Raw genomic sequence first — 71,031 nt, 5'->3', positions numbered from 1 at the left:
TTGTACTAATGGTATTGGAAGCCTTGATCAGTAGATTAATAATTTTTTTGGTGCTGTACTAATGTTGTTGTATATTAATAATTTTTTGTACAACTACTGGATATTTAAATCATTCTCCATAGACACATAATTAAAATATTTTCATTACATAAATAAAATGATTATTTATTTGTTTGTAGCTATGACCATTGAGATGTAAAAGTTGTAACTCTGTCATGCAATGATTTGTAGTAGGGCTTATTCTTTGTGGCCAATTTGTCATGGCACTTGTTTTCTACTATAGGGCTTGAAAGGAAAATAGATGAAAGTTTTGGCTAAAGCTCTTTTTCAGTTTTCTTGTCTTGGAGACCTGATCTCATGGTGGCTCTAGGTCTTTAGTGGACAACATTGCAGATTTTGTTTTTCATCTTCTTCTGCTTATCTGAGTTTTGCTTTGACATATCCTAATTGAGACTTGCTTTTTCAAATATGCAGGTCTCAGGTTTTTTGCATGGGCAACTTGGTCTTGAATATGGTTCCAATGCTGTAATTACAAATGGAAGAGTGAGCTACATAGTGCCATATTACTTAATATAATTTGCCCAATGCTAAAAGTTCTAATTGATTTTTGATTCATTTTGTACTAACTCATTAATTTTTAGATATTTATCCTCAAAGATGGGAGCCCCTTTCTAAGTGATGATTTGAGTCTTTTGGAGTCTGTGGAATATGAACTAAGAATTAAATACATCTATGAAATTATTGATCAAGTGGAATGGGTAGATGTTGATCCTGATGACCTGACAAGGTAAATTTCCAATGTTGCAGTTACTTCTTCATAGTTGTTTATAATCTCTTAAAATATTTAAAGGTTTGGGTATGAAATTGTTTGAAGAGTTTGTTAATAGGTTTACAAAAAAAAAAAATCCAAACGTATAAAATGATCTCCATTTATAATCATCTTTATTGAAAGTTGAAACACTTCTTTTTTAAGGATTGTGCTTCATGGAAGTCCTTCAATCCCTAACCTGTGGCATTATAAAGTCCACCTACACCATGGAGGTAGATGGGCACTGAGATAATATGATAAATATGTTTGTGAAATAGTTTGGATTTCCATTCTTCCAGTATTATTTTAGTTTTGTTTGGAAGAGGGATCCAGCCCAATTTTGCATGCTTGTCAGGTATGTGCAGGATTCCTAAATATTCAAAGGGAGGTTAGAGGCTTGATAATTGAACATCAATCTTCACACATTTCCTCAATGTTAGGACCTAGATACCATGATTTTGCATTTATCAAAGACAATGGCAAGCCAGAAAATTTTAGTATAGTGCAACTTCATGTTCCATTAATTGACCTTCATCAATTGATGAGAAAATCAACATGTTATTCGTGAACTAGTCCATGGTTTCATGAAGAGATCCCATGGATACTGGACACCTAATTCAGCCTGCTAGTTGTTAAGGTAAATGGACATTCACTACTAGAATGAAGATTAACGGATAAAATGGTTCTTCATTTGTTAGGCCTCATATATGGGAAGAAAATTTTGGTAGACTCATTATACAATGCCCAGCAAACCAAAGATTTAGTCAACTGCATGCAGAGAGTTCTAACAATACATATATCCCACAGTGGATATAGTTGTTCCCTCTACACTGGAGATGCTACCTCTGGCTTTAAAGATGTTGAGAATGAAATCTCAGTATAACTTATTAAAGTTTCTCAAAATCCACCACTCCTTGCACATACGTGGATTGTTGATCTGAAACAATCAGCAACATCTATTCTTTCAGAAAAGCCAATTATACCAGATAAAGGAGTTGGATGAGGGGCTTAGTGAACTTGTTAGTAGGAACTTTGTGAATACCTTACAAATATAGTTGATTAGGCTGGTCGGCCTGTAAGTGTTAGATGACAGAGTTATTCTCCATCTTAGGAGTAAAGGGTAATAAATGCTTGATCTAGTTTCTTAATTGAGTTGGATCCATCACAGAACCCTTGGAAGATTCGGTAGATCATGAATCGTCTCCAAGAACCCTTGGAAGATCTTCATGCTTGTTAGAAGCCATTAGGTCCTGGGTTTCTGTCCTAGATCAACAAGAAGACCAATGCTTTAATTTCTTCTATTGAGAAAGGTTTTCTAGATTAGCAGCGAGGCTGAATTCTGAGGGTAAGTTTCTCACTGAAACAACTTTCAGTGGGTTTAGGTTAACACCTAGTATTACATCTTATCTGTGATGGCTATATCAATTCTTGTGTCCAGTTAGAGTAATGAGCTAATATGCCCCAAATTAGCTTTTCAATGATTATCTCAATGTACATCTGTATCTTTGAAATTGATGTTTAATTGGACTAGCAAAATCAATCAAGTGTTCTGTATGCCACTGCATTGAGGCTGTTTATCACGGTTTTGTATTGTTTGAAAAATACCAGTTTGTTAGAAATACAAATTTGGTTGTTTGAAGGAATAGTGGTCATACTAAATTGGGAAGCCATTTAGATTGGATAACATCTTATTTGAATGCCATGGTGACGAAAGATAAGTTTCCATCCTTCCAACACTACATAGATCGTTGAACAATTAGATAGACAGGAAGAAGTATGATATCTATTGTAATGAAACAAATAATGTCATGATGTTCTAGCATGATATTTTATAAAAGAATGGAGTATTTCGTAGATTTCTTCTAGATTAGATTGTAATCCTCCCTTTGAACTATGTCTTTTACTTATTCATAATTTCATGATTTACTCTCAATCTTCCATTTTCATATTGTTGTATTTCATTTTTCACTTTGGTAATACCTGGGAATAATCTCCATTGCTTTTATATTTTCCAATTCATAAACTCCCAGTACATACACTTACTCCATTTCCTCTACTTGCAGTAAATTTTACAGTGATCTTATCATGTTAGTTTCCTCTTTGCTGTCTACACGTGAACGGAGTTCTGACAGGGCCCATTTTGAAATTTTGAATGCAAAACATAGGTATGTGCTTTCACTTGTTTTACCTGCAATGATGCTTTCTTACAACATACCACCGTCTTGACTGATGTTTGGCTATCCTTTTTTTGTTTTTGCTACTAAAAGTATAGAAAGGAATTCTAGAATGTGACTTTGACTTTACAGGTATGGGGATATTAGTGTACAATAAAAAACTAGCTACAGACCCATGCTATGCATGCGTCGTTGTAGAATTACAACATTGATAATACTTGTTCCATCGTTCATTCATATATGCAGTTTGGTAAAGCATAGCTAGCTGGTCACCTGAGATCTCTTCTTCCTAACCTAACTAATGAAAAACCCTAACTAATAGATAGAAGTCAATGTTGCATGTCTGTTAGGGATTCTAGATTATAATTTGGCTTGGCAATTATTGCACTTATCTAAAAGTTGGATCAGAGTTACACTTAATAGTTGATAACATGGTACAAATTTATGTTGGATTGTGTATAACATTTTTCGGTTGCTTTAACAAAACCAATTTTTAAGTTCATATTTGTGCACTGCTTTAGTATATTGTCTTTTGTTTTATTTATTGCCAAGGCTCAAGGCATTAAGATCAACATATGAAACTGATCTCGAGCAGAGTGAATCGACCATGTCGGACTGCTATTCATTTTGGCTTAAAGAATAATTTAAACATAAAAAAGAGACAGAAGTATTTATATTTAGTGATAAATGATGATAGATCTACAGAAGGAAAAATTAAAATTTCTGAAATACGAATAGTCTGCATAAAGTATACTATGATCAGGGTTCTCAATTTCGATGTGTACTGCTCGATATGAGCAGTATGTATCGGTCCGAGAGAATACCGGTACGCGGACCATCCTCTACCGGGCAATTCCAATGTTTTGACTGGTACCGAGACGTACCAATCGATACTGAGACGTACCGACCGGTACCACCTCGGATTTCGACCGTTACCGAGGCATACCATTGGTACGCCCTAGCATGGTAGGTGAAGATATTTTTAAGATTTTAGGGTGTGCCATCGGTACGCCCTAGCATACCGACGGTATATATCGGTACGTATCGTTCCGAGCAGAGCTCGTTATGCCAATACGGACAAGTATTCAAAACCTTGATATAATGTAAGCCAAACATTAATATGACATAACACACATTCATCCTATATGATCCATAATAGAGGGCCAAACAATATGCATATGCAATTAATAAAGAACATTACAAAGTATCACATATATAAATGTAGGCTTTCATTATTAGCTAATATGTAATACTGTAATAAATATTGCATCCAAAGTATCACAGGTATGGTGAGGCTAATATGAACATTGCAATTCTTCACAAATAATGATGATGTTGAAAGATTGTTCTTTCTATTAATATTATTGTTTGCATCCAAGGTTTTAATTTTTCATATTGTATCACTTAAAAATTATGAAAATTTTTGTTTGTTGCTTTTCAACACGCAACACTTGGTCTTTGTTATTCTGTGAGGTCAGTGGGCCGTCCACTTTTTCTTTAGTCTGCATGGTGGGAGATGGGTGGGGGATGGGCTTTACTTCAATTTGGCCCTATTGGCAGTATTAATGGTTGTATAGATTTTTTAACTAGTAAAAAATTGGCCTTTTATTAATTTGGAGGTATAGTTCATCCTTTCACTCCATTGATCTCATTAGATGCAAAAGAGTTGCTTTGTACCAAACAAACAGGATTGATGTGATTGAAACCATTTCAATTTTTGGGCGTTACACCCCCTTTACCTTCCTCACCTCCTATGCCACTCTCACTCACTCTCTTTCTCAACTACATTCTCAATCTCAATCTCTTGTTTTCTTCGGTAAAAGGCTTAGAACCTCTCTAACTGCCTTCCAAAAGAATCGAGGAAAGAAGGTTGATTTGCATCCCAAAAGGGCTTAAATCTCAAGATCAGATCTAAATCATCTTCAAATCAAGGTAATTTGATACCTAAACTCTAAGTTAATTTTATATAATTAGGTTGAGGAAAATGTTTATTCTTTTATGATTAGGAAATTAAGGGATAATTAAGGGTTAACTCTTCCACGTACACCTAATTAAGGACTGATTAGAGATGATTAAGGGTTCATTCAAGCATGTACATTTTTCTTGATTACGAAATTATCCATTAATTAAGGGGTTATTCTTGCATGTACACATAATTAAGGGCTTCTATATCTCATTTATTGTTTTATGGTCTGAAATTGAGTTTATAGCTGTCTAACATGATTGCATATAACCAGAAAAGGTTTGAAAAAAGGGGATAAAATAGGCATTTTTTTCTTGTTTCCAGCATTATTTAATTTTGTTTTTTGAAATCCAGTGCATATCTGTATATTCTATGTTTATATACAGATAGAAAGATTGAGATGACAATCACACTTGCAGCAATAGGGCAAGAATTAAAATATTCCTATCTATTTGGTCCATTGATTGCACTAAGATGCATGTCATCTCGTGCTAGATGTTGATGTATCATCTATACACTGCAGGATAACTCTTACGAAAGATCCTTGTTCATAGAAGGGGGCCATTGTTGTAGTTGTGATATTTTCTTTCTGGTGCAATGATTCTTAAGTCTCATTGGTTCTTGGTGCTTAGGATTATGGTAGGCGCCTTTGAGGGCTTGAGACCATTTTGGTGCTTGCCCATTTTTTAAAATGTTGCAAAGAGGTGCTCCACTCTAACCTTCCTGTTAAGGCAGTCTTTTGGAGCATGCTTCTTGGTTGCCATTGTAAAATGCAAAGGATAAGCATGCTTAATATATATGCATATAAGAAAATGGTCTTTGCAGATTTTGTATTCTGAAGTACCCTCAAGTTGTTGCACTTGTACCATACACATTTTATCTTGTTTGACTTTCTAGTTACAGATGATCATTTGTCATTATTAATTTATTATGGTACACTAATCCTGTACCTCTTTCTCCATAGATATCCATGTGTTCATGTCCACAGATTGATTCTCTTTGCCCATTGTCGTTTATGTAAATAGGTCCACTCTGGATTATTGCCTAATTTTGGAAAGCTTTTTCTGACATTTAGTGATGTAAAGTCTCTTGTTTTTTAGTTCACTAAATGTCAGACATCATTATATTTTCTAATTCCTAATTTCTTTCTCAGTGCTGTCAATCTGAATACTGGAAACTCCAGCATACATATTGATGCTGTAATTGATCCTCTAAGTCCTTCAGGACAAAAGCTTTCTCCACTTCTTCGTATACTATGGAACTGCATTCGACCAAGCATGAGAATAGTCCTAAATCCAGTTGTAAGTTCTTGGCTCTAATGTTGTGTTCTGTTTCATATAATATTCAAGCTCCAGAACCTGTGAACAAATTAGGTTCCTAAATAGCCAATTGTTTTTTACTGTCTGATACATCTGTATTGTAACAATTAGTTTATGCCGTTATGTGTAAAACTATCTGTCATCAAAAGTTCCTCTTTTTCATTTTCATGTGAAAGTAATGCTAAATGCTACGAAAATTTCTTTTGTGTTCATGTTTTGGATGTATAACTTGTCGGACCAGTATCTGGAATAAAGAAACAATTACATATGTTCATGGTTTTAAGATTTGCACCACGTCATAATCCGTTGGTGTACCAGACCGTTTGACTGTATAGTTTGGTGAAAACATATTAAACAATTAGTTAGTTTTTTGTTGGGGCATTTAGGTGGAATTATGTCATATACTGATTCAATAAAATTCTGATGAGTATGAATACTGGTTTGAAAACCTTGCTATGCAGTACCTTAGTATACTGATTCAATAAAACCATTATGTGGTTAACAACTTTGATGTATTGAAAGCTCTAGTTTAGATTTTTGATATTTGTATCAGGATTAACTAGGGCATTCCAGTATATATTATTGGGATTTGGGATCAATTGAATTGGCCAGATCAACCAGAACAAAATTCAAAAAAAATAAATAAATCATTGAAAAATCCTGTTAAAATTTTTTTTTACCATCATATTTTTCATAAAATATCTAGTGACATGAGACCAAAAAGTATAAGATAAAAACCTATATAAAATTATAAAGAAATGATTATATATAATTATTAAAAAACATAGAAAATGATGATTATATATACATCGTACAAGATCTTCAAACTAATCTATTTGCAGCTTTGGAGATGGTGATGGATCCATTCTGATCTTGATGCTTCTGTAATTACCATGAAAGTGAACTAATAAATAAGGCAAATGAAAATGAGAACTAAAAGCTATATTTGACATCCATGGAAATTTGTGATTAATCATGAGTTTCATTATACTAATTGTCTTTGCTATGACATTTTTTTCCTAGGAGGATGATGGTCACTCTTTGTCCTCACTTTTCCTCATGTTTTTTTTCTTTGTTTATCCAATAGTGGATGATTTGGCAATAAATAACAATAATATCAGCACCTCCTCTATTTTAAAGAGAGAGTCCTAACTCCTAATTTTCTTTTTTATGTTTCTTTTGTCTTGGCTTCCCTGTTAAATAATCTTAAATGGACAAAATGAGCGAATTATAATTCACTTTGGAACTTTGGTTGATTTTGAACAGTTTCTGGCATAGTTGACTACTTGACTTTAGCCTAGCTCAAGGGCTCATGTAAGAGTGTTCCACTGCACATAAACCTCAATGTCTATGTATTATTTTTATACAGAAATGCTAATTATTAGCATATGGAAAATCCTGACAGTTGTTTAACATAGAAATTGGTAGGCATTTATATATATAAAATTCTGATTAGATACCTCATAGTGATTGTATTAATTTCAAAGTATATTGACTGTGGTAATTTGCAAATCACATGTTAGTTTTGTGTATTGTCTTAAAAAATAAGCATTATGATTATCATATTCTTTTATCAATGTAGAAGTTATTTGGAACTTGGTTATGAAATTTGATATATTCTTGAAAGTTCAAGGAAATGCCATATAATAGTGTGAAATTTGAGATAGGCTTGAAAGCGTAAAAAATTGTCATATGTGTGAAAATTGTTATATGCATGTACTCCTGGTAAACAAATTCAAGGTTTGTGGTCACAAGTTGGCTTGGCTTTTTGTATCTGAGTAACGATTTTGTGTTTTGTGGTATGTTGGAGTTCGCTATGCGGTCCTTGCTTTATGAATCTGATGGCATAAGTTCTATTTTCAGAGAAGGTTTGGTATTCATTAAGCTATTTCGTCCTTCAGAAAGTTTGAGATGTACTTATTTGCCAGCCTAGTTCTTTATAAAAGTTTTCTTTCAGGTTATAATCACAAGTCACAACCATCCTAGAAATAAGAGTGAAATTTGTGTATGTGTCTAAAAACTCTAAAATCTAAGCTATATATTAACAGGCTATTAGACATAATTCGACCCATTTTTTAAGTACATATGGAAAACGGTCACATTGTATTTTCAAGATAAAGTTCAGATAGGTGATGGTAGCAAGTTTAAATAAAAGGTATTTCATGCTCTACTAGAACTTTTTCTGTCTGAATGCTCTCCGTTCTACTTATTGTATATTCATGTGTGAATTCGTCTAACCATTTATGAATAATGTCAATCACCACACCAATCTGTTGATTTTATTTCTTGTTTAAATATCTATATTTCTAGCTCGTATGTATTGCATCTATTTGGTCCTATGAAAGTGCATTTACATAGGAGTACATTGTACAGGACCTTATGTGCGTATTGTATTTTATGCAGAGTTCTCTTGCAGATCTCCCTTTGAAAAACTACTATCGATTTGTGGTCCCTTCATTGGATGATTTCAGCAATGTTGATTATTCAGTAAATGGCCCCAAGGCATTCTTTTCAAATATGCCACTATCAAAGACTCTCACTATGAATCTTGACGTCCCTGAGCCGTGGCTTGTTGAGCCAGTTGTTGCCATGTATGTTGCTTGCCGGTCATATTGTTTTTGATCTTATCTTGTTTCCGTTGTTGTTCCTTTTATCAATCTACAATTATGCATCAAAATACATACTTTCTTTTTCCTTCAATTTGTTATATAGTTTTTTCGTTTCTTTAGCCATGACTTAGACAATATTCTTCTGGAGAACTTGGGCGATTTGAGGACATTGCAGGCTGTGTTTGAACTTGAAGCTCTTCTTTTGACAGGTATAGCTGTCCTTACTATTAAAACATTACATTTTTTAAGGGGTTTCCAGTAAACAAAACATTGTCTTGTAGGGCATTGTGCTGAGAAGGACCATGATCCACCTCGTGGGCTTCAGTTGATTCTTGGTACCCAGAGAGGGCCTCACTTAGTAGATACACTTGTTATGGCCAATTTAGGGTACTGGCAAATGAAAGTTTCCCCTGGGGTATGGTATCTACAGCTTGCTCCTGGTCGAAGTGCAGACCTCTATGCACTCAAAGAAAGTGGAGATGGAAGTCCAGGAAATCGATCTGCAAAACTCATTACCATAAATGATTTAAGGGGTAAACTTGTACACTTGGAAGTAGCTAAGAAGAGGGGGAAGGAACATGAGGAACTTTTGAATGCTTCTGATGATCAACTGCTGGAAAAGAGAAAAGTATGTGGTCTTAATACTTAATACCATCTTAACTTACACTGTAAATTTATAATGCACTTTATGATGTCAACTATCTACAGGAAGGTCAAAATAGTTGGAATACAAATATATTAAAATGGGCATCAGAAATGATTGGCAGCGGTGGGTTGTCAAGGAAGGGAGAGAATAGACTTGTAAGGTTTTCTTTCCTCAGTTTGCTGTTACCGATGATGGTCAGATACTATAACTGGTTTATTGTGCTCTTATCTTGTCTTCTTTGTATTTTATGCTTTATCTTGCTTGTTCTTTTGAGCTTATCTTGCTTGTTGGTTATACAACATTTCACTATATAATTTTACAGCGTGTATCATCTATTAGGCAGGTTTCTTGCTTTATTTTATACTAATTTTGGAGCGCATGCCTAAGTGCCCGAGCCCTGGCAAGGTCCAAGCACCTCCAAAATCTTCAGGCTGGCAAATTTAATTGGGTGCTGCTTAGGCTGGCGGCCCACCAAATCGATATGATTGAGCTTGAGTTGACCCTGAATTAATTGATTCAGTTCAACCAAGCCAGTGACTACACATAGCTCCTCACCACTGCTTGCGTGCACAACTCCTTGTCATTGCCACCTGCGCTCATAGCTCCTCCTTCCCCCCCAACTTGTGATGACTGATCCCGCGATCACTTCTTTGCAGCAAAACCTATATTACGACCAGGGAGCAGAACACTGCTTCTCCTTGAGTTGCCACCTGCTTCTTGTCAATGATTGGTAGCTCCCCACTTTAGCAGTACCTCCCTCTCTCTTCTCTCTCCTTCCCAGCAGCCACTGAACACACCTCTCTCTCTCTCTCTCTCTCTCTCTCTTTCCCTTCCCTTCTTCCTTCCCTAGCTGTCGCCACCACCTCCCCTTGGGGACTGATTGGTTCCCCTTAAGTAGATTGGTCTCTGGATTTTTTTTGTCTATCTACTTGACTCTGTTTGTAGGCCTTTAACTTTGGGCTACCTTCTTTCTTTTCGTTCTTCCTCTTTCTCTTCTTCTTTCGACCACCCTCTATCCTCTTTGCTTTTGCTTAGGGCCTCCGGCAGCCCACCTTGTCTATCTTATTAGTAGGGATATTTTAAATATTGAATGCTACGAAATACATGAATTGTCTAATTTTTATTTTAATTATTATATTTCTCTTTAATTATATTTTTGATAATTTTTATATTGATGAGTGCCTTGCTTTGTTTGGGTGACCTCAGGCATCGACGCCTGTTAGTGCATAGCATCTTTCACAACACTTATAGTAATTTTCTCACAAGATCTTTGATGCCCTTGAGCTCAATGATATAATTTTGTTCAATGTGTCTGTCTTATAGCCCCCTTTTATGCGACTTGGATTCTTTTTTGTATATTGTGTTCACTATAAGCTGTACTTCAACAACATTAAGCTATATCAACAATGTTGTGAATTTTCTTCTCAGGATCACAAGAAGGCTGGAAGGCAAGGAGAGACAATAAATATATTTTCAATTGCTTCTGGACATCTGTAAGTACATGATTATAATTATATATATATATATATATATATATATATATATATATATATATATATATATATATATATATCTGCTGTTCAAATATAGATAGAATTCAGTACTGCCAAAGAAATTTTATTCTTTTTGTTACATCCAAACATAGGAAGACTTATCTTGCCTGCATGAGCATATAAAATATCTCAAGGTCGCACTGTCAGATTTATAACAAATCCCAATGGAATATGGCATTTCCCCACCTTTTGCTGAATCTAGAATATGGCATCTATTACCCAATCTTTCTACTTTATTAATGGACACCATTTCTTGTGAGCTTGTTGCTATGATGCTAGATGTTGCTTCAAGGAATTTCAAAGCTTTTCTAGGTTAAAAACTGGTTATGGACCACATACTAAAATTCAGAAGAGTATATATTCATGTATATGAGGAGTCATTATGGTTTTGACCAATTTTTATTTCCGATGCTTATCTTCAATTCATGACCACTAGGTTGTGGTTTATTGAGTGTATATATAGGCTCGTATCAAGCAAAAATTTCCATCTTAGCTTCACATTGCATTTTGCTTTTTTTTTTTTGTTGAGAAACCTGGACTTGTTTTTGAACAAACTTGTACCTGAAAATTCTGTATCCATTCTTGTTTTGCTACTTTCTATATAGTATCTATACAATGGTTGTTTGGTTGTTCTATTTACAACTGTTGAGAGGGTAATACAAATGGAACACATTTTTCAATCATTGACAATTCTCTTAGGAAGAAGTATGTTTGCTTTCATGAGCTATGAAATTTTAGGTAAAATGCTCTTATTACATTTGTTTATCACAATCATTTTCACTTTTTTTTTTCTAGGTACGAGCGCTTCCTCAAGATCATGATTCTGAGTGTTCTTAAGAACACTCAAAGGCCAGTAAAATTTTGGTTTATTAAAAACTATCTTTCTCCTCAGTTTAAAGTAAGTTTGTGTTTGTTTTCTTTTTTCTTTCTTTTTGTTCTTGTGCAGTTCAAATACAAAACCTAAATTATTTATAGTATTGGTAACAAACTAACAATATCAATTTCTTATGCAGGATGTCATACCTCACATGGCTCAAGAGTATGGTTTCCAATATGAGCTCATTACATACAAGTGGCCAACATGGCTTCATAAACAGAAAGAGAAGCAACGGATAATCTGGGCTTACAAAATTTTATTTCTTGATGTTATTTTTCCACTTTCACTTAGAAAGGTGTCTATTGCAAATTCTTTAGTTTCTGCATCAAATATTTAAGTGCTTTTATTATTATGGTCTATTCCCTTACTAAGTTATTGGAATCCTCTGGCAACATTGCATTCAGGTAATTTTCGTAGATGCAGATCAAATTGTAAGGGCAGATATGGGAGATCTCTATGACATGGATCTAAAAGGACGAGCTCTTGCATATACACCATTTTGTGACAATAACAAGGAGATGGATGGATATCGCTTTTGGAGACAAGTTGGTGCCATCTTGCTAGTTGTTATATCCGATAATTTGATAAACAATTTTCTTTTAAGAAAAAGATATGGCTATTTTATTAATTAATTTCTTATATGGTTGTAACTTGTTAAAGGGTTTCTGGAAGGACCATTTACAGGGAAAGCCTTATCACATTAGGTAACTTATATTTCATGTCCATCCTGTATCTTTATTTCAGTCCAAGTACTCCTCTTTTTGTAGTTTATCTGATCAATTTATGATGGCCCTACAGTGCTTTATATGTTGTTGATTTGATGAAATTCCGCCAAACTGCTGCTGGAGATACCCTAAGAGTATACTATGAAACTCTTAGCAAAGATCCTAACAGTCTTTCTAATCTTGATCAGGTAATCTTTTGGCTATGTTATCATTTATTTCCTTTGAATATTTATTCTAGATTAGTTATATCCAAATTATTTTGTTGAAGATCATCAAAATTCTGCATTCTGAGATAAGATTGCACCGATTGGACTGATAAAACAAACATAAGTTAAGCTCTCAAAGTGTTTCCATATTATCCACCTTGGAAGACATGTTCCTTTTATGGGCTTGTTCGTCTTGAAGAAAAGAATCTTATACTCAAAAGAAGTCTCACAATGTTTTCTTCTATTTCATCAGTGGAATTGTTAGAAGTAATGATAAAATTCTCAGCTTTAACTAAAGCTTGCTACAATTTTGTTGAGATTTGGTATTTGATTAGAGTGGGTATTTAAGTGTACCGCTAGAATCAAATACCTCAATGACTAAGAAGGTCAATGAGTTTGTTTAAGCAATAAATTATACCATTATCCTAACCATTTGAGGTGGCTATTTGCTCCCATCATTGAGGTCTAGTGAGGAAAATATCAACAAGGCCCTAGTCAAACTAAGAACCTTCAAATCCTAGTCTTCAAGATCTTCATTTACCTTTCGTACTGTTACTAATTTGAATTGGTGGATCTCGTCTTTTTGGGGCAGTGAGGAAAATATCAACATCTGCATCTCAGTGAAAACTTTTTGGACTTGTTTCCATACTGACTTATGATGTATAAAACATATATTGTGCTTTAATGAATGCCATTATATGACTTTTTCTTTATAAATATCATAACGTGTATCAGCACAATATGCTACTGAATGTTATTTTGGTGGGGTTATAATTAGTGATGGAAGTTGGTTATGAGACATCCATCACATCCATATATGCACATGACACATGACCAAAGTAACAAGTTACATGGTGAACAGAAATTGCAATCCCTCTTTGCCTCCAGTATTTGCTGAATATAAGGTTTTAAATTATCTATGCAAGGTCATGTTAAACACCATAGTCCATCTTTAATGTAAAGTTGTAAACTAGCTTTCAGATACTCCTATAAACAACCTCCGCTTGCAAGAATGCTTAACCAAAACCCTGTGCTGGGCCAGTCTCTTCCCTTATATATGATTATGTTTCTGATTAGCTTGATACCAACTTAGACATCATTTACCTCTGGATTTTTCTAGGATCTTCCAAACTATGCTCAGCACACAGTGCCCATATTCTCTCTTCCCCAAGAATGGCTATGGTGTGAATCTTGGTGCGGAAATGCAACAAAGGCAAAGGCAAAGACAATTGATCTCTGTAACAATCCAATGACAAAGGAGCCAAAGCTACAGGTTAGTAATTTAGCAAATTTAATAAGTTTATAGATTCACCCGTCAGTTCCTTTTTCTTATCCTGGTGCTATTGTGATATAGGGCGCTAGGAGAATAGTTCCTGAGTGGGTTGATTTAGATGTGGAGGCACGACAATTAACTGCAAGAATTTTAGGTGAAGAGGTTGACTCCAATGAACCAGTTACTTCAACATCACTGCCGCCTGATGGTCCGCAGAACAATCATGAAAAAGATGAGTTATGATTGGATGAGACTTCCTTTTTCCACAATAACTTCTCGAGACACAAATTCCATATCTAAGCACAGACGTGATCGGAACCAAATGGCATCTGAACTAGTGGATTTTGAGAGTGAGAGAACCCTAGAGTTCTAGTATACATGCATCACACATGTAGATGCTGATTTATTTACCAATCCTTAATTATATTTAACTGATGTTTAATTTGCATAAGGAAATTGTTCATTAGCCATTGTAAAATTTTGACATTGAAACTCTTACCCTTAAGTTGAGGGTCTGTGTATCGGTATTGATAGGAAACACTAGTTTCTTTTCATTTTCTCCAATCTCCAAAGTACTTAAGAATTTATTTCACTATATCAAGATCCTTTTCTCTTACAAAGTAGCCATAATATTACTTCACTTTGTTATTTTGCCACTCGATACACTCCTTGCCGTTAGCTGCTTTAGTTTAAAATTGTACATGTGGTAACATAAAGAAATTTTATTGCAAGGATATCTTTTCTTTTTCTTGTCTGGTAGCAGCATTGTGTGAAAACCTATAATTATCTTTATTTGTTCTTATTGCTGCAATTGTGTCCTCATTGATTGTGAAACCGAGATTAAAATAATAATAAAAGAATTCTAATATTAGGTGACTAAAAATTATAACTGATTTGGTAATGCATGGCAGGTCGAAGTTTATATGTTTCACAGCAAGTGAACACAACAACAAATACTTACTTGAGCGACAATGAAGATTCTGATGATTCCAGTCCTCTCTCCTCCATCATTCTTCTCACTCTGTCTACGTCCTCCCTCCTTCCGGCGTCCTGGTAAATCATCATCAAAAGCTCGAAGTTGTGCTCGTTGTCGGGCTCCAGCTCAAACAATCGCTCCGCTGCAACCTCGGCTGTGCTGACTTCTCCGTGCACTGAACAGGCAAAGAGCAGCGCCCCCCATACCGTCGGCCCCCCATCGAATGGCATCCGCTTCGATATGAGCTCGTAAGCTTCATCAATGTACCCCGCTCTCCCCAACAAGTTCACCATGCACCCGTAGTGCTCCATCCCGGGCTTCATCTTGTACCTCTGCTCCATCTCGGCGAACAACCTTTTCCCCTCCTCTACCAGTCCCAGGTTCCCGCACGCCGACAGCAACGACACGAACGTGACTCGGTCCGGTAGCACCCCCGAGTCCTCCTCCATCTGCCGAAACATAGCGAGCACGCGATGGTCCCTGCGGTGCGCGCTGATGATGGCGTTCCATGAGATCAAATCCCTCTCCGGCATCGACTCGAAGATCAACCGCGCCAGGTCCGGTCTGTTCTGCTCCGAGTACATTGTGATCAGAGAGTTCGTGACCGATAGATCCCACTCGAGCCCCCGGCGGATGACCCAGCTATGAATCTGAAGCCCGAGCTTCTTCGTGCCGGTGAGCCCTGATAACATACCCGAGATGGTAATGGGGTCAGGTTCGATCTCAGCTCGAACCATTCCTCTGAAAAGTTTCAGCGCCTCCGGCAGAAGCCCATGCCGGATGTAACCCATAAGCATCGAATTCCAGGACACCGCATCCCGCTTGGTTATATTGTCGAACGCCTTGCGCGCTTTCAGGATGTCGCCGCACTTGGAGTACATGTCGACGAGCGCGTTGAGCACGAAGACGTCACTGCCGAATCCGGAGCGAACTGCATGGCGGTGGACGGCCTCGCCGTGGCGAACTGACCGGATTCCAGCGCACGCCTTCAAAACCCGGGGGAAGGTGTACTCGTCGGCCTCAACGCCATCTTCCTCCATCTGATAGTATAGAGCCATGGCATCCTCGTGGAGGCCCAGCTCGGTGTACCCCGAAATAAGCGAGTTCCAAGGAAACGCGTCGGTCTTGCTTCGTTGCGGCATTTCATCGAAGATGCGGTGTGCTTCTTCTACTTGGCCGCAAGTAGCGTACAGACGGAGGAGCTTGGAGGAGAGGGCGGCACTGCGGCGGAGGAGGGTGCCGGGGATGAGGAGGCGGAGGCGCGCGCCGTGGCGGAGGGAGCGCATTTGGGCGCATGTCTCGAGGAGGGAGGAGAAGAAGGAGGGGTCGAGAGGGACGCCGCGGGCGAGGGCGGTCTCGAGGTCGTCGAGGACGCGGTCGAGGGCTTCGGCTCGGGTGAGGCTGGTGGGAGCTGCAGGGAGGGAGAGGAGGAGGGGAGTGGGTGGCGGTGATCTGCGGCTGGTGATGGTGGTTTCATGTCGTTGGCGCGGGTTTTGGCTGCGAAGGAGGTTATTTCTCCTCCTCCTCGTGCTCTTCTTCTTGCAGGAGGTTGGTTCTGTGAGAGTGGTGGCGGTGGAGGAAGAAAGCAGAGCATACATGCCGGTTTCTGTTGTAATTAACGCCGTGACGGTTGTTGAGAAGAGGCATGCAGGGTTCCGCTTGTTTTGAAAGGAAAACAATTAATTTAATTAAATAAAAAGGAAAATATAATTAATATAAGATCTATATATACAATTATATTTTTTATTATATCCATTAATTGAAACTTATTAGGGTGCAGGAGTGATCGAGGTGGCTCCAAGGTTGAAGCGTCGATCTCTCCCGGCATCATTTGTATTAAGATTGATATTGGGAGAATTTTTTGACTTGATCTCTATGACATTTAAAGAACTTAATGGGTATGCTTTTTTTTTTTTTTTGTGGAAGAAAGTCCCATAACGTTTCATACATGATCAGCTTTTATACTTGACCTTGGAGGGGAAAATATATAACTACTCTATTGTTCCCCCCTTGGCATTTTGTCCACTTGGGCATAGGGGGGAGATAGCTTTGAAAGGTTTGTCTTGGACTCTTATCCACATAAGCAGATAAGTGGAGGTTGACCGACCTTTTCCTATCGAATGAATAATATATTCCCTATTATTCGAATGAATAATACATAAGCAGATAAGTGGAGGTTTCTCTTGGCTTTCATGTGGTGCTTATATGTCGAATGAATAATATATTTCCTATCACTTACCCATTTGACAGACCCATTTGCGCATTTCGAGCTTGAGTCAGGTTTTCTCAGTTTACATGTCTTGGGCACATATCGCTTTACAACTTCGTTGTGGTATATTTCTCTTTGCGTGGGATAAGTTTTCCCGACTTAAGCATCTTGGACACATTTTGCCCTGGGCTTCGCTATAGTAGATTTTTTCTTGATGCGAGTCGGATTTCTCGACTCACGCATCTCAAGCACATTTTGGCCTATGCTTTCATCGTAGCGAGTTTCTTCTAATGCAGAATGGTTTTCCCACTTCAAGGCATATTTTGTCTTGGGCTTTCGTTATAATAGATTTCTCTTGGTGCCGGTCGGGTTTTTCTAATATACACCTCGGACTTATTTGAACCATGCCTCTACCATAGTAGCTTTCTTCTCACACGGCTCGGGTATTCCTGACTTATACAACTCGAGCACATTTTTGTCTGTGCCTCCATCGTTGTGGATTTCTCTTCACGCGGGATGGGTTTTCTCGACTTGTGTGTCTCGTGCATATTTTGCTCTATGCTTTTGCTATAGCGGATTTCTCTTAGCATAGGTCGAGATTTTCCAAGTCATGCATTTTAGACACATTTTGGCCTGTGCCTCCATCATGATGGATTTCTCTTAGTGCGGGTTGGGTTTTTCGACTCACATACCTCAGGCACATTTGGATCGTGCCTTCGCCATGACAGATTTCTTTTTATGCGAGTTGAGTTTTTCTGACTCGCATCTCAAGCATATTTTGAAATATGCCTCTATCATAGTGGATTTCTTCTCAAGCGGGTCAGGTTTTCCTAACTCACGTGTCTTGAGCACATTTTGGCATGTGTATCCTCCGTGACGGATTTCTCTTGTCAAGGGTCCAGTTTTTTCGACTTATATGCCTCGGGCACATTTGGACTATGCCTCTGTCGTAGTAAATTTTGAGTCATTCCTTCACCATGGAAGATTTCGAGTCCTCCTTCCACCATAGTAGGCTTCAAGTCCTTCCTCTATCATGGCAAATTTTGAGTCCTCTTACCATGATAGGCTTTAAGTCATTCTCTAATGAGTATATGCACTATATCTTTAGTGTCCCCGCACGAGCAACTATGAGACCAATCGCCTCTATATGGATGAGTACACAACACACCAATCTATCTGATTATCTTGACACCCCTCTTGAATAACGTACGACTATGATTATTTATGGTCTGTGTTTAAAGGTGAATCAGTCTCATTATCATGATCTCATCATGATCTGATTCATATTGTACAAATCCATGGACATCATAACATATGCAACATATAAGATAAAATGATAAAAAATTAATAAATAATAATAAATAAAAAATATGTGTGTCGTGTCACATATGTCATCACTCACGTGATTAGCTTGTAGGGCACATATGACTAGCATTTGCTTCACCGGCTAAGTCTTGGAAGAGATGTTCATGTGGTGTTGGGCCATGTTCGTGTCGATTCCAAGAATGTCTCTTAGTGACTATATAAACACCTCGACGTTCTTTTCGAGAAGTGTTGCCCTAACCTTAACGACTTAATCGTGATGAGTATTATATAAGGGTGCCTCGATCAGGGACTCCATTGACTCTGGATGTGGGAGGGACTTGGCGAAATGTCGAGGGTCCATTGACGGTGCCTCGGGCTAGGCATTCTTTAGTAGGGATTCTATTGTTAGATAGTACTGGTATGACTCCCTCGAGTTATTTCTTAGTTCTCCGACACTAATCCTTATTGAAAATTTCATCATCATGTGATAGGTTGGCACCACTACTCTCACCCTGTTGAGCATGGATCGACCTATGATCATGTTGTACACCAAAGGGATGTCTGCTATCATAATTTTGGTTATCATTGTTTTAGAGTAGGGCTCATCCCCAAAAGTGACATGAAAGCTTATAATCTTGAGAGAGGAGACAGAGTCTCTAGCACATCTCGTTAGTGAAATAATCATAGGGGTGAGATCGTTAGTCGAGAGCCCAAACTTTTAAAAAGCATCAAAGTAGTGAATATCGATAGAGCTGCCTGTGTTAATAATGACCCTCTTCACATAAGCCTTAAATATCCTCATAAAGACTACCAAGTCTGTTGAATCTCGTATTTTGATGATGAAACCACTTGATATGTGTTTATGTTTTAATCTTCGTTTTGAGTGACGCAGGATGCTTCGATCAGGATGAGATAATTAAAGCAGAAAAAACCATATTGTGCCGGAGGAACATGTCAGAAGATTGGACGTCGGGCCGATGGATCGGTCGACGTATCGATAGAAGGCTTCGGGCCATGGACTCGGGCATCGGGCCAAGAAGAGCGAGTGTTGTACCAAGGATATCGGAGTTGTGGAGTCAATTGGCCGATAGAGTAATAGGCCGTAGGAGAGGACGATGCGCCGAATAATCGGACAAAGCGTCGAGGGACCAATGACATGCCGGACAACTTGGTTAATTGCTTAGGATTAATTGTCTCGATCGAAGTTTTGTTTTAAGTGTGCAGGATTAATTACGATGGAAGTAAGACATGCAGCAAGAGTTGCGTCGGAGTCAAGACCATGATCACGTTGGGAGTTCGAGAGTTCGACGGAAGTCCGGACGATCGTCAGAGGTTCTACGAGAACAAATCCGAGAAGTTCAGGAGCTTGCCAAAGAAGCTCGTCGGAACTCGCCAAGTGGATCGTCACAAGTTCAGGAGTTTGCCGGAAGTCCGTCGGAGCATCGCCAAAGGTTCATCGGATGTTCGTCGGAAGTTCGCCGGAAGAAGCGATTGACGTGTCAGAGCAAGTTGCAGTAAATGTCTTAAGAAATATCGTAGTTAGCATGTAGATTAAGTTAGGAATAAGAGGTGATCCCATTAACTTAATCTGGGGGCAATTGGGCCCTTGATAGATCCAAATTGGGTCGAATGGATCAACTCATTCAGACCAGAATTCCTACTAGGCGGTGGCACTGCCCAGGAGATAGTCTCCCAAGAAAGCTGGGCGGTGCAACCGCCCAGGTCAAGCGGTGGCACCGCCTAGGCTCAGTCTCCGAGCGAGACTAGGCGGTGGAACCACCTGAGCTCGGTCTCCGAGCTCTGCCAGGCGATGCAATCGCCCCTATCAGGCAGTGGCACTGCCCAGAGGCTCAGTCTCCAAGCTGCCAGGTGGTTGTATCGCCTCAGTCAGGAGGTAGTACCGCCAGGACCCCGAAAATCCGGGAAAAGATATTTTTGAGCTCCAAATTCAAACTAGTTTGGGGCCTATATATACCCCACCCTTTCCTGCATGAAAGGGCACCGAAAGCTTGATCTTACTCTGTGATTTTAGAGCTCAAAAGTGTTGTAAAATTTAGAAGTTCTCCTCCCTCTTTTCTTTCAAGTTTTGATCTTTCAAGAGAGGAGAGAAATTTCTGTAAGGGTTGTCTCTTAAGCCTATCAAAAGGAGTGAAACTATAAAAGGGTGGTTGGCCTTCGCCTATTGAAGGAAGGCCTATAGTGGACGTCGGTGACCTCGTCGGTGGAGGAAGCCAAAAGTGGATGTAGGTCAAGATTGACCGAACCACTCTAAATCTCGGTTTGCATTTACTTTGAGCATCTTATCTTTACTGCAAACCTCCTCAGTAGCTTACTGCCTTCTGCTCATTTATGAACGTATTTCATAGTTAAGTATTTTCCGAATCGGCGTTAAGATAGAAATCTGAATCACCGTTACTACAAACCTCCTCTTAGTGCTCTTGATCCTAACAATTGGTATCATAGCTCGGTATTTCTCATTTCGGATTTACTCCCGAGAGAAATGGCTCTTCATGGCTTTCGAGAGGGTTTCTCGGTTGTTCGTCCACCGTTGTTTAACGGATTGGACTACACTTATTGGAAAACTCGAATGAGAGTTTTCTTGATTTCTATGAATTTGGATTTATGAAATATTATTGAAAACAGTTTTCAACTTCCCTCTAAGTTTAGATGAACGAATGATCAGATTTGGAGAAGAAGTATTTTTCTTTAAACGCAAAGGCTATGAATGCCTTATTTTGTGTTTTGGATAAAAATGAGTTCAATCAGATTTTTACGTGCGAAACAACTTTTAATATTTGGCAAACTCTTGAAATCACATACGAAGGCACTTCTAGAGTTAAAGATTCGAAAATCAACTTTTTAATGCATGATTTCGAGCTTTTTCGAATGAACCCGAGCGAAACCATTGTTGACATATACACCCGTTTTACGGATATCGTCAATGGTTTAAAAGCTCTTGGCAAATGTTTCTCGAATTTTGAACTTGTTAGTAAAGTTTTACGATCACTTTCTAAAGCTTTGGAGTCAAAAGTAACGTCAATACAAGAAACAAAAGATTTAAATATTTTTTTACTTAAAGAACTAATCTGTTCATTTATGACATATAAAATGGTGCACAATGCACATGATGAATATGATGTACAAAATCATCTTCCAAAGAACAGGAAAGATTTGGGACATAGAACATTTGAAGACCACTCGAGCATAAGCTCAAGTGATGGTGAACAAGAACTACTCACTAATAAATTTAAAAAATTAATAAAGCGAGAATTGAAGAACAAAAATAAACTTAAAAAGAATGAACCTACTTGCTTTGAATGCAAGAAGAACACAAAGGGGGGGATGAATCGAGCTCCTCCAAAGACGATGAGAAAATCAACAAAGGCGAGGTGACAAACTACGCCTTAAACGCATTTAACGATGAGGTAATCAAAACCCCCTTAATTTATTTCAAAATTACATAATGCTTCCCATAATGCATTTTCTTTTTTTTAGTATAGAATTAATTTTCTTAAAAATTACATGTTTAAATAATAAAATAAAAATACAAAAATTATGATCATGCTAGTAGTTTTGAAAATAATCATGAAAAATATATATTTTATGATAAACAAACAAAATAATTTTGATTGAAAATATGAAATTATGCTATATGTGGTAAAGAAGTAATAATGTGTATCACGTTGATTTCCATTGTTATTTCTTGATTTTGATTAAATAAAGTCATGTTTGGTTTGAAGAAATACATAATGATGTAATATTAAATATTTTGATACCATGATTGACAATTTTATGCATGAGATTTTAAGTTATACATGATGATAAGAATGTGTTATTTTCATGAGTGTATTTGAAAAACATGTGGCAAAACCATGTCTGAATGCATGAAAGTGTTAAATTTCATTTTCGGATTTTTTTGATCCTAACAATTCATTTTTGAGAATCTATTAATCTTGATGGTTTTATGATGAAATTCATTTTTCGATCCTAAATGTTGATGCATGTTTTTATTTAACATAAATGAAAAAGTATGCTAACATGAAATCAATCACTTAAAATGAAATACTTAAAAAAAAAGAGAAAATATATTATAAATGAAATCATGAATCTACTTATATTATGAATTTTGTGAACCATAAAAGTGATTTTGATGATTTGAATTTGAAATGAGTTTGATCAAAATCATGATATTGATTTCTTGGAATAACATGAGATTACCTTTGATGATCATTTTGATTATTATGATTCATGGAATTCTAGATTCATGGTCTTACATTTGTTTATGAGATGATTGAAATCTTTATACCTTTGAATTATTCGCTTCTCCTTTCAATTTTTGAATTTATGCATGTTATATGTCAAACATTTGAAACCATGTTTTGGTATCATACATATCTAAGAAATGTTGATTTGACAAATTGAATGAGTTGAAAATGAATGATGATTTTTCTCTTGAATATAACTTGTGATATTTTTGATTTCTCGACATTCGATACATGAGATTTTATTATGAATCAAATTTTTTCATTAATCGATCTTCTACGATTCTACTTGATATTTTCTTAAGAGGAGATTTTCTAAATGAATCATGATTTTTCCTTGTGAGTTCTTGGATTTATTACTTGATTTTCTTTTAAAACAAGATCTCTTCTTTGTACTCCTATGATTTTTCTTGATATTTTATTTAAAGAAAATATTTACTATATGAATCATGTCTTTTGGTATTCAAATGATTTTATCCTTCATGATAGGATTTCTTTGTATTTATGGCTTGTATGGCTTGAAATGTTTTGGAATGATGCATGCAATACTATGAATTTTCCCTTACATAAAAATGCATGCAATACTTTAATTTTTTAAATAATGTGAAAATCAACAATTATCATTTTCTATTAGAATGATGATTTGGAATCATGCATTAATGATGATTTTATATTTTATGATTTGGTATGATGCATGCAATGATGAAATATTCATAAATTTGAAATGATGCATGCAATACTTATGACAATGATGTACATGATGTATGAATGCTTTAAATGATGAATATTTGGTATCATGATCAACATGTTGATAAATGCTTAAAAATTTTAATGTTTGAGTCTCATGTATGATATGCCCATTAATGATGATTGATTTATTTTTCGGTATCGTACATGAAAAATAAGATTTTTGAAATTGTGTATGTCTTAATTTGAATATATAATGATGCACAAATAAGATTGATACTTACCTTTGTCATAATCTGAAAATTGATATAAGGGTGTTCCCTTCTTTTTGACAATGATAAAGGGGGAGCAAAAATTTCTAGTGTGGACATCATGAAAAGAGGCAAACTAGCTAGCTTGCACAATTCAAGACAAAAGCAAAAATTACATTTCTCAAAAGAGAAGAAATTGCTATCTTGAACATCACCGATAATTGCTAGTTTGAAATCTCAAGAAAATGCAAAAAATGTTCTATTTTGCCTATCTCAAGATGCTAAACATGCTAAACTTGCACTTTGCAACGAAAACAAAATTGCGAGCTCAAACATTGCAAAGGAAGCAAAAATTTGCTAGCTTGCAAACTTGCATATTTCAAGAAGCAAGAGTTGCTTTCTTGAATATCACTAAATTGCTAGCTTGCATGTTCTAAAATGTTATAACATTGCTAGTTTGCATGATGTAGAACTTGCTATCTTGAACATTACCAAAAGTGCTATCTTGTATATTGTAAAACTTGCATATCTAAAACTTGATAGCTTGAATGTTCTAAGCATGATGTAACACTTGCTAAATTTTCTAGCTTCAAAACTGCATGATGATAAAACTTGATATTATATTTTTCATGCAATGAGTTAAACTTATATTCCAAACACAAGAATAGTTGGACTTCTCCTTTTTGTTGATGACAAAGGGGGAGAAGTATGATGTTATGCATAAGTACATAATGACATGTTGTAGGTATTCATGATGAATATTTCAATAACTTAAATTCAGTTTGAATTCAAGGTTCTATCAATATAACATATTGATAAGGGGAGTTTGTTTAAATTCTCGGAGTTAAGTTTAACTCCGTCATCAAGTAGTTGTCATCATCAAAAAGGGAGAGATTGTTGAATCTCATATTTTGATGATGAAACCACTTGATATGTGTTTATGTTTGAATCTGCGTTTTAAGTGACGCAAGATGCTTCGATCAGGATGAGACAATTAAAGCAGAAAAAATTATATTATGCCGGAGGAACATGTCAGAAGATTGGACGTCGGGCCGGTGGATCAGTCGACGTATCGACAGAAGGCTTCAGGCCATGGCTCGGGCATCGGGCCAAGAAGAGCGGGTATTGTACCAAGGATATCGGAGTTGCAGAGTCAACTGGCCGATTGGGCAATAGGCCACAGGAGAGGACGATGCGTCGAATAATCGGACGAAGCATCGAGGGACCAATGACATGCCGGACAACTTGGTTAATTACTTAGGATTAATTGTCTCGATCGAAGTTTTGTTTTAAGTGTGTAGGATTAACTACGCTGGAAGTAAGACATGCAGCAAGAGTTACGCCGGAGTCAAGACCATAATCACATTGGGAGTTCGAGAGTTCGACGAAAGTCCGGACGGTCGTCGGAGGTTCTGCGGGAATAAATCCGAGAAGTCCAGGAGCTTGCCAAAGAAGCTCGTCGGAACTCGCCAAGTGGATCGTCGCAAGTTCAGGAGTTTGCTAGAAGTCCATCGGAGCATCGCCGAAGGTTCGTCAGAAGTTCGCCGGAAGAAGCGATCGACGCGTCAGAGCAAGTTGTAGTAAATGTCTCAAGAAATATCGTAATTAGCATGTATATTAAGTTAGGAATGAGAGGTGGTCCCATTAACTTAATCTGGGGGCAATTGGGCCGAATGGATCAACTCATTCGGACCAGAATTCCTACTAGGCGGTGGTACCACTAGGGTCGGCGGTGGCACTGCCCAGGAGATAGTCTCCCAAGAAAGCTGGGCGGTGCAACCGCCCAAGTCAGGCGGTGGCACCGCCTAGGCTCAGTCTCCGAGTGAGACTAGGCGGTGCAACCGCTCTTGACAGGCGGTGGAACCGCTTGAGCTCGGTCTCCGAGCTCTGCCAGATGGTGCAACTGCCCCTATTAGGCGGTGGCACCGTCCAGAGGCTCAGTCTCCGAGCTGCCAGGCGGTTATACCGCCCTAGTCAGGAGGTAGTATCGCTAGGACCCCGGAAATTCGGAAAAAGATATTTTTGAGCTCCAAATTCAAACTAGTTTGGGGCCTATATATACCCCACCCTTTCTTGTATGAAAGGGCACCGAAAGCTTGATCTTACTCTGTGATTTTAGAGCTCAAAAGTGTTGTAAAGTCTAGAAGTTCTCCTCCCTCTTTTCTTCCAAGTTTTGATCTTTCAAGAGAGGAGAGAAATTTCTGTAAGGGTTGTCTCCTAAGCCTGTCAAAAGGAGTGAAACTGTAAAAGGGTGGTTGGCTTTCGCCTATTGAAGGAAGGCCTCTAGTGGACGTCGGCGACCTCGTCAGTGGAGGAAGCCAAAAGTGAATGTAGGTCAAGATTGACCGAACCACTCTAAATCTCGATTTGCTTTTACTTTGAGCATCTTATCTTTACTACAAACCTCCTCAGTAGCTTACTGCCTTCTGCTTATTTACGAACGTATTTCATAGTTAAGTATTTTCCGAATCAGCATTAAGATGAAAATCGATTTTATCGTACGAACGCGATTTTAATCGTCGAAAGTCTGCTGCACTAATTCACCACACCCCCCCCCGCCTCTCTTAGTGCTCTTGATCCTAACAAAGTCATCATCATAGTTTAGGTCGAGATACTCTATTTCTTCTTCCTTAAAGGTTATTCTGAGTCATCTTGGAACTTTGAGTACTTCTCGATGGTAGCTTGAGCATAGGCTTTATGACCCGAGGAGTTGTCTCCTCCCGAGGCAGGTCCACCATTGATGATATTGATCTACCTCTCCATTGGCCTTAAAGTTGGGGCGAAGGTTTCTAGTGCCTCTGGAAGAACCTCTCGAGATGATTCTGATGAATAAGTTATTTGATTTATTCATTTAAATCATGAGAGTCTTTTATGTCATGGCCATAATCGTAGTGGAAATGATAGTACTTAGATTTGTTCTTCCTCTTCGATAATATTCTCATCGATCGAGAGTCTTTCATAAGCCTTTTTTTTATTTATAAAATGATTTTGGTTCTAGTCATGTTCAAGAGAGTCGACTTAAACCTTAGGTGAGGTAGCTCAGGTTAGACTTTTCTTCTTCATTATGATAACCTTGGGGTCGGGGCTAATGGTAGTCACTCTTGTCTCAATCTTTTGTGCATCTCCTTGTGCTTATTAGAGACTATTACCTCCATGGTAATATATTGGTTGGCTCTTTAGAGTGCCTCTCCATCAATGACTAGGAAAAACAAGAGGGCTTGAACCTCACCACGAAGGTCTATATTGCAAGCAAGGGTTGAGCTTCTGGTATGCCTCTCGTCTCATTAGTGAATCAAGCGATGAAGTTAAAGAGTGTTTCTTCCTCCCTTGCCTGAGTCCAATAAGCATTGCCACTAATGGCCTTGAGTGCATATTCCTAAGGAAGCAGAGCTCAAACTCCTTTGCAAGCTGAGCATAGGAGCTAATTGAGAGTGACTTTAAGCTAGTGTATCATTCCTATCTCAGGACTCTTAATATTATTATGAAGGTCCAACACATCATGGTGTCTAAGGTGTCACACAGTGACATCTAGGCACGAAAGGCGGTAGTGTGCTCTATCAGGTCGGCACTACTATTAAAGGCCTCTAGCGATGGAAGGCCAAAGTTCATTAGGATTGACTCATCTTGGATATTCTGAGTGAATGAGGATCAACCCATAGTAGGATCGATCGGACTTTCCCTTTTGGATTGCTAGAACTCTCACCGCATCTCTTCAAGCATTTGCCATGGTTGAATTCTCAATAAGTCATCCATCAAATCTATTGAGTGGGTCTCAAATTCGGGTGGAGCAAGGCAATGGTGTGATGATGCATTGTATTCCACAGTTAAGGAATAGGGCACTCCCTCAATCGATAGTTCTATGGGCCTTGGGCGATTCTGAGATGTTGGCACTATGTCGGGCAAGGGAATCCTTATGGTAGCTGGAGCTAGTGGCAGTTGATGCACTAATTATGACCGAGATGGTGGCATTACTCGTTGGGCAAGAGTGGGGTGATGCCTACATCATATTTGTTAGTGTCTGCATCTATTGGGAGGTGTCTAGGAATACCTCAGCAAGAATAAGCAAGTGGCTTAAGGTCGTACTTGGGGGTGAAAGGCTCAAGTCATTAAATAGGCTCCAGTATTGCACTGACGTTTAGGTCAAAGTGGATGCATCCACATATAGGAAGAATAACAATTATCCCCCTTAGTAAAAGTATTATGAGTCAGGGGCAAGGCCTCATTGTTGGACCATTTGTTGGGAGGATTAATAGGTGGATGTTCCTATGAAATCAGGCCCTCATAGCACTAAAATGTTAAGAGAAATCATCATCGACGTTTGAGTCAATCCAATGTTATCTAAACCCAAGAGCATAAGAGTATCTGAGGTGGCTCTGATGCGGGAGTATCAAGCCCCTAAGGTGCCATCTGCTCTAAGACCGATGTCGGAGAAAATTTTCTAACTCAATCTCTTCGATGTTCAAGTTAGTTACTGACAATTTAGTGAGTGTGGATTTTTTTTTTACTAGAAGAGAGCCCTACAATATCTCGTCGAGGATCAGCTTTCATATTTGATCTTGAAGGGGGACAAAATTTGTAATCGCTCCAACGTTGAACAAACTGAGTTAAGATTGACTTGGACCTTTTTTTTTCATTGTGGCTTGCATGTGATGCTTATATGGTACCTATTGGACGAATAGTTTGTTTTCGATAAAAACCTAAATTTATTTTCTTATTTTTTCCGTGACATTTTGTTAAGCTGTGATATCCAAGTTCTTTTTTATACGTTTTGTGAAGCAATAAAAAAGTGTCCTCTTTTCTGCATTAATAAAAGAAAAAAAGACTTCGGATCCCCAGATAACTAGTAAGATCCGGAAACCTAGACAACTAATCGGATTCGGATGCAATTCGCAGACACTGACATCTCTTATGGCGAAAGCAGCCCGAAGGCCATCAGACTCCGAAGCAGCTAGAAACCTCTGGCACACGATAAAACCCTTGAAAGAAGTCTCGTCAAACACGACCTGCCAATTCTTCCTCGATTCGCACTATTCTCCGATCTCTTGTGGAAATGGACGCGGCCAAAGTGAAGGAGTTGAGGCTGTTCGTGGAGCGGTGCAAGGGGAACCCCGCCGTCCTCGCAGACCCTGCCATCTCCTTCTTCCGCGACTACCTCGAGAGGTAAATATTTCGTCCTTCTTTAGCGTCGATTCTTGAGTCGGTTCTTCCGATTTGTGGGACCTGTGGTGGTTTTTGTCTGAATCGTCGGCGCTCATCTTATCTTATTGTCTGCATTTAGTTTGGACGCAAAGCTTCCGCCGGCGGCTTACAAGACCGGTGCGTCGCCTCGGGCACGGGATGCGGTATTGTGTTAAATCCTGTTCTCTGTCCGTTTATCTGCTCTTCATGTCGATGCGTGCCTGTTTGAGATTGTTCCGTTGTTTGATTTTTGTTGCAATGGGTATAGGCTTCTGATCTGGAGGCTACTCAGCGTCTTGACGCTGCTTTTTGTGCAAGTTTATTGGGTTTATGTTGCTTGGAATCATTGAGCATTCGCCGCTTCAATTTCTGACATGCTTATCGGGTCAAACATATTACACAATACCTTGGAGGTTCTATGATGCATCACATCGTTGTCATCGTACCTAATGCGTGGTTCTTCTTTTGTAAAAAACTAATATTCATTGATCAAGTGCCATTTACAAAATCACAAATGTTAGTGGTGTGATGCCACTTGTATGAATGCCCAGAGGTTCTTGTCATGTTAGCATTCCTAATGCATGTTATTATAGGTCCAGAGATTCACCGAAAGGAATAGTAGATCCCTGCGTGGCATACACACTATCAACTATAATACTGTATTTGTAATGATTTAGCTTGAATTCCACATGGACCAAGCCCGAACAAGGTACTTAGATGGATGATGTTTGGACATGGGTGGCGACTTAGGTGTGATGTGGGACTACATGGGTTGCATGTGTGCAAGATAAAAATGCTTAAATTTACTTTTATATGACTTTGGAGATCATTTAAACATTAAATGTTCATGTGTGCCTGCATGTATGTGTGTGTGTATAAGTGGCGCACACATGCATGCAGATGTGTTTTAGGATCTTTACTTGGTAAGTGGTATTGTTGTATAAATATCTTTCTTCTTTTTTGGTTACACTGGCTCATAGACCATTAAGGAACATGAAATGGTTTGACTTTGAGTAATTATTATTATGCTTTATTGTTCTCTTCTCCTTTTGGTGGGCATCAGAAATTCTGGAGCTCATGTTTTGATGGTAAGTATTAATTGCAGAAAAGCCCAATGGTGGAGGAAATAGATGAGGATGAGGATGAGGATCTTGATTGGGTTGATCATACTGTAGATCATGAATCTGATGATGAAATTATTGAATCTGACATTGAGCTGGAAGGAGATATCGTAGAAGCTGATAATGATCCTCCTCAAAAGGTAAGTCTAATTTAATATTTTATTTGTTGCATATTAGTAAGATCTTTTAGGTGGACGCATTTTAAATTCTTCTGGCTTTTATAGTTGGGAGATCCATCTGTTGACGTCACAGATGAAAATCGTGAAGCTTCTCAAGAGGCCAAGGGAAGAGCTATGGAGGCAATTTCAGACGGTATTGCGAGTTTTGAATAGTTTAATATATCAAAGGCAGGCTCTCATTAGCTACAACTTGTTTTTGTGTAATATAGGGAGATTTGAGGAGGCAATTGAGCATCTGACAGACGCAATATTATTGAACCCAAAATCTGCGATCATGTATGCTACTAGAGGTAAGTGTAAATCCAGGTTCTCACTTGTACATCACCTTTACTAGCAACGTATTTAAAAAAAAAAAAAAAGATTATCTGGTACATTGTTCAATCCCTGCAGCATCCGTGTATATCAGGATGAAGAAACCTAATGCTGCAATTCGTGATGCAACTGCTGCCTTAGAGGTAGTTTAGTATTCATATTTCTGACTACTTCAAATATTACCATTTCTCCAAATGCTTGATTAGTCTGTACAGTCCTAAAACAAGTTTTCAAGTAATGAAGGGAGGCACCAAGATTATGAAGCTTGTTTATTTTCCAAACAGGTGTTTTTATACTTTAATGTATATCTTCCATAAGGGCATTATTCATGATTATCACATCTCAATCCCATAACACATGGGCCTTGATCTGAAAAAGGAACACTTGGATCAAGGACAATAGGCGGTTCTGGTTTGGAATCTGAACCATTGGAATCAGAATCAGAACCGCATGGAATTGGTTCTATTCCGGTTCCAAATTCGATTGAGCAATAACGGCCAATTCTGGAATCGAGGTTAGGACTATGTAATTAAAATTTTATCTTTTATCTATATACAACATATATACACATGATGAAAGGTACGATTAGCTTATTGGATCTGTAGTGAGGTTCTTTACTCGAAATTTTGTGCTTTATTTGGAATAAATTTCAATCGATGAGAAATGAACGCTTTGTCCATTTAAAAATATTTTACTTTGTCAATTGCTTGGTTGAATCAATATGTCGGAGAATCCACTGAGACATTGTCAATCTTTTCTAGCCAAAAATAGAGCTAAAATAGTTCACTAAGAATGTTCTCAGTATTCCAGAGTGAAGCATCTTCGTGAAGAATTTTTACAAGCTTAACGGATGTATGGATCACATTCTATCCAACATTCCATCATACATCCTCCTAGATGGAGATGGTAGGCTTAAATAAAGTCACAGGCATTTGCACCAAATTTTGTCCAAGTAAAATTAGTAGTTAGGTGAAATATAAAGACCATAAATTTATTTTGCACAACAAACATTGAGTTAAACTATACATGACAAAAAATAAGTTTTATCATGGCATGGATTTCTCTTTGTTGATATAGCATGTTGTGTCACGACCCAAGCCTAATAGGTTAACTGGCCTATCAACTTCATTTGACCCAAATCACTGGCCAAAATATTTAAGTTGAAGTTGATAGTAGTACGCTCATCAGACCCTTAGAATTATAAACTTGCAATCTCCCTCACTTAAGAGCTTGATGTCCTCGTCAAGGCCCAGCATAGCCCAGATCAAACCCTAGCATGGTGCATGTGAGTGGTTGCTCCACTATGTAATGAGTTATTTGACTCCATCCACAGATAGTCCTTTCTTACTCGAGTCCCCTCACCATGCTCAAATACTAGGTCGGATACCAAATGTCGTGACTCGGGCCTGATGGGCTAAATGGCCTATCAATTTCGTTTGACTCAAACCACTAGTCAAAATGCTTAAGCTAAAGTTGACTCAAACCCTTGGTGTTACATGTTGGCCATCAACTCACCATCTTCTCTAAATAGAAATGTGTTTTTGCACGATTCATAATAAGCTTCTATTATCTTCACTCTTTGTTTATTTGTGCCAAAAGATATTATTTCATATATTTTGCTACTAATTACTCCTGTATAATAGTTTATTTTCTATTTTTTTATGCATTCGTGATGAAATCTTTGAGGCACAAAAAACATAGTAATCTTTTACATGAAATTGACACCTATTTTGTGATTTAATTAGGTTAAAGTAGAATTTGATGGTCTGGAATGTCAAAGATTCGGAACCAACCATGGTTCATGTAATATCCTATCACAAGCTTAATATTGGGAGTTGATTAGGTTCAGCGGATGATCCTACAAAAGCTACGTAAGAGAATATGCCCGACAAAAGTCCATGCTTAAATTGTTAACATGGGAGAAAGGTGATGTAGGATTCAAAGAGTTCAGAGACCTCTAAGTCCACAAAACTTCAGTCTTTTATGGAGGGTTTTAATAATAGTTGGGATTAAGTGGGGAGTTAATCCACAAAAAAGTTTTGCAAGATTGTTGGACTTTACTCGAACGTGAGGAGTCACTTAAACTATTTGGCATTGCGGTTAGCACCATATTGTCGATCACATGGGTCACTCATCCTATGTGTCTACCCATAGAAGATCTGAATTGATGTCAGCCTGGGATATGTGTTGGACTTTATTGTTTGTTTTAGGCAAATGTGCCAAATTTTCTCTTAACTGTTTTAGTTCTCTGCTCTTGATATCATCTACGTGCGTGCTTGCCTTTCATATGTTTCTGCTGGACGTCCCATGAGATGTTTCTTTCATGTTATTCATGATTGAGGAATGATGGATATCCATTATTTTCCTGTCTTATATTAGTCATGTGCTGTCTACCAAGATAATACAAAATAGGATCATAATTTTCCTTTCTGGAAGCTGTCACATATGGAAGGCCAGCAAATTTTAGGTTTGTTTGATGATTGCATTTTGAGGTTGAGCCTTGATACAATGGTAAGTTGCTCTTTGTGATCAGAGTTCGAGGCACAAAAATAATCTCTCTATATTTAGAGGGAAAGCAGTGTACAGTGACCCTCCAATACCTGTATTGGCGGGAGTCTTGTGCACTGTGTATGCTCTTTTTACTTGAGAATTGCATTTTGTCGGATGATTAGATGAATCATCAATTTTCTTTTGTGCTAGTTCCACAAAGTTATCTGTGCATATGATAAATGTATACATTTGATAGTTCACTAAATTTTATTTACTCATTGAATTTGCAAATCGATGACACATGAAAGTGTGGCTCTAGGCTTTAGTTTTCAATTTAAGCCAGATCCTCAAAAATCGTCCCAGCTATGTTTTTGTTTGATCCATCTAGGGTTTGGTATTTCTCTCAGATCAACCCTGATTCTGCAAAAGGGTACAAAAGTCGGGGCATTGCTTTAGCTATGCTTGGGAAATGGGAGGAAGCTGCTAAGGATTTGCATGTGGCATCCAAGTTGGATTATGATGAGGAGATAAGTTCTGTGCTAAAAAGGGTACAGTATTTCATGGGTATATGTACTGGTATGCTACTTACAAAACTGCAATAATATATAACAACTGCAGGGTGTTGTGTAGGTTGAGCCCAATGCACACAAGATTGAAGAACATCGGAGGAAGTATGACCGACTACGTAAAGAGCGAGAAGAAATGAAACTCGAACGTGAGAGGCAGCATCGACAAGCTGAGACTCAGGTATTTGGTTTGAACAAACAAATTTGGTAAGCGACAGTATGCTGTGGGCGTTGACTTTTGTGCTCTTTCAGGCTGCTTATGAGAAGGGTAAAAAAAAAGAGCAATCATCAAGTAGAACATCAGGAAGCATGCCTGGAGGTACGCCTGGAGGAATGCCTGGAGGTTTCCCTGGTGCTATGCCTGGATCTGTGCCTGGAAATATTGATATGAGCAAGATTCTGAATGTAAGAATGTGATCAATTTGTTTTATTTGCACTATCACATGATAATATACATTATTTTGTTGGTTGTTTTACTTTGTGAAACAGGATCCTGAGCTAATGGCAGCCTTTAGTGATCCAGAAATCATGGCTGCTCTTCAAGATGGTATGTTTATTCACCATGTTTCTGTGTTGGATCTTACTTATCATGTTGTTTCATCAGTGTTACTTGTTTCTTCTTGTGTTAGTTTCACATATGGATGACAAATTATATTGGTCTTTCGAGGTCCATGAGTACATGAGTATGTTCAGAATAGTAGATGAACTTGCATGTCCTTTTTTGTGGAAATGATCAAATTGGTGTCTGTAACTTGGTCTAGCACAACTAAGGCCATAATGAAGCACAAAAGTAGTCTCTTAATCTTGTAATCCTCTTTTGCAAGCTGCAACTATTTCCCATGGTATATTTTTGTTTGCAACATTACATATAGGTCATCTTCTTTTCCCTAAGGATTGCTAAATTTGTGTTATTAAAGCTGTGTCTGGTTTGTTATTTCTTTTCATGTTTTTGGCAGTATTGTTTATTTATTTATCTTTAATGGAAGGCCAAAAGCCTAATTATTAGAAGTTAGATGGATTGTTCCTGGTAGTACTGTAGGCATAGGGAACTCTATTGTTTCAACAAGGGTGGATCAGTGCATGTCAGCAGCAACATCTAGTGAAAGCCCATTAAGAAGAAAAATAGAAAAGAACACTTATGAGGTCACTTTTTAACTGGTACTAAACTATTGACAACATTATAGTCAAGACTTATGGGAACACTTGTGGAAATTTAGAGCAATCAATAAGATGAATGGAAATTTATAGCAATCACTATGATGATTTGCAGTTTAAGAACCTGTAGAACATTATGAATTTCTACCTTTATTTGAGATAGTACATGGATGCACTAACTGTTTTTTTTCTGCTGCATTGTATAATGGAATCACTATATATTGGTTGAAGATTAAAAAGTGTAAGAAGGTTATTATATGTCTGTGTTTGCTTTATGATATTGTATAAACAAACGGTGCAACTGTAGTCTTTTCTCCTCACAATATTTAGCTGTTCGATTGTGGTTTTTCTTGTCGATATCAATTATTATGATTCTCTTATTCTAACCAATTGGTGAATTGTCATGTTGCGGTTGTGCAGTCATGAAGAACCCTGCAAATTTTGCTAAACACCAAGCAAACCCCAAAGTTGCTCCTGTGATTGCGAAGATGATGGCAAAATTTGCTGGACCTAAATAAAGGCGTCCTCATCTAAGGATGATCAATAAAAGACGGTTGAGTGTTTTTCATTTTTGTGAGTTGTGGTTACTTTTGGTTTCTGCGAGTAATTCTAGTGTAATTGATTGGTTGCTATAGTTGCTCCTGGTAAGATTGTAGGGACTCAAATGTTTAATTTGGGAGATGAGCGCCTGATGTGGTCATGAATGTAGCTTCGTGGAAAGCTTGAAGTGCCCTTTGAGGTCCTTATAATCCTAAATGTCATGATCATGATTCGGGTTAATTATAAATTATTATTTTAGTTAAATCTTCTTAGAATTTTGATTTTAAAAATTAAAAAATTTATATTAAAAATTTAAAGTTATGAAGGTGAAATATTTAGTTTCATTTACTCAAGTATCATGAAAGTATAAAAATAATAAATAAAATGATAATTTTAAAAGTTTAATTGATAATTGCGGATGATATCGATGGTACCGGCGGAGGTTATGATTAGTTGTTGTGGATTAGGAGAGCAGAGGAGAACAGTAATAAGAAGTAAGGGTTGTTTTGCATTTGTGTCGGTGTCAATGTAGATATTAAGCGATTTTTTTATTGCTTGACAATTATATCAATGTCGGCATAATTATCGAGCGATTGTGTTAATTCAGATATATATCGACCTATGACAAAAGGATCACTCAATAATTGCGTCAACACTGGCATTCCTTGTATATGCATCGACATTAACGTAATTATCAAATGATGTCACTCTGGTCACTTGATATCTATGCCTATGCCAATGTCGATGCAGATATAGAGTAATGAAAGGGTTGCTCGGTAACTGTGTCGTTACAAAAGTGAGCGATCATCACCTCTTATCGTATTTTTTTTTATTCACAATAGTCACTTATGGCCCTAGTGACATTATAGTTCACCGTCATCGAACCATCAATTAAAATAGTTTATCGTCGATTAAAATATTAAAATTATTATTTTTATTTATTATTTTAATATCTCCGTCAATAAATTGATGATGTTAGGATAAATGAAATTATATATTTTATTTTTATAACTATAAATAAAATTAGATATTTTATTTTCATAATTATAAATAGAAATAATTTTTTTTATTTTATAATTATAGAAATTTTAATATAAATTTTTTAAGTCTAAAAATAAAAATATTAAGGAGATCTAACGACAAAGGTTAATATGCAATTAACCCTCACGATGATTCTAATGTCATCTACGATACTAATATCTGACATGCTTTCGTGCATGAGTTTTGTTCGTATTTGGTCAGTCATAAGACTATTTATCATTAAGTATGGGGAGGTTCAAAGTGCTTCGACTGAGAAGGCTGATCAACCGATGCACACGATTTGGGTTCTTATTAAACCCAATAAGCGAATCCTATGAGAATACCTAATGTTTCATTTGAATCTATTTTAAGTTGGCTTAAGGAGTATTAAATCCAATTTAAATAACAATATTTAGAAGAAAAAAATAGTCTAAGTGTGAATATTATTTGGTAATAAATGGAATGGTTATCAATTTCATCATGTCGAAATTGAAATCTGGATCGGATCCCAATACGTACTTTGTGCCGAACACGATTTACACGGGCGGCGGGTTTCGCAAACGAACCCGGCCCGTTTCTGTCCTCGCGGACAATTTCTCGGTACAGTTCGCCGCATCCTTATCCTACTCGGCCACATCGGGAAAGCAACCTGACAACATCCCCGTCTTGGGCCTCCTCGCCGCCGTCCCAGGTACCGTCCGATGCCGTCTCCCTCTCTGCTCACGCTTCCCGACGCGCTCCCAGTTGATTTCCATTGTTTTCTTTCTAGTTCTTGGTCCCGTACATCCAAAGTTTGTTCCAGCGTGTCGATCCAAGCGCTCCAGGGCAGATTCATTGGCTCGCCCCATCCCAACTGCCTCCCTCATCGTCACTACCAAGCCGGTAGATTGTGGTCTTGTGCTTTTGAGCTTTGGGGCGAGACCTTTTTCTTGTTTATCTGTGCATATTTTAAGCGCGCGTATGTTGTTCATGGCTTGCAGAAAGATGAGCCACGGAACGAGGTGGATGCACTACTTGAAGCAACTGAGCTCCGCGAATGTGCCCGCTGCCTTGATAGAAAAGGGCCAGAACCGCGTCATTGACGCTTCCCTCACTCTGATCCGCGAGAGGGCCAAACTCAAGGTGACCACGGCTGAAAAGATGTCGCCTGCGAGTGTTTTGCTTGCCAAACTCGTTATTTGTTCCTTTGGAATTTGCCATAAAGATTTTGAATCGGGTGGCCACTGATCCTTAAACTGGTAGGAGAGGGTCCAATATATATTTTATCTGGCATCCGCGCAAGTTGGATTAAGCTTTACATTTGAAACTGAACCAAAGTGTTGTGCATATATTAATTAGACAAAGAGAGGGTAGATAGATACACGATTTAAATATTTGATCTGCTTAGATAAAGAGAGGGTAAATACAAGATTTAAATATATGTTCTGTTTTGATACCATACTAGTGATTTTAATCAAGCTATCAGAAACCCCAAAAATTTAGTTAGGTGGATGCCCGATACATTTTATACTCTTAACAACTTGTTTTGTTCAGCATTAGACCTTTTCAACGCTGGTTACTGTTGGATTTGAATGTAATTGTTGGTATCATCAAATTTGTCATCTGTGTTAAGTTACAAGTGGAATATTAAAAGTAGAGATAATAATTCGAAAAGTCAGCAGTTTAACTGATCTTTTCTTCAAATGCTTTCAAACATATTATCGTTGTATAAATATATCTAGGCATCCTCATGAGGTATATGGGACACATAGGCAGATTACTTGTGGAGAGAGGCATATGGGTGTTGAGGTAAATGTTTGCTTTCAATCAGATGCACTCGAGTGCTTTTGCACTTAGCAAACAGTTTAATATATTTTACCGATTTGAAGCTTTAGGCAGCAATGCAAATGAGCATGTGAGTTAGTCGCCAAATGCAGGCAAGCTGAGATGAACTTCATGTTTGTTGACTAATATAGTAAAATGTGGATAAAAAACACTAGTGGTAGGTGCTATAACATATATGTGAAAGAGAATCATGGTATTTGTACTGAGATTCTATGTTGCTGATAACAACTGATGCACTTGTTTATGTTGCTTGTGTTTAGTGATCTTTCTGGTTGTAAGTTGCATGAATTTGATTCTTCTTCAACAAAGGAGCTGACAATCATCCATACACCTACTTTGTAAAGTTGGTTGCATTCTGCTGCTTATTAAAAAAATTAGCACTCAACTATTGGCATGTTTTATTAAATTAATTGCTTTTACATGCCACGTTCCTGTATTTTTTGGCCTCTCTGAACTGAATGAATCTTCCCTTCTTTTCCAGGGAGAATTATTAAGGTCCTTGGGTGGTGTCAAAGCTTCAACATCGCTCCTAGGGGTTCCATTAGGGCACAATTCTTCTTTCCTTCAAGGACCTGCTTTTGCTCCTCCTCGCATAAGGGAAGCTATCTGGTGCGGTAGCACCAATTCTACCACTGAAGAGGGTACTACAAAGTTCTTATTTCTTGCTGTGCATTAATTTGATAGGAGTGTTCTTGTTAGTGAAACACATCAAGTAGATTTAACTGAATACTTCATGCTTGTAACTTTTCGTTATATGTTTTTCATCATTACCTCTAAATATGACCTATTTTCTTGTTAGCATAGTATTTAAACTTATGTCAAGTAATTGATTACTTGTTTTTGTGGAAATGTAATCTTTCTCAATAGTTACATGTGACTTGCAAACAAATTCACTGCAAAATCACATAATATGTAGTTCTGATTTACCAATTCCACAATGTTTATACAATGTGATCTTGGTGACCCATACTATTTCTTGTTTAATCTTTCAGATAAGGCATCTACAAAAGATAGAGATAAGGTGTCGTGGAACTAGGAATAAACAGTGTTTCTAGAGAGGTTTTTCTTAGTCTTAAAAGGTCAAATAGTATACTAGAATCTCAAGGGCATGGATCAGAATGTTGATTTAGGTGACATGGGTTGAAGAAGTAACAGGGGATATTTTCTTGAAAATTTCCATATTACGCAACATGTATACTTTCAACTTTGAGTCTATAGTACTTGATGGCGAGTATAGTGGATAAGAAAATTGGAAGATGAAGAGATATGGGAAGAGATATATGAGGGGAGAGTAACAAGTTATTACACCATGAATAAAATCTTGAATGATAATAAATTAATTATGACAATCAGTGATGGATAACTTGAGGAAAATATGGAAATTCTCATAGAGTGATGTCTGAAATTGGTCACTAATGAACACTAGGGCACCATCAGTGCTTTGGTTGGGTCTCCTCCAATGGTTGAGATAGCACATGCCAAATGAATAGTAAATAAATAAAAAGAGAAGAAGGTTCACGAGACATAGAAAGCTAAGGAAGTCAAAATGAAGTCTATAAAACAATCTGTTGGATTGTTTTTGGTACACGAATAAGAGTCATCTAAACAATTGTGCATAGTAATTGGTTATACAAGAAGATCATATACTTCTTTCACCAAAATGAATGTCATGACTCCATGGCGGATGGGTCAGGGTCCTCGATGTGATGATATTGTCAATACGGTACATCTGCAAGAAGCTCAACCCAGCTTCTTATAGAGCTTAAAAACATTTCTTTTAAGCTGTAAGTACCTCCAAAGAATCTTTTCTGAGTTGTTAACAACTCAAAAGAGCACTAAAGGGGGCCAAAGGTGCCCAACGTGAGGGACAAACTTGTTCCATACCCCCATCAGATCAGCACATACTGGTCCAGCCAGCACAGAATACCATGATTTCTTGATCTGAGATCTTATTGATGGTTGAGTGGATTGGACCGGGCAGGCTGGATACCGATTCCTCATTAGAGTGGTACATTTTGGTCTGGCTAATACAAAGTACCAAGGTTTCTTGATCTGAGGTCTTATTTATAGTTGGCTGGATGGAACTGGGCATACTGGTTCCCTGTCAGATTGGTGTGTACCAGTCTGACCAGTAGAGTACAATGGTTTCTTAATTTAAGATTTTGTTTATGGTTGGGTGGATTGGACAAAATTTTTGTTAGTTTTGATGAACAATACAAAATGAATTAGTGTCATTACTAAATTTTTCTGGTAACATATAATATATTTTATTGTTCACAATCAATTACTTTGCTTTTTTCTTTTCATTCATATCCAGGCTTAATTAAGATGCAAATATTAGGTCACAAGGATGTTATCAAATTTCCATATGTTCACCATGATTCTAGACAGATGACTCCTTTTTTGTATACTTAGGTGTCTATCACTAGTATCCTGTATTGTTTAATTTACTTTATCTGATCAAATGCCTTGACTTAATCAAATACTATTCGGTAATTACACAGGTAAAGAATTAAATGATCCTCGTGTGCTGACTGATGTTGGTGATGTTCCTATCCAAGAGATACGTGATTGTGGGGTTGATGATGACAGACTAATGAATATTATAAGTGATTCAGTTAAGCTAGTGATGGAAGAAGTAAGACAAAGAGTTTCTTTTTTCTACTATGAGATTCCTTTCTTAACTATTTGATTTCTGCTCTATGCTAATTTGAAATTTTTGGCTTAGATTATCATATCAGTGCATTATCTAACCTGGCTACTTCTAGATCTAGTAGATCAATCTTGCAAAGGACCAGCTTGTTATCCAACATGCAACCTATTCTCAGTTTCCATACATAATATAGTTATCCAACCGATTTCATATATAACCTCCTAATGGATGCAGCTCATTGTGGTTGCATGCTATGTGCTTTAAGAGAATTACAAAATATAGTTTGATATAGAAAGAGGTAAAATGGTCAAATAGGTCAAGCAACATGTTCAGCTGTGACAACATCATTAATTGAAATGCAGATTGAGTTGAATTTCATAGTTGATAAGAAAAGACTGTTTAGTACATAAGGCTCTTACCAATATGAGGTCTGGGGAGGGTTAGTGTCTAAAGCTTACATGGTGATTCACAGGTTCAAACTGGAGTCCTTAATGTGTGTAGTACACCCACCACTTTAGCGTGTTAGAATTTACCAGTAGTTATTAGCATTTATTTCACATCAATATGTTGATAGACTTCATGCTTGTCGAACCATGAACATGATATTAGGGATAAAAATGGATTGGATTTGTATCAGAGCACAAGTGATACAATCCAGCCCTGAAACTGTATCTCATGGTATACTGTTCTGAAAAGTATTTTCTGTTGATAAAAGTTCATGAGCAACCACAAACACGATGCACCATAAGCCAATGTCAACAACGGTCCATACTCCTACATTTATCTATATATCAACCGAAATGGTTGTCTATATCATTTCCCCTTGCAACTCACATGTTGACATTGACATGCTGACAAATGGCAGGTATTTAGCCCTCTGCTAACTAGCATAGGGGTGTGCCGCAATCATGATACCCTTAGTCGTAATTTTTTATCATATCAATTTCTGTTCATATTCATAGCCCAAGACATAGGATTAGGCTAGCAACTCAAAAATTCTGAAAATTTTCAGCAAAAAGTTAGAATTGACTGATAGGATGACTAGGAAGAAAACTAATATGATCTCTTTATAGGTCACTAAGTGGGCCAACGAAAACTTGATGGATTCATAATACTAGATAACAAGACTATTATGCTAGAGGTGATGTGAGTCAATCTTTTCAAGAAAAATGTTATTATCAGGACCCATACTGGTTCTGTCCCAAACGGAATGGGTTTAAGCCATACCGATCGTAGTCCAGGTTGGTATGGATCCGAGTTGTACAGGTCACTGTACCACTCGATGCACCAATACTATACTGGTCTAATTGGTCACCAAAATCGATATCAAACCAAGATTAAAGTCCTTGTCCCAGGCGACAATTATTTGATTTTCAAGTAGTTATTTACACAATCATTAGTAAGATGAATTTACTGATATGTATAAGAAAATATCCAACAGTTACTGGTATGCAAAAAATACCTTTTATAGTTATTTAATATTTTATTTTTGTGTTTAATATCATTATAATTACATGTCCTTCATTAAATGCATGCCCATTGGTATGCTTCTGTAATTCTTCTTTTGTTACCCTTTTAGCTTTTAGTTATGTGGTGTTGTGTTCTCTGTTCTTGCTGACCTGACTAGATTTTATTTGCAGGATCCACTCCGTCCCCTGGTTTTGGGTGGTGACCATTCCATATCATTTCCAGTTGTTAGAGCTGTATCAGAAAAGCTGGGTGGGCCTCTAGATATTCTTCATTTAGATGCCCATCCAGATATATATGATGCTTTTGAGGGAAATAAATATTCACATGCTTCTTCTTTTGCACGAATAATGGAGGGAGGTTATGCTAGGCGCCTGCTACAGGTAATATGTACCTTCAATTGGTTAATTGTGAGTATGAATGTTATGCTAGACACGTGCTGGAGGTACTATATACCTTTAATTGGTTAAGTATGAGTATGTCAATACGTCACAGTATTAAACATTGACTATAGGACACTGTTCCCGATTTTTGGGTTATCAGCACAAAATTAAACCATAGAACACACTTTTTATTATCAGATATTACTGATTAGATGTAAACTCTCTCCATGTTTTTTGATGTGTTTTTTGTTGATTCTTGTATTTTTCTTTTGTAGCATCAGTTCATGATGACATGATATGAAAATAATTTTTTAGTCTGCAAAAGCTTACTGACATATGGTTTGTTGTTTATATGCTTGCAACTTATGTTAATCATGATCAAGGAAATTGATTTTCTGATGATAAAGTTTCTCCATTTAACGCACACAGAAAGAATAATAGGAACTCTATGATCTGTAATATTGAAAATGTACACTAGGACAACTAAATATCAATTAACTTAAGACATTTCTCTGTTGGATCTCTGTGTGTGCAAACAAATAGGTTCCATGTGGGAAAACACTGACCGTTAATGTAAAAGTCAAGCATGGACACCTGTGCTGGTGGGATTTAAGCCCTTTAGATGAGGGTGTTGAATGTCTATGTGCGTGCAGATATGCTTCTCTTTCTGTTTGCTTGCATCCCTTTCTTAAATCTTCCTTGTGCTTATCTTAATTTAGGAGTTATATCTGTGAACCCCACTTTAAGGAATCTCCATAGACTTACCAATCATCTGTAGGGAAATGCTCTAACCTAGTTACTGCATGCATTTATCTTGCAAGAACCTTGGTTGACATATATGAAGGCATGCAGCTGCATACTTCACAGACAGTAATAATCTCTTTTCATTGTGTATAAAATAACTTAAGATTAAGAAATAATTCAGTGTTTTTCTATTTAGTATCAAAGTACCTCTAGAAGACTAAATTTGCTCATCTGAATAACTTCATTGCATAATTGAGAGAGAAAATAATCTTAATTCTAACCAACCTAGAATATGTTGTTGTCCTGCTCAGCAGTTCACCAGTCTTTAGCCTTGGTTGAACCCCTTTATAGATCACATAGGGGTCTGCAGCTATACAGGGCTGATCTTAACATGGTTGATTCCCAGTTCAGCTTGGAGTGGGGTTGCTACTGACAAACTGGTTGGGGCCACTGATTAGGTATTGGTCAACCTCAGTCCTATTATGATTTGGATTTATTTGTACCGAGTCTGGGTCTGCTTCCCCTCCTTCCTGTCTTGACTAAGAGATTGTTTCCTCTGTTGATATGGGGTTTCAATCTTCTCAATTAGGAAAAAATTTCTTGCCGTTATTTTTATATAGTCTTTATTTTTATATTATTGTCACTATTTTTACAGCACATTTGAGAGATTTTTCATTGCTCCTTGTATAAAAATGTCCACATTTTTTCCTTATCAAACTTGTCATTTTGCTGAGATAAGTCATATTAATAATTTGCATTTCTTATTCACCTGCTATATAGTACTTTAATGCATGGTTTGCAGTACCGGTCCGTACCGCCCGGTATGGGCGGTACGTACCGGTCCGATAGACTTTCGGTACGCGGACCATATGTTACCGTTCCGACACTGTAGCAGAACTGTAGAACTGCTACAGTGCTCGGCACGCCTGAATATACCGCTCGGTACACCTAGGTGTACCGAGCGGTATACCGTACCGTACCGGTACCGAGCCCAGATCGAAACTCCGGTACAGTACGGTATTGCGAACCTTGCTTTAATGTATGATATTTATGTTCTTATTTCTAGAATGTCTCACTGTATGTGAGATATGCTTGTAAATTGCAAACAACACTAAACAGAGCATCTGATTTTCAGGTAGGAATTAGATCAATCACTCGTGAAGGGCGTGAACAAGGGAAAAGATTTGGGGTTGAGCAGTACGAGATGTGCACCTTTTCAAGAGATCGACAAATTTTGGAAAATTTGGTACTGAATCTTGTTTTCTCAAACAGTTAATTGCTTGTAAATGCATCTTGGTTTGATGGTTCAACTAGAAGCTCTAATCCATGCTTTACTAACCAATTGTTCACTCTTGTAAACTTCAATGCTAATCAAATTACTCTAAACTTAAGTTGCAAGGCCCATAAATTAGAAGCATGCTTCAAGCCAAACTGGCTGCATCTTTATGCTTGTGTGCGTTAGCATGACCATATCTGCAAGATTAGATAATTTGTAATTATGGCATCTAGAAGGAATAAAATCTTCTCCGGAGGATATTACAGCAAGAAGTTGAATGCACTTAGCTGAGTTGGAGTCTTGACTTTTCAAGCATGTCTGAATCATGAACAATGACATAACACTGTGTGATCTCATGACATGGATTACACTGGTCACCATTCTGGTTTTACTAAATGATCTTTCTGCCAAATCGTTCAAACAGAAACTAGGGGAAGGCGTCAAGGGTGTGTACATCTCGGTGGATGTGGATTGCCTCGACCCTGCATTTGCCCCCGGAGTGTCACACATAGAGCCAGGAGGTCTATCGTTTCGTGATGTACTCAACATTCTCCACAATCTGCAAGCTGATGTTGTGGCTGCAGATGTAGTGGAGTTCAACCCACAGCGTGACACCGTCGATGGAATGACGGCAATGGTGGCTGCAAAGCTGGTAAGAGAGCTTACTGCAAAGATTTCCAAGTAGCATAGACAGTGCCTCCTCATTTCCCACCATTAAATAATATTTCCAGCGATCATGGTCATGAATCTGTGCTTGCCCAAAGCTGAGCAGGTAATTCTTGGATATTGAAGTAGTTTATATTAACAGCAGCATATTGTGCTGTGCAGACTTCTATTTGTCATTAGTCTTTATATTTCAAGACCTTAATCTTTTTCTTGTTTTAACCTGCACTATTCCTTGTTAGCAAATTTCACAAAGGTCAATAAAATGAAGAATTATTTGGAAAAGACAGATCGAAGATTGTAGTTAAGAAGCCTTATGTCTGTCTGTAGCAAGTAGTCCACTTGCCTGCGTTTGGTTGTCGACAAATAGGCATCTTTGTGGGGTTGTCCATTGGGACATTTCGGTGGTTAGTGCACAATTATCTAAGTGATAGATTTAAATATTTGAATCCGTGTAAGTGTGTTTTCAGCAATTTAATTTAATTATCATAACATTACTCTAGCTAGAATTGACTAACATCTATCTGCTGAAATCAACCTGGTTAGTGAGAGCTTAATGATTTACAAAGATAATTGCAGAGATGAATCTTTTCAATAAAAGGTATTTTTTGGTTAATTATATATTATCTTCTATATTTAGATCTTATTAACATTATAGTTTTTGTACTTAAAAAAATTTACATTGAAATTTTTATTGAAAGTGAAACAAATAATTTTAGTTGTCTTAACGTTGTATTGACGAAAAATATTATATGGTACGAAAATGATAGAATAAAGAAAATAATATTATTTATTTTATTTAAAATTATACAAAAAAATTAATATAATTTTTTTTATGTATAAAAACATATTCGGTCTAACTAACTAACTATATAGTTAGAGTAACACGTAATTAGCCCTTCTTTCCACTAAGAGATCTATCTCGCAGAGTGGTGGTCAAGTCAACGAAGCTGAGATCATGCGACGCCGTGCCCGTGATTCAAATGCTTCGATGGTGTTGCCATCTCGTTAATGATGGGAAGCAGTGGTTGGCTATTGAAGCCACACATAATAAACACGAGAGCGACTTCAGGGACGGTTGAGGCACGCCATAATAACGTTGGGCGGAAAGTTTAGACTCTTTGAACTTTGACTTGACAGCCGCTGCCGTGAGAGATCATTCACAGTCAACCCCGTGGATCGGTCAAAGTCCTTCTATTCCCTCAAAAGTATAGTATATATAAATATACACCATTATTGTTCCTTTAAATTTCAATTTAACAATATATCTACAGAGCTTACTGACAGTTATTTGACTATTCAATTTTCAAAATTAACGAGTATTTTTGTTTTTTTACTTTATTGTCTGTGGATTTGTAATCGACCCCATAATCGCACGGCACTTTGGCGTACCAGTCTGTGTTCCCGCTCACGTGTCCACCATAGTGGGACCCGCACGTTCCGGTCGAAACAGGTATCAGGAGTTCGGTCACGCAAACCGACGAGCGGCCGTTTCGCCGTTCAATAATATACCGGAGAAAATAGAAATCCCATCATTGTTGACCTCTTCGGTCCGTCGTCAAGCTCCCCAAGGAGGACCCTTTCCCCCAGTCCTCCAATCCAATTCAATTCAATTCCGTAAACACCTTCGCTTGTCTCGATCTCTCCCTCTATTATTATATATACATCAGGCGGTTCGCACAGCTTCAGTCTCAGACAACCATCGCTTCGATCTTTAGCTAGGGTTGGGGCTCCGCAGGTGCGTCAGAATCACCTCGTCTTTACCATTACTTTTGGATCGCTGGGCTGCTATTTGGATTCTGTTGTCTTTCTTATTCTGTCGACTGACTAGAATTACATGTAAAAGCCCTCTTTTTGCAATGAAGAGAAATTAGATCGAGTTAATTATGATTCCAAAGAGAAAATATGTTTCGTCTTTTGCTTTGTTTGAGGTGGAATTTTGTTTGAAGTGTCGATCTGCTGAGGAATTGATTTGGGAGCCACTTTTGTAGGAAATCGCCCTTCATTTCAGATAGTTTTTTTCTCTCTCTCTTTCCTCCAGATTTACAGAGTGCCATACGAAGGAATCGGTTGAAGTTTTGTTTGGTGGTCTGCAACTGTGAGTTTATTGGCGTATTCTGCCCTCTGTCGAGTTCACTGCGGAAGTCATGGCTTCGGCTGTTATGAATATGACCACAGCAGCGTTGGATTGGGTGTCGGTGGCTTTTGATGCCCCGCTTGCCCGAGCAGTAGTCTTTGGGGTGCATATAGATGGTGGGTTGTCTTCTTCCTGCGCTATGAGAATTGAAATTTCTCCTTTCCTGATACAATTAAGCGTTTGTTTAGTGGCTAAAATTTGACTTTTCTTTGGTTTTGCTTGTGATTGAAGGGCACCTGGTTGTTGAAGTGCTACTTGTTGCGGTCATACTGTTCCAGCTCACCAGAAAAAGCTATAAGCCTCCCAAGAAGCCACTTACAGAGAAGGTTTGTCTACTATTTTTGAGTTTCTGCTTTTCTAGATCGATGGTCTTTTGATTCACCAGTTTCTTATAATGAACTATCTATATATGAGATATCTGCACACTTATTCTAGAATACTTATATACATAAGAATAATCTTGTCTTGAACATTCTTCCTTTTTCTTTCCTTTCTTGTTTGCCTATGTTGAACATTTATGTTGTTCATGAAGTGAGCTTGTTTTGAAATGATAAATTTAAGAGAAGACATTTGAGAATCTTATGTCTCATGACACAGGAAATAGATGATCTTTGTGAAGAATGGGTCCCAGAACCCCTTCATCCATCTATTTCAGAGGATATGAAGGTTGAACCGCCAACACTGGAAAGGTAAAATGACTTCTGAGTTTCTTTGTAATGTTCATGAATTTTAAAGAAATCTTTTCTTAGTATATGCTTGGCAGATTGATCTTTGCTAATTAGGATGTATGTGAAGTTTCTAGTATTAAGCTCTAGATAATCGTGTGCTACAGTGTGTTTCTTGCATATTAACACATGACCTGTAGCTTCAAGTATTTTACTTAATCTATTTTGGTGGAGAATATCATTCAAACTTTTTACTTTTTGGGTTCTTATGTGACTTGAATTCAGCTTATTTTTTCCCTCCTTTTAATTGGGATTGGAGTTCATATTTGTGGCAGATTATTTTTTTGGAAGAAACTAGGTGCTTCTTTTCAAAAAGATTCTAGTAGTTATACATATTATTCAATTATGAAAGGGATTGAAAAGGGAAACACAAGTTATGGGTATTATAAACAGGACCAAGAGAGTGATTGGTACCAACATTTAAACCAATACTGGTCCATTTGTTACGAGCCTAATATGATGTCCTTTGAATGCTGTAGATTTGACGAGCCTAACTGATTTGTTTCATCCGTGAGTCTCAACAATTCTGATTCGGGTGATTTAAAATATTTTGAGGCAAACACTAGAAAGTAAAGGTCGAAAGGGTAGATCAGTGGACATTATTCGTAGTGTCCGAGATGGTTCAAATGGAAAGGCATATCAGGAGTTTTGTGTGTCTTCTCCTTGGATTTCAAATGAAGAGGAATTCAAATTATCTATTTTCTAATTCCTGGTTATGGTTTCTAGGTTCTCCTTGTTGATCTTAAGTTATCTGAAAGGCATATCAGGAGTTTTGTATGTCTTCCCCTTGGATTTCAAATGAAGAGGAATTCAAATTATCTATTTTCTAATTCCTGGTTACGGTTTCTAGGTTCTCCTTGTTGATCTTAAGATATCTGAAAGTTGAAATTCATATGTACATGGAATTTTGTTCCTTCTAACAAGGTACTGTTTGATACAGTGCTGCTGGGCCCCATACGATAATTGATGGAAAGGAGGTTGTGAACTTTGCATCAGCAAATTATCTTGGATTAATAGGCAATGAGAAGATTATTGTAAGAATTAAATTTTTATTTTTTTCCTCTGCATCAATCTGTGTTAATATTTCTCAATGAAGTTTTCATAACAAGTATCTGTTTCAGGATTCATGTGTCAGTTCCTTAGAGAAATATGGTGTTGGCTCTTGTGGTCCTCGTGGCTTCTATGGAACAATTGGTATGTCTCATTCTTTTATCAAGAATTTTAATGTGTTTTCTTGTTAACTTCTGAAACATCACTAAAATCCTTGTTCTATAAATTATTACCATTATTGCAGATGTCCACCTTGATTGTGAGGAGAGAATTGCAAAGTTCATGGGTACCCCAGATTCGATCCTCTACTCTTATGGAATCTCAACCATTTTCAGTGTCATTCCAGCATTTTGCAAGAAAGGAGATATCATCGTTGCGTAAGTCAATTTTCCCTTGTAAAATCTTTATATAAGTGTTAATCTTAATGTTAATCACATTGTTTTAAGATGTGCCATGTTCTATCATTTGAAAGTGTGAACTTCTCTTCCATTTTCTTCTTTCCCAGTTGGAACAAATGTGGTTCCATTGTGTTCTCTACATTCTAGAACTTCCAAAATTTTGTAATTTGCATAGACATTTTCTCTTTGTGCTTACTTCAGACATGAACTGGAAATGATTGTCACAATTCTGTATCAGTGTACATCATGTAGCATTTGAGGGTAGGTCTATCCTCACCTTAAGGCTGATCCATGACGAGGAGGACAATCATATGGGTTGTTCACATCTAAACCCTCTGTGGATCCCATAGTGGTCGATTGCCTTTTCATAGAGAAAGAAACATGATGGTTCTAATGAATCAAGAATTTTCATTTATAATGATGTTCACATGTTTTGATGTCTTATACGCTTTGGTTCCTTGTTTGTATTGTTCCACTTGAGTGATTTATTTGTATTGTTTTCAGCATGATGTACTGCTTGGACATAAGACAAATTCAATTGTTCTTGGCAGAATAATTTACTAATGCATTATCTTGTTTTTACAGAGATGAGGGTGTTCACTGGGGAGTGCAAAATGGGCTTCATCTCTCAAGAAGTACCGTTGTTTATTTCAAACACAATGACATGAAATCACTAGAGAACACTTTGGAGAAATTGACTCGGGGAAATAAGCAAGCTGAGAAGATACGGCGTTATATTGTTGTCGAGGCTGTATACCAGGTATGCATGAGAAAATGAGCCAATTGTAATCTTTTTACAGTACCTTACTGTATCTGATATACATACTTGCCTGTTCCATTCAAGCATTTGGGTTTTACCTTCTTACTGCAAATTCTGTTGTCAGTCTATAAAATAGTTCATTTCAACCTGTAAATTTTTGTGGTCTTATAATAATCTCAAACTCCTCCTGAAGTAGACTTTTTAGGAAGGTATGTCTACAATTTTTTCAGCTTCAGCTTACTAAATTTTAAATGGGTTTCAGCTATAATTTTTAAAGCATCTGAAGCAATACTATTTCAGTTCTTACATCTAAGAGTCTATTGTGGTTTTGATGCGTTCAGAATTCTGGTCAAATAGCCCCATTGGATGAGATTGTCCAGCTAAAGGAGAAATACCATTTTCGGGTGATATTGGATGAAAGTCATTCATTTGGTGTACTTGGAAACTCTGGACGAGGTCTTGCTGAATACTATGGAGTTCCTGTAAGTCAGCTTTTAGTATTTGTTTCATCCACAGACTACATGTCTGTCTACCATGCCCTCTAAATTTGATTTATAATGCAGGTTGAGAAAATTGATATAATAACTGCTGGTATGGGTAATGCATTGGCAACTGATGGGGGTTTCTGCACTGGAAGTGTCAGAGTTGTTGATCACCAAGTAGGGAAACATTGATTTTTATCTGAATTGCACAATCCTGTAGGCTCAACACTTGACTGACTAGTGGAATTTTGATTTTGCAGCGTCTGAGCAGCTCTGGATATGTGTTCTCTGCATCTTTGCCTCCTTTTCTTGCAAGTGCTGCTGTTTCTGCAGTAAATTACTTGGAGGGTAATCCCTCTGTTCTTACATCACTGAGGAGTAACATTGCTCTATTATGGAAAGGTGAGTTCTGTGATAAATTGCACAATGCTTTTGCTGGTTGTGTGCAAATCTTTTTATGTCATATTATGTATTGCTATAACTAAAGACGACTAGATGTGTCACGTTCTTATCTTTAGCTCTCTCTCTCTCTCTCTCTCTCTCTCTCTCTCTCTCTCTTTTCCTCCCTACTGCCATACCTTGCTTCTTCTCCTTCCTCCTCTCTCCTCTCAGTCAACTGGATTTCCCATGGAATAAGTACCCAGTAGAAACCTGTAACCAAGAACTTCTGGTGTGATGGTATGCTTCATGCATTATGCCTATTTATGGTTCAGGTTTATGTATTTTGATCTTAATGGGCCCTGCCATAAGGTTGCTTCCATCTGCATAGGTTTTCATTTCTTTTGAAGTTCTCTCCAAATGGAGCATCCTTGTGCTAGCCTCCAAACAGTGTGATCATTTTGGGATGACCAACCATGCGACCATTCATTACCTGGATTAAATCTCACCTTTTGCGGCTCTTTCCAGTCATGATCACCAACAGACAAGATATGGGATCTAGACATGTACCCATTCGGAATCTGAAATGTTGGCCTTGTTATCTAGTAATTGCAAATTGTAATTTGATTTGCTACTGGGCATCAGAAACTGTAGGATCTCATGGCAATCAATTATTGGTGAAGTTTTTTTAATGTTGACTTTATTTTACATATTTGGATGCTGCATGAAGCACCAAGTGTTAACAGATACCTTGTCTAATAATCTCATGACATGATTTTGTATGGTGTGTTTGTTGATACTTGTTATCTTGGTAGTTGTCTGGGTCTGATAAATTTATTGCTCTATTGGAGTGCAGGATTGTCAGATGTACCAGGATTGACAATTGGGAGCCATCCATTATCGCCCATTGTCTTCCTTAAACTGAAGAAGTCAACAGGTTCCTCCAAGGGTGACTTGGAACTTCTCAACAATATTGCTGATAGGGTGAGTTAAGTTTTAAGTAGATATGTAATAACTGTGTGCATCACAAAACAGTCTCTGACAATTCTTGGCCATAGCAGATGCTGAAGGAGGATTCTGTTTTTATCGTGAGCACAAAAAGGTCTGTTCTGGATAAGTGCCGCCTTCCAGTTGGTATTCGCTTGTTTGTTTCAGCAGGTCACTCAGAATCTGACATTCAGAAAGTATCAGACTCATTGAGGAGAGTTGCAGCAACGACTCTGGCCGAGCATCTTTGAGTTTACCTCACTGCAAAACCCCAAGTAACTGTTTGATTTGTCCATTTTACATTCCTGTATCCTATTTTAGTCATTTCATGGAAAAAGGTCAAAGAAAAGAGAAAAGAAGAGCGGAAAATCGCAGGGTTTCAAGATGACTGTCGATTAATAGTTTATTGTTGTTCAACCAAATTTTAGACTTGATTGATTGTCCTTCTGTGTAGATCAAGAAAGGTACAAATCTGTTGATTTTTGTTGTCTTATTGAAGTAATTTCCTTGTAATTCCATGGATGGGAATAAAATAAATGCCAATTCTTCTCGATTATGAGCTTGTTTGAACAATTGAACCCAAGTGCACGTGTTTTATATCTGCATTTCTTATTGGATTCACATCACATGCATTGTCTTGCTGTTCCATTTATCGAATAGCACAACTAAGTTTGCTATTATTATCATCTACTTCAACATATACTTATAATTCAGTCTATGAAATAGTGGAACAATGTGATTTCAGTTTGACAATTTTGATGTTTGCACCAAACTACTATGGCATTTCTGCCAAACAAAGATTTAGAAAGCCCACTGATTGAGGTGAACAGATTGCAAAACCAATCATCTCTTCATCTTTCTAAATGCTAGCAATCATTGGTTAGAGAAAGTTGTTCTTGACATGAAATGAGTGCTTGCTAACTGGAAACACAGGCAATCAATGTCCACATGAACACTGAACATTGCTACCATCCTGGTCTTGTACGTTTATTTGCCTTTTCAATAACCTATGGGGGCCTCATTTGGTGGATTTTGAGCACCCAAAGAATGGCAACCTATACCAGATGGCATAAAATATTTAGTCTATTTTTCATACCAGAAACATATGATTACTGCCATAACAAAAGGATCTCCTGATTGAAAAGCTGCTTTTCCCCACATATTTTAGTTATCATTTTTTCCATTGACAAACTACCCAAGTTGCAAAACTCATAATTGTTTAGGAAATTAGATCATTTCCTGTGCATCCATCTACTGAAAACAGAAATTTCCTTAGCTGCTTTGCTTCAGATATCTTGTAGTTGGTGATCTAGATGGTAGAAATGTCACCATGAAACATGTTTGCATCAGGATCTGTTGGAATCAATCACATAAAGGAGGTGTGTTTTCTGGTGGCCTGGTTGGAGTATCCCTAGTGAACAATAACTGGGCAATATCAGGGAAATGAAGGATGGTTGCATCAGTGATCAATAACTGGATTTAGAGGTGATCAGAATTATTCTTATTGCCCTCAAAATATCCATAGAGCTGACTGACATTTATCTGTGCTTCATGATTGCATAATATTATATTAACATTTGGCCACACTGCAAGTAACCCAAGGAAGCATGACATGCACCTCCAATTGCTCACCCAACAGCACTAAACTCTGTGGCAAAAGGAAATGACTTTTGGGGACCCCATTCACCTCTAAAGCAGGTGTACTAATGATTCCCAAAACACTACAAAAAAGTTCTTTTTCTGTTCTCTAAAATCCCCCTACCTTTCTTTGTCCTCTTCTTGTCATCAAATTTGATGAAACATAAAGTAGACATAAAAGCTAAATGTTCACCATCTTTGTGTGTGTAGCAAAATTATAGCAAAACTAATTGTTCCATGTCCCTTTTCTTTATTTTCTTTCAATTCATTCATTGTCAATCTAAGAAGTCAGTGACAAGAAAAAAAAAGGATAATAGAACTATTCCTCTCTCTTATTTTTCCTCCACCTTTCAAATCTCAACATAATAATACTGTAGTCCAAACATCAAATGCAACTCTAGATAGTGCATAGACTGTTCCATTTTGGATGGATTTGTATGATGGGCAATTGCTTGTAGAGGAAATAGATTTGATGTGGGACAGTACAGATCATATACATGAGATTATGGCTGGCTCACTTGCATTAGCATTTGACTTGATTTGTTCTGTTTCTCATGTCATTATTGAGTTTTCTGGGATGGATTAGTTGGACCTTGTCTCCTCTCCTCTCCTCTCATCACCATGTACACATCCTTTTTTGCCTTTTAGCTAAATATTCCACACTTTCTTCATTTGTTTTTAATTTATATATTGTTGAGTAAGAGTTTCAGATTTAATTTAAATTTTTTTCCCCCTTTATAAAAATCTAGATAACATATTTAGAACTGAGAGCAGAGCAATCATTCCTTGTCTACTTCAGTTCAGTATCCCATTACGTCTTCCCAACCTTTTCCCACGGATGTTTAATTTAGCCTCTCCTCTTTACCACTTTAGTTAGCCAGGTTGAGGTAGCAAACAAACATCAAACTCCTATATTATATTACAAGATGTGATCCCACTTTTAGGTCCAGATGCGTACAAGTTAGATGATCAAAATGCATCCCTCCCACCACTTACCATGAGCTGCGATTTCAATGAACTCCCTCCTCTGAGACCTGAAGAATTACTTACCTTTTTAGTATAGCTTGGCATGCACAGTCATTCAGACTGATCAAGCTAAAAAATAGTGACCAAATCTGAGATCTTTGTACGATATGAGAATTATTTCCTAGTTAAATCTCCATAGGTTTACGGTAAAGATCGACAAACGATCCTTTAATATATTGATGAAATTTACGTTGCGAGCGTCCGATGACAATGTCATTCGATAGGAAAGATAAATAATCCTGATATATCTATATATTGAGTAGAGAGAGTTTTTGGTATCCGCAATCCTGATATATCTATATATTAATACGATGGGTTTGATTTGTTACCTCTTGTCTTTTTCTATTATTATTGAGATCCACCAATCATATATACGATTGTGCTTAGATCCATACACCATAAATGCTAATCCTGCAATATAATTAGAGAAATATATGGAGAAAGAGGAGACACCATGTACCATTAAACCCTATCGACAAGTCAAGAGCTTAGGTGCGTGGGGTCTTCCACGAACAATTGCCTAGCTTTGTGCATGATCATCATGACTCGCCCACCACCCTCCCTTCTCATATTAAAGCCTTCCTCAACCTCTTCTCCTTCCCACCGCTAACTCCTCTTGCTTACCTTCCGACCTCCACAGCAAATGTCTCTTCTCGTCGCCACCTCACCCAAGGACTGCTCCAAGAAAGGATTCCACCTCAACAAGAAGCTCCTCTACGGCTTCTCCGCCCTCCTCGTCTCCATCCTCTCCCTCGTCTTCCTCGTCTGGCTCATCCTCCATCCCACCAAGCCGGAATTCTACCTCAAGGACACGGCGGTCTACGAGCTGAGCCTCGCGTCGCCGCCTCGCCTCCTCAACTCCACCATCCAAACCACCATCATCTCCAAGAACCCCAACGCGCGCGTCGGAATCTACTACGACCAGCTACACACTTACGCCGCCTACAAAGGGCAGCAGATCACCGCCGACTCCGCGCTGCCGCCGTTCTACCAGGGCCACCAGGACATCAACATCTTGTCTTCCTCGCTGAACGGGATCAGCATGCCGGTCGCACCGTCGTTCGGGTACGAGGTCAGCCGTGACCAGACTGCCGGGAAGCTGTACCTCGAGCTGAAGCTCGACGGGAAGCTCCGGTGGAAGGTGGGCAGCTGGGTGTCTGGGAGTTACAGGATCGATGTGGATTGCGTTGCTGTGATAGTGCTGAGACCCGGGGGCGATCCAGGACCGATGAGTTTGGTGCAGGGGACTCGGTGTTCTACCACCGTTTGATGGCCAGTAGTCCTTATGGTCTTTCTTGTTGTTGCTGTTTGGGAAGTGGAGATGACATGGGGAGAGTTAAAACCTGGCTTGCTTTCTGTGGGGAGGAGGATGATGGGGTTGTGAGTAGATAAAAGAGGGAAAGCCAAGTGGGATGACGTGAGTCGAAGCATGCAGCTAATGGCAGCAGCACTTGCTTGGTTATCTGCCTTCTTCTGTTCATTCATTTCGGTTTCTTCTCTTTCACTTGTTTGCTGCTGTAAGGTTAGTAGTGGGGGACAGCGAAGATAAAAGCTTGGGCATGGTGGGCAAAGGGAGTCATCTATAATTCATCTGTTTCGGATACCATTACAAACAAGAAGGAGATCGATCGGATAACTATAACTATAGATATTATCTTTGGTGAAACCTTTTACAAGTAGTAGTAGCTTTAGATATTATCTTTGGTGAAATCTTTTAGAAGAACACACCTGAGAGTATAGCTGATGATGACATCGATTGGGGGCTGCAAACTTTTTAGTCTGTAGCAGAATTATTGCTCCAATTTTTGGTTGGTTGGTTTCAAGTGGGCATCGCAATCGAGTTGTCTTTCATTTCAGTTCATTGGCCTTTAGTTAAGAGTGTCGTAAATTTAGGCCACACCAACTTTGTAGTTTGTCGGATCACAAACCCAAGAACAGAGATTTCTACCTATTTAGTCTGATCCAACTTTAACCCACCCAACATGTCTTCTCCTCTCCTCATTTTAGAAATTAATGATGGGTTTCATGTCCTATTATTTTTTAAAAAATTAAATCCTTATTTTTTCACAAGGGATTAGAAAAATAATTAATTATAAATTATATCCTATAATTAACTATGTTTAGTATTTTGATTCTTATATTTTTAAAAATTAAACTAAGATTTTTATATACTTTTGAAAGTAAAATATTTAATCATGTTTTTTCTCTCGTCGTCGATGTTGTTGACGAAAATACTACACGTGCTCGGTGATAAAACGAAATAAGATAAAATCAACACGTGCTTAGTGATAAATCATACATATTTCTATTAACAAAGTTGATAACATGAGAAGAAATATGATTAAATGTTTTACTTTCATAATTACAATGTTGAAAGTATAAGAATCATAATATTTCACTTTCATAATTCTAAGAATAATATATACTTAGTCTAAAATAATAATAATATTTTGTATGAGTGAATATTTTTTTTTTATGAAAGTAATGAAATTTTATATTTGGGCCTAGAAAACTCTAATTTCTTAATGAATAATAAAAACTTATAATTCTAATTATAAAGATAATATTCATATGATTCGACACTCTTTATTTACGTCTTAAAACATAAAATTCAAAGAAAAAAATACTTATCTCGAGCGAAAACTTTACATCGATTTTTTTTTTTAATCTCAATCTCTCCGGATATAACATAGAAAAAACTCATAAACATTCAAATTCTTATTATTCTTTTTTATCACACCATATGAATAAACATACTAATCAATCCTTTTATCTCCAAAACCCTCTTCTTCTACAAATAAGAATCTCTTCGAATTTACTTTTTTCTTTTCTTTTACCTTAAGAAATCCAAAAACACTCGTCACTCGTCAATTCAAACACAGAATGACAATTGTTAGTGCAAGTAAAAAGATGTTGGAAGAGTTATAAGCAAGGAGACAAACCACGGCGTCGCTATCTAATGATGGAGTTGTTGGGGGCACGGCGCTCACATCGCAGAGGGTGACGCCATGGCCCCCCTCCTTCCCCGTGGAATGGAAGAGTGATCACATTGCAGAGGGTGAGCGAACAGTGTTTCAGAGCAGCAGAGCAGTGTTTCCAAGTGAGTGCCACGCAGAGAATCGTGCCAGGAAACGAACAGCACAACTTGACAAATGGCTAAAGGTTTGGGGTCCATCACCGCCGATGGTGATCGACTTGGATGGCGCCTTGGTGGCTAAGGAACTCCGGTTTTTGAGTGACGTGTTGAACTAGATAGGAAGAGGGGATGGAGTTATTCAAAATAGAGGAAGAGTATCACAAGCTTTAATCTATTATATTTCTCTCAAAAAAAATATTTTTATAATTTTAGAAACTCTTTTATACTCATGACCCAACATATGGGGTTTATATAGTCTCCAAAGATACATTATATTAATTGTATTCAAGATGAATCATTCTCTTTCAAGAATCAATAACCAATTTGACTTATCCTTCTATAGACTTTTAATCCATTTTTTCTTCTTTATGTAATGATTTTCCCACTTGATGCAATGAACCTTTCTTTTGATGAAATGAACCTCTTTATGACACTTGAACAAGTTTAATTACAACATTCTCTCCTCTTAAACAAGTTTCTTCCGAAGTTGTTGAAATATTTCAAATTTAAGAGGTTTTGTAAGTATATCAGTCACTTGTTCACTTGTCTTGACATGATGTATCTCCACTTCTTTATTTTTGATATGATCTCTTATGAAATGAAATCTTGTATCGATATGCTTCGATCTTTCATGATAAACTGGATTCTTGGCTAAGGCAATAGCTGATTTGTTATCAACATAAATCTTGGTTGACTTCTCCTATGGCATATGAAGTTCTTGGAGTAATCTTCTTAGCCATATTGCATGACAAACACTAGAAGAAGTTGCTATATATTCTGCTTCACATCTTGATAGAGCAACGATTCGTTGCTTTTTTGAAGATCAAGTAAATGTAGCTTCACCAAAATAAAATATAAATCCAGTTGTACTCTTCCGATCATCGTAGCTTCCGGTCCAATCACTATCACTATATCCAATGAGCTCTAGCTTTTTAGATGATGAATAGAACATTCCATACTCAATTGTTCCTTTGATATATCGTAAAATTCTTTTAGCGACATTTAAATGAGATGTCTTTGAAACTTCCATAAATCTATTTATTAAACCAACTCCAAATAGTATATCAGGTCGAGTGCATGTCAAATACCTTAAACATCCAACTAGACTTTTATAATAAGTTGGATTAATGTATTTACCTTCACCTTTCTTGGTCAACTTGGTACCATATTCAACAGGTGTATCTGTAGGATGACAATCTTCCATAGAAAACTTCTTTAAAACCTCCTTTGCATAATTTTCTTGTGAGATAAATATTCCTCCATTATCTTGTATAACTTCGATACGAAGGAAATAAGTCATTAAGCCCAAGTCGGTCATCTCAAACTCCTTTTTCATAGAGTGCTTAAAATCTTTAATCATAGAGCTACTATTGCCTGTAAATATTAAATCATCTGCGTAAAGGTATATAAACAAGATATATTCATTAGAGTTAGATTTCATATAGAGAGCATGTTCATGTGGACATTTAGAAAAATCATTTTGAATAAAATAAGTATCTATTCGAGAATTCCATGCTCGTGGGGCTTGTTTAAGCCCATAAAGAGCTTTCTTTAACTTGTATACTCTGTCTTCTTGTTCTTGAATAATAAAATCATGGGGTTGTTGAATATATACCTCTTCTTCAAGAACTCCATTAAGAAATATTGATTTGACATCCATTTGTAAAATATTTCATTTCATTTGAGCTGCTAGAGAGATAAGTAATCTTACTATCTCCAATCGAGCAACTGGCGCAAATACTTCTTCATAGTCAATCCCATATTGTTATTTATATCCCTTTGCAACCAATCTGGCCTTGTATTTCTCCACCTCTCCTTTTGCATTGTTTTTTGTTTTGAAGATCCACTTAACACCGATAGCTTGGTGGTCTTCTGGAAGTATAGTAAGCTCCCATGTATTATTTTTGTTAATGGCATGAATCTCTTCATTCATAGCTTGTCGCCATTTTTCATCTCTATAAGCTTCTTCAAAGGTTAATGGATCATATCCTGCAAAAAGACAAAATAAAGAAAGTTCATCATTGTTAGTATCAATCATTCGAGTCACATCATATAGGTCCTGAATCGGTCTTATCCTTCTTATAATTGGACTTCTTGAATCATGTGACCTAGTTGATCTAGGTTATGATTCTGGCAAAGCCACTTCGGTGCTTGTTTGTATTGTTTCATCTTCTTCTAAAGCTATAGCTTTCTTATGCTGCTCATCACTTTTCCAATTCCAAATCTGTTGTTCATCAAACTCAACATCTCTTGACATCACAACTTTATTTGTGATAGGATTGTAGAGTTTGTAACCACTAGAATTCTCTGGATAACCTAGTAAAATGCATTTTTGACTTTTATCCTCCAATTTTGTTCTCGTCTCTTCTGGTATCTTGGCAAATGCAACACTTCCAAAAATCCTCAAATGATCAACTCTTGGTGTTTGTAAGCTCCATGCTTCTTCTAGTGTAATATTACCAATTCGCTTTGTCGGAAACCTATTAAGCAAATAAACTACACAAGCAACAGCATCACCCCAAAATTCTTTCGAAATTTTTCTTTCCTTTAACATACATCGGACCATATTAAGGATAGTCCTATTTTTTCTTTCTGAGACACCATTTTGTTGAGGTGTGTATGGCATAGTGAATTGATGTAGAATTCCATTGTTTCTACAAAAAACTTACAAATTCATTTGATATATATTCACCACCCCTATCTGTTCTTAAACATTTAATCTTACAACAACTTTATCTTTCAACCAAATCCTTAAATTCTTTGAATTTGCTTAAAACTTCTTTCTTTTCTTTTAACATATAAACCCAAGTTTTTCCACTATGATCATCAGTGAAGGTAAGAAAATACCTGCTTCCTCCAAGTGATATTGGATTAATAGAGCCACAAACATCTGAGTGTACTAGATTAAGTCGATTTCATGCTCTTTTTGTCCTTCTCACTTTGAAAGGCTTTCTTTCTTGCTTACCCATGACACATACTTCACACAATTTTATTGGGCGATCAATTTTTGGCATTCTTGTCACCATATTATACTTCTCTAGAAGTTTCAAGCCTCAAAATTTAAGTGAGCATATCTAAGATGCCAAAGTGTAGAAATATCCTCAATATCAGCTTTAAAACAATTTGATTGATCAAAAATAGTTAAATACAGAGGAAACATTCTATTCTTTGCCATTTTCACATGTGATATCAGTGTTTTATTCTTATCACGAATTGAGAGAGTCATATCTTTCATCTCAATTTCATAACCTTTTTCAAGTAATTGTCCCAAGCTTAAAATATTATTTTTCATATCAGGAACATAATAAACATCTGAAATGCATACTTTCTTGCCATTATTAAGTTCAAGGAGAATTTTACGTTTGCCTCTTACTGGTCTTTGAGACAAATCGTCAAATATAATGTTCCCGGAATAACTTGTATCCATTTTTGAAAATAACTCTTTAATGCCACACATGTGATTTGAAGCTCCTGTATCTAGATACCATGTCATAGAATGATCCTCTTTCAAATTATCATAACTCATTAATAAAACTTGATTTACATTCTTTTCTTCCTCAACAAAATTTGCCTTATCACCTTAATTGTTAGGATTATAATAATATTCATAAGAATAATGTCCATACCTTTTACAAATATAACATTGTATTTCAGACCTTTTAGAGTTTCTACCACGTCCACGGCCTCGGCCACGTCCTCGACCATAACCTCGGCCTCTTTGGCTAGAATTTTTTCCACCACCTTCATTGTTTGGAGATTCTTGATTGGTCTGATTTCTGCCTCCTCTTCCTTTTTGTCCTCGTCCTCTTCCTCTTTGAGAATTTGATTCTCGTTTATTTTCAAGAGTAAGCTTCGTTTATAATGCTTGCTCCATAGTTTTGTCTTCTCCTCTTTTTGTAATCTTTTGTTCATGAACTTGAAGGGAACCCATAAATTCTTCTAAAGATATTTTTTCCAAATCTTTAGATTCTTCGATCGCAACAACAATAAAATCAAATTTCGGATCTAGAGATCTCAATATTTTTTCTATTACTCTCTGATCATTTACTTGTTCACAATTTCGTCTCATTTGATGAACAATAGAAATGATTTTTGAGAAGTAATCAGAAATAGTTTCAGAAGTACCTTGTTGTAATTTCTCAAACTTGGCTCGTAAAACTTGTAGACGAAGTTTCTTTACCTTATCAACACCACCGAATGCTTTTTGAAGCATTTCCCAAGCCTCCTTTGAAGTATTTGCTGGAGCGATAATCTCGAACATTGTATCGTCAAGCCCTTGGTAGATCGTGAACAAAGTTTTTTTCTCCTTCTTCCTTCTTTCTTTGAGTTGTTTTCTTCCTTCTGCATTCATTGCTCCTTCTTCTACTGGACTTGGTTCTACAAATCCATCTTTTTTACAAACTCTCATATATCTTGGGAGCCTAGAAGAACCTTCGCACCATATGTCATAATTTTCTTTTGTCAATCTGGGGATCTGGAGTTAGATGACACTTGAGGAAGTGGACATAGCTTAACCTATGCTCTAATACCAAATGTTGAACTAAATAAGAAGAGAGGATGGAGTTATTCAAAATAGAGAAAGAGTATAACAAGCTTTAATCTACTATATTTCTTTCAAGAAAAATACTTTTACAATTTCAAAAATTCTCTTATACTCATGATCCAACATATGAGCTTTTAATCCATTTTTTCTTCTTGATGTAATGATTCTCCAACTTTATGACACTTGAACAAGTTTAATTCCATGATGGAGAAACTGTAGATTTGAAGTCTTCTGCCACAAGGCTTATCAAAAGCTAAATAAGCTGTCATTCTGTTGATCACTTCTGTCTAAAGAGAAATGGCCCATTGTGATGATTACATGCAAAATGATGAGCTGAAAACAATGCTAGATTCACTCTCATGCATATCCAATGCATCATGTTCTTTGCCTCTATCCTCATGCTAGATTAACTCTGATGCTATTCGTCATCAACAGACTATATATAATCTGTCTTTCGTAAATGATTCCTTCTCTCTCATGTTCTTTCACCAATGTACATGACTCGAGCAATACAGACAAACAGACGTATCACACATCAAAAACTGTACGTTCTCAGCTGCATTTCGAAATGTTTAGTACTTCGATCATGATTGATTCTCTGTATCATGGTTTGACTGTAGAGGCCACTGCATTAGCGACGACTATCGAGAGCCAATGTCAGGTTTTGGGCAGATTTTGTCTACCAAAATGTGCTCGTATCAGTTCTTTGTCTATTCCCAGAATCATCCACTTGCTCTGAGCTCATAGATTGATGCCATCTGCAATCTAATGTCAATGTTTGCTTTGCTCAGCAGCAAAACTAATGTCATCCGCATGAAGTTGGTGCCACTCACGTACGATCTCGGAAGGTCCGAGGAAGAACTGTGGAGTTGCGGGGGATCATTTACCGACGGGGTGAGAAGCCTGGGCTCCGCGATGCGATCATGGGCTCGTGTCGCATGGGGCTCAAGTACCTCGAAGCTGTGGGCGGCGTGAAACTGGTGGCGAAGAACAGGACGCCTCTCTTGTGTTCGTGCATGGAGGCCTTGACGTCGTAAGAGACCATGATCCCATTCGATGTGATCCGATAGTGTGCGCGGGCTGTCCGCGAGATGACTTCCGCATCATCTTCAGCTCGATTTAAGGTGTTACTTGGTATCGATCATAGCAAAAATTCATTTTGGAGTCTCTTTCGTAATTGTTTCCCGGCGAGCTTTTTCTTAATTTCCTGTTCGAATTACCCCCGTGAAAGATTTGATTGATCTGTTCAGTAGATAGTTTCCATTTGGATTGGGAAGAACATGTGATACCTTTCATGAGAAGAACAAAATTTATCTGTTAGCTAAATGACAACACATCTAATCGAAATATCGATCTACGATTTTACGGGTTGACCGTGGTTTCTATGTCAGAAGACTGACATAAATCCAAAGAAGATTTCTTGTAGTGTGAGTATTGTCAAAACTTGCTTGTCCTCTGGTGAGACTTTGATACCTCATTGAATTTGTCTTCGCTGTCAGACATCTTCTATTACAGCTCGTCAAAAATACAGGAAAAAGATTTGATTTTTATTAGTTCAGAAGATAAAATAAGTTTGAAATCTCGGTTCTGATGATCTTCTCGTCTTCTTCATCTTTCTCCAAAATGACACCTCCTCCCTCTTTATAGTTTACTGGAGTGCTAATTGCTGTTGAAATTGGCAGGACCTGCAAACAGTGATCAATGAATGCTACATGCTCTTCTGCCAAGTTTCTTTGCGCTGCTGCGGCATGTGTGATCTCATTTAATGCAGTTTACCCATAAAAAGGAGGTGCCAAAGAGACATGCACAAGCAGCAGCATGCAACGATCAGGGAAGCCATAATGGCCTCCTGCCATTCCTCTATTGCTCCTGCCGCAGACACATTGTCCGCGGCAGAGACAGCAACAGTGGAGCCAAAGTTAGTCGCTACAAGTGGATGACATGGCTTCCTCACCGTGGTTTGCTCTTTTTAGTTGCAGCTATGCTTCGGAAGAGATGCCATCCACTCTAATCGTGCCGCTGTGAGCACTACAAGTGCAGCAAACTTCTCTCTTCTCTCTCCAGCGAAGGATGTAGGCTTCTCTAACGAAATGAAGCAGACAGATAAAAGAAGGTGAAATGTAGTGAGCAAATCTTCTCACTGAAAGCATAAATCCATGGATCATTGTTCTGCTGCATCAAGCTCTGAAGAAGACACTAAAGGGAAGTGAAAACGACCAGAGAGCAAATCTCATCACCAGTGAAAACATCAACATTCACGAGCCATCATGGATTCTTCCTTCCTTCTCAAAGGCCTTGAAAAAGTAAGGCAACCTACCCACCATCATCGCAGGAAAACATTCCCCTGTCGACAGACCAAACGAACACCAAGACCCTTCCTAAAAGAACAGGGAAAGCAGAAGCTACAGAGACAGGAAGCCGGAGCAGCCATCATCAAAGTTGAGCGCATAGCTATAAGGGTCGTAGTGGAAGCTGAATCGCTGCTTGCTTTCCCTTCCTTTCGCCAGCTGCCTCCTTATCTCCGCTCTGAGCCTCCAGTAGAGGCTCTTAAACCTCCTCTTCCCTCCACCCAGCACCACTCCGGCGTCTCCAAGAGCTGCCACGGCCATCTCCACTTCAAAGAACGCAAACGGGACAGGACTTCGACGAAGGAGTTGCCTCGTCTTATTCTGCCCTCGGAAGAGCGGGGACAGGTGAGATAGAAAGAGGCTTCTTGGGCAAGTCTTGCAAGTATGGTGGAATGTCAAGCTATATAGGACAGAAGAGGATGGTGAGGATGCTCCTTTTGTCTACCCTTGACTTCGATCCAGCTCTCGCTGTCACAAATATAGTGCATCACACCGCATGGGACAAAGCGATGTCCCATCTATTGTCTGATGGATATGGATAGATGAGACGTTTATGTTTCATTGTTTCGGAACACGTTCAGGGCTGGCAATAATGTTACTCGGTGTTGGAAACGAAGGAGAGGTGTAGGAATCGGATACGTGGATGTTTGGCCTCGAGAACGAAAGTAGGTGATGCCGAAATCGACCACCTGCGGCTCTCGGCTTCAATCTGCTCCGACAACCAAAGCTAGTTTGAAAGCAATTGCACGGACAATGTATCTCGTCATTAATTCTTCTCTATTTGGACGCATGAATGTTTCGCTGAAAGCTTACGTGATTCATCGGCTTCTTTATCATTTTGTGGTGCTGCAGTGTTCGCCTGGAAGGCATTCTGTATCTGTTCATGTGGTTTCAAGCTCAAGATCAAGCGAGGACCCAAAGGAAACAGAGTGTGCGCTGTTCCATCAGTTCGAGTCGAGACAGGGTGAGGTCAAGTGGCCGCCGCCGCCGCTGGTAGGGTTACAAGTGGAATGTGAAGTGATGCTTTCAGAGGCCACAAGGCAATTGATCGAACGACTGGGGGAGGTAGCTTTTGGGCGTCTGCAGTGCTGCCTCGGGGTCGCAATATTCCGACTTTTAATGCGAGTGGGCGTCGAGACCGGCGGACGCAGGGATCCCGTCCCTCCTCGTCCGCCGAGCACGCGAAACCCAACTCGATTCCACGCTCTGTCCACACCACCATTTGTGCCCTGGAAAAGACAGGTTAACGTCAAACTTCACTTGGCCTTTTGCCCATCTCTCGTTTTCGCCACCCATCATGATGCAGTATTATTTGAAGCCAGATGACAGTGATTGCTAACGGAAGAACGCTGTCCGTCGGCCGATCAAGTCAAAAGGCTCACGTCCCGCTGTCAGAAAAGGGCAGACTGAGATGAGGCCGTCGTCCGTCCCACAGCCCTTCCACAGTTCCCAGTTTCCGTGGCCGTCGCCGCACCGTCCATCGAACCCGCTCGCGGGGCACGTGAGGCGACCTTTTCCGAGTATTTCTCAACAGTTCTAAACACAAAAAAAAGGTGATATTTAAATATGAGATTTTATTAAACGACTCGCTTTTATTCCAAAAAAGAAAAACTTTTTATAATTGTTTTTACTCAAAAAATATTTTTCGAAATTATTCTAACTTAGGGAAAGCAAAATAGAAGAAAATCAAAAAAGGAGATTTCTATTCTCACTAGAAATGAGGCATATTTACTGAGTATAATAGAGGAAAAAATTACTTTATTTTTATCATGTGTGAGAGGGGTAAAGAATAAAAGAGGACTAAGAAAATAAATTGAGAAAATAAGATTACATATATATTATCTTACTCTTTACAAATTTTTTACCATTTCTAACCCATTAAAAAGTAATAAAATAATATTTTACTATTTACAATCCTTCTAATTTTGTTTTTGCTATTTACTTTTTTTTTTCTACCTTTTGCACACCCTATTGGGCAGTTTACAAAGATTCAAAATATAATATCTTTTCAGTTAATACAACTAATATGGAAGATGATATCTTATAGATTATTACATTATATATATATATATATATATATATATATATATATATATATATATATATAAATATATATAATCATAAAAAATATTAACTTATTATATTAAATATTAAAAATTATTACTCATCTCATCCTCTTTAATATTTAGTTCATCCTATACTTGTTTTTTTCATCATTTTAAGTCATCTTTTAATATTAAAATAAGGAGGAGAAAAAAAAAGATTATAGATAAGGAGTAAAAAGATTTTATTGAAACTAAATTATAAATTAAGGATATATATATATATATGTTAAAATTTTAAATATAAAAATATAAATAATAAAAAGAGGATTAATAATAATATTTTTTTGGTAAAAATCAAATGAGGTGCCATCGGATAAAAGTTTCCGTAAATGACAGCCAAAGGTTTCTCGTGATTGAGCCCTATGATGGGGATATAAACAAGAATAACCTTTGTATATGAACAAATACTAGAAGACCATAATACGCAGCGGAATTAAATGGAAACACAATCAAATATAACACCAAGATATACGTGGAAAACCCCTTCAATGTGAAGGGTAGAAACCACGGGGCAAACTAGAGATAATAATGAATATATAAATCTCAATCTCTTGCTCTACACCCTAGCAACAAACACAAGAGAATAACTAGGATACAAGGATCACGTCACTGCCTACAATATCTAAAATCTCCCCAAGTAATCACAGCAAGAGTTTACTGTAGATTTGATCTAACTTGAGATGAGAATACTACTAGATGATTGAGAACAATCTCTCTGCATTGTCCTTGTCTTCTTCCCTTTCTTTCTCTTCCTTTTCTGCCTTGTTTTCCTCCTTTTATTTGGAATCACGTAGTTATTTTCTTCTCCAACGTTGCTACCTTATTTATGCCTTTTTCTGCCTAAAAAACGCAGCCACCACACCCCTCCTAATATTAATTAGGGTTAGGTTAAAAGATAGTGTGGGTTGTGGGCTGCCCAAGCCCACTATGGGCTGAATCTATGGGCTGCTAGCCCAACAACCTCCCCCTTCAACCCATAAGGGAGGTTGTCTCATGACTCCTCAATGTGAAGCCATACAGATCAGTTATCGATATATCTCCTGCCTTTCTTTTGGTAAGATCTTCATTCCATTTGGTAGCAGTACCAAATCATAAGTATGGTTCTTCTGAAGAGCATCCATCTCTTCTTGCATAACAACTAACCACTTCTCTTTCTGCCCACTTTCAACTGCTTTCTAGTAACTCTCTGGTTCACCTGGATCAGTAAGCATCACATACTCATATGTATAGTATTTTTTGGAAGGTTGACGTTGTCTAGAAGATCTTCTCAACTAAGGTTCTGCTGGAACTTGCTTTCAGACGTCTTCTTGCTCAACATGTCCTGCAGGTATATCAACATCAGGCTCTACACCATCTTCCTACACATCTCCCCCATCACCCTGATATACTGGAGGAATAACTGGGTCACAATATGCTAATCCTTATGCAGAAGTATTGGCTGGTGCCTTCTTCAAATCTTCAAAAGTTTGATCCTCAAAGAAGACTATATCTCTGCTTCTAAACACCTTCTGCTTTTCTAAATCCCAAAGCCTGTAACTAAAATGATCATGTGAGTAACCAAGAAAAATACATTCTTTAGTTTTACTATCCAGCTTTGGCCTCTCATTATCTGGAACATGTGCAAATGCACGACAACCAAACACTCTCAAATGCTCGTAGGAAACATCTTCCCCTAACCATACATGCTCTGCAACATCACCATATAGGGTTGTACATGGTGATAAGTTGATCATATCAACTGCAGTCCTCAAAGCCTCATCCCAAAACCTTTTGGGTAGCTTGGCCTGTGAAAGCATACATCTGATCTTTTCCATGATGGTGTGATTCATCCTCTCTGCAATTGCATTATGCTGAGGTATACCAGGAACTGTCATCTCATGTTGGATCTCATGCGACCTGCAATAGTTATTAAATAATCTTGTATACTCACCACTATTATATGATCTTATGTATTTCAATTTCCTTTCTGTCTCCCTTTCAACCCTGGCATAAAACTCTTTGAAGACATTAATTACCTGATCTTTAGTCTTCAAAGCATAGGCCCAAACTTTCCTGGAAAAATCATCTATAAAAGTGACAAAATAAAGTGCACCACTTATACCAAAAACATCAACAGATCCACCCCTCAAAGGATCACATACATCTGTATAAACATGGTCTAAGAAATACATTTTTCTAGACAAAGCAGAACTAGCAAATGAAACTCTATGTTGTTTACCTGCCAAATAATCAATACAAGGGTTCAGATGTATACCTCTAAGGTCTGGTAATACCTCTCTCTTGGAAAGAGCTTGCAACCCTTTCTCGCTCATGTGTCCCAATTGCCTATGCCACAACTCCATGCTAAAGTCTTTTTCTGTAGCATTTAACTGCTCACCATAAGCTTTAGCCTATAACATGTATAAAGTATGACATTTCTTTCCATTAGCTATAACAAGAGAATCCTTACTGAGCTTCCATTGCCCTTTGTGAAATCTGTTATCATAGTCTTCATCATCTAGCCTTCCAACTGAAATTAAATTCAGCCTAAAGTCAACCACATGCCTCATATCCTTAAGCACCAACTTAGCCATAGTTACCCATCTTGATAACACCAAAATTTTTAGACCTATATGTAGCAAAAAACCCCCTCCGTTGTGTAGCATGAGAAGAAGCACCTGTGTCAATCACCCACTCAGGATCCTGACACACACAAGAAAAAATATCATCAGAAAGAGACAAAATCAAATAATTACCACCCTGCATTGTAGTTGTGATATTATCTTTTGACTTTATAGACTCCACTTCTTTTCCCTTTTTCTTGCTCATCTTAGGTTGCTTACATTAGTTCTTGTAATGTCCTTTCTCACCACAATTATAGCAAACAATATATTTTCTTGATCTTGACTTGCTTCTATTCATGCGTGAACTGCTTCTAAACTTTGACCTTCCTCTATTCTCTGAGATAAGTGCCTATGAATCATTCTGAGATGTTACCGAACTCTTTCTTCTCAACTCCTCATTCAACAAACTGCTTGTTACTTGACCCACAGTGACAACACCATCTGACGCATAATTACTGAGGGAAACCACCAGTGTCTCCCAACTTTCTAGTAATGAACTGAGAAGTAACAATGCCTGCAACTCATCATCAATAGATATTTTCATAGAGGATAACTGGTTAGTAATACTTTGCATTTCATTCAAATGTTCAATAGAAGCACACTCTCTATATTTTATGTTCACAAGTTTTCTAATAAAAAAAGCTCTGTTGCCGGTTATTTTTCTTTCATATAGACTTTCCAACTTTTTTCAAAGAGAATATGCAAAAATTTCGGTAGAAACATGGTGAAAGACATTATCATCAAGCCACTGTCGAATAAATCCAATTATTTTTCGATCGAACCTCTTCCACTCATCATCCGTCATAGTTATGGGTTTTGCACTATCCTCCTGCAAAGGTCCATACGAATCTTTGCAATACAAGAGATCTTCCATTCTTGATTTCCATATCATCCAATTGTTTCCATTTAAACTAATCATGCGAGAAACATTACTGGCCTCTATGTTCAAATATAAAATTTAAATCACCAAAACCTCGCTCTGATACCAATTGATGGGGATATAAATAGGAATAACCTTTGTATATGAATAAATACTAGAAGACCGTAATACGCAGCAGAATTAAATGAAATCACAATCAAATAGAACACAAGATATACGTGAAAAACCTCTTCAATGTGAAGGGTAAAAACCACGGGGCAAACTAGAGATAATCCACTATGAGAACAATGAATATACAAATCTCAATCTCTTGCCCTAAACCCTAACAACAATCACAAGAGAATAACTGAGATACAAGGATCACGTCACTGCCTACAATATCTAAAACCTCCTCAAGTAATCACAACAAGAGTTTACTATA

At 37.6% G+C, this 71,031-nt stretch overlaps 6 protein-coding genes across 7 annotated transcripts in view; 5 read left to right on the top strand and 1 right to left on the bottom strand.

Moving 5' to 3' along the window:
• The window catches only part of LOC135673754 (UDP-glucose:glycoprotein glucosyltransferase-like), a 34,122-nt gene extending 19,368 nt beyond the window's left edge, over positions 1-14,754 (top strand). Inside the window, exons 21-36 of the mRNA XM_065183020.1 lie at positions 475-543; positions 642-787; positions 2,872-2,973; positions 6,099-6,246; positions 8,668-8,855; positions 8,994-9,082; positions 9,155-9,501; positions 9,582-9,674; positions 10,948-11,012; positions 11,868-11,970; positions 12,086-12,244; positions 12,354-12,494; positions 12,610-12,653; positions 12,748-12,862; positions 14,001-14,153; positions 14,235-14,754. Of these exons, the coding sequence (XP_065039092.1) occupies positions 475-543; positions 642-787; positions 2,872-2,973; positions 6,099-6,246; positions 8,668-8,855; positions 8,994-9,082; positions 9,155-9,501; positions 9,582-9,674; positions 10,948-11,012; positions 11,868-11,970; positions 12,086-12,244; positions 12,354-12,494; positions 12,610-12,653; positions 12,748-12,862; positions 14,001-14,153; positions 14,235-14,396 (2,124 nt within the window). The 3' untranslated portion in view covers positions 14,397-14,754. The remainder of the gene's footprint in view (positions 1-474; positions 544-641; positions 788-2,871; positions 2,974-6,098; positions 6,247-8,667; positions 8,856-8,993; positions 9,083-9,154; positions 9,502-9,581; positions 9,675-10,947; positions 11,013-11,867; positions 11,971-12,085; positions 12,245-12,353; positions 12,495-12,609; positions 12,654-12,747; positions 12,863-14,000; positions 14,154-14,234) is intronic.
• Positions 14,755-14,993: 239 nt separating this feature from the next.
• On the bottom strand, positions 14,994-16,763 carry LOC135673755 (pentatricopeptide repeat-containing protein At4g25270, chloroplastic-like). The gene has a single exon (XM_065183021.1). It carries the CDS (start codon positions 16,725-16,727, stop codon positions 15,111-15,113), a length of 1,617 nt encoding a protein of 538 aa, XP_065039093.1. The 5' UTR covers positions 16,728-16,763; the 3' UTR covers positions 14,994-15,110.
• Positions 16,764-28,782: 12,019 nt separating this feature from the next.
• Positions 28,783-35,552, top strand: LOC135673753 (FAM10 family protein At4g22670-like). Its single transcript, XM_065183019.1, has 11 exons — positions 28,783-29,003; positions 29,122-29,185; positions 30,127-30,282; positions 30,367-30,454; positions 30,531-30,611; positions 30,712-30,776; positions 33,531-33,671; positions 33,754-33,870; positions 33,942-34,094; positions 34,179-34,236; positions 35,265-35,552. Exons 1-11 carry the CDS (start codon positions 28,894-28,896, stop codon positions 35,360-35,362), a joined length of 1,131 nt encoding a protein of 376 aa, XP_065039091.1. The 5' UTR covers positions 28,783-28,893; the 3' UTR covers positions 35,363-35,552.
• A 1,416-nt stretch (positions 35,553-36,968) lies between these two features.
• On the top strand, positions 36,969-45,703 carry LOC103984942 (arginase 1, mitochondrial). 2 transcript variants are annotated; one of them, XM_018826391.2, is made up of 8 exons: positions 36,969-37,095; positions 37,174-37,286; positions 37,385-37,526; positions 38,710-38,869; positions 40,733-40,866; positions 42,522-42,731; positions 44,611-44,721; positions 45,176-45,703. In XM_018826391.2, the coding sequence occupies exons 3-8, from the start codon at positions 37,389-37,391 to the stop codon at positions 45,434-45,436; spliced, it is 1,014 nt and encodes a 337-aa protein (XP_018681936.1). In that variant the 5' UTR covers positions 36,969-37,095; positions 37,174-37,286; positions 37,385-37,388; the 3' UTR covers positions 45,437-45,703. The 2 variants fall into 2 exon arrangements, with proteins under 2 accessions (XP_018681936.1, XP_009400802.1); XM_009402527.3 differs by lacking the exon at positions 37,174-37,286 and having other exon boundaries at positions 36,984-37,095.
• A 1,250-nt stretch (positions 45,704-46,953) lies between these two features.
• Positions 46,954-52,887, top strand: LOC135673752 (long chain base biosynthesis protein 1a-like). Its single transcript, XM_065183018.1, has 13 exons — positions 46,954-47,152; positions 47,456-47,667; positions 47,783-47,877; positions 48,149-48,240; positions 49,217-49,310; positions 49,398-49,470; positions 49,571-49,703; positions 50,310-50,484; positions 50,826-50,966; positions 51,048-51,143; positions 51,227-51,368; positions 52,201-52,328; positions 52,406-52,887. Exons 2-13 carry the CDS (start codon positions 47,562-47,564, stop codon positions 52,580-52,582), a joined length of 1,452 nt encoding a protein of 483 aa, XP_065039090.1. The 5' UTR covers positions 46,954-47,152; positions 47,456-47,561; the 3' UTR covers positions 52,583-52,887.
• Positions 52,888-55,539: 2,652 nt separating this feature from the next.
• On the top strand, positions 55,540-56,499 carry LOC135674979 (NDR1/HIN1-like protein 26). The gene has a single exon (XM_065185241.1). It carries the CDS (start codon positions 55,639-55,641, stop codon positions 56,263-56,265), a length of 627 nt encoding a protein of 208 aa, XP_065041313.1. The 5' UTR covers positions 55,540-55,638; the 3' UTR covers positions 56,266-56,499.
• Positions 56,500-71,031: the final 14,532 nt, after the last annotated feature.

The sequence above is a fragment of the Musa acuminata genome, chromosome BXJ1-5, assembly GCF_036884655.1.
Source record: "Musa acuminata AAA Group cultivar baxijiao chromosome BXJ1-5, Cavendish_Baxijiao_AAA, whole genome shotgun sequence".
In the NCBI taxonomy this organism is placed as follows: domain Eukaryota; kingdom Viridiplantae; phylum Streptophyta; class Magnoliopsida; order Zingiberales; family Musaceae; genus Musa; species Musa acuminata.
Note: the sequence above shows the minus strand (reverse complement) of the source record. Positions and strands in the feature narration are given on the sequence as shown.

Excerpts from the sequence above, each read along its gene's own strand:
- LOC135673755 (XM_065183021.1), bottom strand. The coding sequence starts at position 16,727 with ATGTATGCTCTGCTTTCTTCCTCCACCGCCACCACTCTCACAGAACCA.
- LOC135673753 (XM_065183019.1), top strand. The coding sequence starts at position 28,894 with ATGGACGCGGCCAAAGTGAAGGAGTTGAGGCTGTTCGTGGAGCGGTGC. Across the intron at positions 30,612-30,711 it reads GATCATGTATGCTACTAGAG|CATCCGTGTATATCAGGATG; the intron begins GTAAGTGTAAAT and ends CAATCCCTGCAG. Across the intron at positions 33,672-33,753 it reads TAAGTTCTGTGCTAAAAAGG|GTTGAGCCCAATGCACACAA; the intron begins GTACAGTATTTC and ends GGTGTTGTGTAG.
- LOC103984942 (XM_018826391.2), top strand. The coding sequence starts at position 37,389 with ATGAGCCACGGAACGAGGTGGATGCACTACTTGAAGCAACTGAGCTCC. Across the intron at positions 42,732-44,610 it reads ATGCTAGGCGCCTGCTACAG|GTAGGAATTAGATCAATCAC; the intron begins GTAATATGTACC and ends TCTGATTTTCAG. Across the intron at positions 44,722-45,175 it reads GACAAATTTTGGAAAATTTG|AAACTAGGGGAAGGCGTCAA; the intron begins GTACTGAATCTT and ends TCGTTCAAACAG.
- LOC135673752 (XM_065183018.1), top strand. The coding sequence starts at position 47,562 with ATGGCTTCGGCTGTTATGAATATGACCACAGCAGCGTTGGATTGGGTG. Across the intron at positions 47,668-47,782 it reads CTTTGGGGTGCATATAGATG|GGCACCTGGTTGTTGAAGTG; the intron begins GTGGGTTGTCTT and ends TTGTGATTGAAG. Across the intron at positions 49,471-49,570 it reads TGGCTTCTATGGAACAATTG|ATGTCCACCTTGATTGTGAG; the intron begins GTATGTCTCATT and ends CCATTATTGCAG.
- LOC135674979 (XM_065185241.1), top strand. The coding sequence starts at position 55,639 with ATGTCTCTTCTCGTCGCCACCTCACCCAAGGACTGCTCCAAGAAAGGA.